The sequence below is a fragment of the Haliotis cracherodii genome, unplaced genomic scaffold (genome assembly GCF_022045235.1).
Source record: "Haliotis cracherodii isolate W230 unplaced genomic scaffold, xgHalCrac1.p SCAF_10, whole genome shotgun sequence".
NCBI lineage: Eukaryota > Metazoa > Mollusca > Gastropoda > Lepetellida > Haliotidae > Haliotis > Haliotis cracherodii.
In genome coordinates, this window is record NW_027266265.1 from 40104581 (window position 1) to 40165528 (window position 60948).

General features: G+C 42.1%; 3 protein-coding genes across 4 annotated transcripts in view; 1 reads left to right on the plus strand and 2 right to left on the minus strand.

The window, feature by feature from the left end:
* Nucleotides 1-7834, minus strand: part of LOC139454377 (DNA topoisomerase I, mitochondrial-like) — a 19782-nt gene extending 11948 nt beyond the window's left edge. Inside the window, exons 1-8 of one of the 2 annotated variants that reach the window (XM_071236042.1) lie at nucleotides 7737-7834; nucleotides 7432-7465; nucleotides 4756-5561; nucleotides 3451-3533; nucleotides 2728-2818; nucleotides 1411-1526; nucleotides 1033-1148; nucleotides 310-431 (exon numbers count right to left, since the gene is read on the minus strand). In XM_071236042.1, the coding sequence (XP_071092143.1) occupies nucleotides 310-431; nucleotides 1033-1148; nucleotides 1411-1526; nucleotides 2728-2818; nucleotides 3451-3533; nucleotides 4756-5561; nucleotides 7432-7465; nucleotides 7737-7778 (1410 nt within the window). In that variant the 5' untranslated portion in view covers nucleotides 7779-7834. Of the gene's footprint in view, nucleotides 1-309; nucleotides 432-1032; nucleotides 1149-1410; nucleotides 1527-2727; nucleotides 2819-3450; nucleotides 3534-4755; nucleotides 5565-7431; nucleotides 7466-7736 lie in introns of both variants that reach the window. The other variant, XM_071236041.1, reaches the window with a different exon arrangement.
* Nucleotides 7835-24811: 16977 nt separating this feature from the next.
* On the plus strand, nucleotides 24812-48886 carry LOC139450501 (carbonic anhydrase-related protein-like). Its single transcript, XM_071232232.1, has 9 exons — nucleotides 24812-24884; nucleotides 30121-30313; nucleotides 40422-40616; nucleotides 41609-41733; nucleotides 45217-45312; nucleotides 45726-45788; nucleotides 45879-45930; nucleotides 47951-48063; nucleotides 48459-48886. Exons 1-9 carry the CDS (start codon nucleotides 24843-24845, stop codon nucleotides 48594-48596), a joined length of 1017 nt encoding a protein of 338 aa, XP_071088333.1. The 5' UTR covers nucleotides 24812-24842; the 3' UTR covers nucleotides 48597-48886.
* A 2987-nt stretch (nucleotides 48887-51873) lies between these two features.
* On the minus strand, nucleotides 51874-60173 carry LOC139450509 (transcription and mRNA export factor ENY2-like). The gene is made up of 5 exons (XM_071232244.1): nucleotides 60142-60173; nucleotides 57776-57856; nucleotides 57415-57485; nucleotides 55790-55864; nucleotides 51874-53661 (listed from the first exon to the last, which is right to left on the minus strand). Exons 1-5 carry the CDS (start codon nucleotides 60147-60149, stop codon nucleotides 53594-53596), a joined length of 303 nt encoding a protein of 100 aa, XP_071088345.1. The 5' UTR covers nucleotides 60150-60173; the 3' UTR covers nucleotides 51874-53593.
* Between the last annotated feature and the right edge of the window lie 775 nt (nucleotides 60174-60948).

A 60948-nucleotide genomic window follows, 5' to 3' on the forward strand; every position in this document is an offset into this window, starting at 1 on the left:
GCGACTGTACTGGGCGAGGCCGAGTCCAAGGAGTAACGGGAGGTAGGCGGTAGAAGAGAAGGTGTCTGTATAGGCGTCCTACGAGGCCGGCCTCAGAGAGGCGCTACAGTCAGAGGCGCCGGAGACAGCATGGGTGTCTGTAGAGGCGCTCTTCTTCAAGCAAAGATATTCACAGAGCTCTGATTAACATCTAGAAATGCTACTCTAGCATACTGCAGCAGACCCATGGGTATATAAATCATATACATTTACTTTTGTGGTGAACATACAGACACGGAGATACGACCAATGTGAGACAAGTATATTCACCTTCCTCCAGTCCTTCATGAAATTGGTGTTGAACACATCACGAGTTGTGTAGTCATGCTCCAACATCTTGGCATAGAATGTAGCAACTTCCTCTGCATCATTGGACAATGACATCTCCTTTCCTAGGAACATACCAGCCATAGAAGATCATTTATGTTAGTCCCAATTATGTAAACAGCAAAACGTCTATAAGAACTGCGACTGCGACTGCAACCCACGCAACTGTTTTACCATTCCAATATTATTCAAGTCAATGGGTGAGTGAATATCCCTGAACAGCACTAGTGAATGAGAACTATGATTTTACACCACTTTTAGCAATATTTCAGCAATATCAAGGCTGGGGACACTAGAAATGGGCTTCACACATTGTGCCCATGTGGGGAATCGAACTCGGGTCTTCAATGAGATGAGCGAACGCTTTAACCACTAGGCTACCCCACCGCCCCAGAACTGCAACACAATCCTTAGAAACATTCAAAGTGATTTCTTAGAGTGTATTTAATGGTATTTGTAATCTGTAATAACAGTGATAGGAATAAACCTGAAACAGTTTCAGCTGTGATAGTGATATTAATTAAGACTTCATAAAAAGCCTGAAATTCTACTAGCACTCAGTACACCTTTTTAACTTACAATTGACGCAGGCTAACTAATTTCTATTGCTGCAACATAGATTGTATAGTTTGATTAACTTTCAACAATTAGTAACCATGTCCTCACCATCGTAGTAGAACTTGACTGACTTGGGCAAAGGTTCATACGCAGGAGCAAACACAGGGCCCCTGTGTTCGAGGAACTTCCACTTGGTGCCATCATCTTTCCGTTCCTCTTCCCACCTGCACACACATCACTGTCACTAATACACAGGAACCATGTATCACATACAACCATATACGGGAATACTTGACCAAAATCCATCACTTGGACCACAAAAAGTCCTCTGGCCAAATATGACTTGTGTGTGGTTTAATAAGTGACGTCCTTTGTCAATCTTGTAAACACACAAGGTGCTTATTACAACAAATGTGGTTACCTCTGCAAATGTTTATAACCACTGTTGCATGCCCAGTTAACAGATAAGATGTTCTGGTCACTCACCATTTCCACACCTCTGGTTCGGGGGCCTTCTCCTTCTTGGTTTTCTTGGTGGGGCTGGGAGATGGCTCAAACTTTGTCTTCTTTTTCAGCTTGTCCTTCTTCTTCTTTTTAACTTCCTGAATAATCAAGAACAGGAAGTGGTGAAGCTTTGCAATTACTCAATAACCTGCCAATTATCTCAAGGAATTCTGGGTGAAACACACAGGAATAATGTGTCAGAGAATTATGGAATATATATTACATTTAAGAAATGCATACTTTATTTATCAAACAGCAGTCTATGATTTTAGCCACTTGTCCGAAACCTGTGTCTAGTAAAACATTATTTCGGACCACGGGTCCAGAAAATTTTATATCCCAATCGGACATTTTCATTTAGGCCATGCCCCCTTCAAATAGCATATTTTAGAACGACTTTTCACACACATTACAAGTTGTTACATTCAATGTTCCCTCATTATTGCAATATAGTGCTAACTCGGTTATAGCGCGCGGTAAAGCATGGCTCCCAAAATTTACGTACATTTTTAATAAACTCAAGTTTTCCAATGACATGATGTTTTCGCCCCATCTCAGAAAACATTATCAGCTGATAAAATCAATGTCAACAAAACGTTTTTGCAATCGAAATGCATGTAGCGTGGGAAGTCCCTACGGTGACTGGTCAAAATCGTTCCATATGTCAAAAAATATCCTGCATACCATCTGTACCAAAGTGCTACGCTTATGGTTTTTATAATTTTAAGTATATATGGTGGAAGCTGCAACTAAAATAACAAGATATTGGAATATATTATTCCTGATAAAATAATAATTTCAGATACAATTTCTTCCGACCATTGCATAAAAAATCTTTGAAGTAGTAGGAGGAAACGTGTGCATAGCTTATTGCTATTTCTGGCTTAGTTTATGAGAAAATATACACGGTAATCTTAATCTCTGCATATAAAACAATGCCTTGGAGAGCAGGAAATACATTTTAAATGGTAAATCATCATGTCTAGTGATGTTTTATATCAAATTTCATACTCTTATTGACCAAGTTTGTAATACCTGTTTATTCACCTGAATTCGCTGAAGGGATACGATAACCCTCATCAATTATTTGGACCCTGTTTGTTTTTTAAAATGTCTGAACAGAAAGATTTAAATGTCGGGTAAGCAATGGACTTTTGAGATTCCCAATCAGACATGTCCGGTGCATATGACCGCTTCTGGATCCATGTTTCACTCTTTTAAACTATTTTCTTATAAATGTCCATACATTAACACTAAGATATACTGAAAATGATGTCAAGTGACAGGCAAGTAACTAACCGGTTTGAATTCCTCCACCTCCTCTTCTTCCGCCTTTCTCTTCTTATTGACTTTCTTTTCCTCAACCTTCACTTTCTTAACTTTCTCAACCCTGAAAATGTAAACCAAATAACATCATTACTGTATTCACCCAGGGTACAGAAATGCATATATACACAGTTACAGACAACAGTTTCTCTTCATGACCCGGCTACCATTTGCTGGGTGTTTTTACACTTTAGTGTTCAAAACAAAGGAGTCCTTCACGCTGTTGCTCTAGTATTTGAATCTACGGACTCCCTATATATTTCAGTTTAAACATTAGGGTAATGAATGACAAGGGTCTATTGACTTTCATACATAATTTCAAACACCTGACTTGAATATTTATGTACATTTAAAAACAAAACAAAAATAATTGACATTTATTAGAAAATAACTGTAACTACAAGATGTCATCAATCATCAATTAAGCACTTGGGATATATCTAGGCATATTCAGAGGCCAATATTTGCACCTAGGTCTGCAGAAAATGTCAGTAAATATTCCCGAAGTGGAATTATAAATTTCCAAATGCATGTAATAGAGTAATAATTAATGTTGTGGCTTTGCACAGGTGACTTATATATCACTGACCAATTTGAACAACACCCCCCTCAATTGCCTGCCAAAAGCACTCAGTCTCAAATCCTGGACAAATCACTGAGTACATCCCACCAGCCAATCAGACGTCGGAGACTGACCTTGATGACAAGGGTTCATCATCTGAAGACTCTTCTTTGTAGGACCTCTTCTGTGCAACTGGCTCCTCCTTGATTCTGGCAGACTGCAGAACACATACATTTTAGTATTAGCCATCCATAACTCATGTCTTAACTGATTAATAAAAAACACAAAAGTAGTCTCAGAAACATATGACAATGAGTGAGTGAAACAATGCAAAATATGACGTTAGTACAGGCACAGTCCATCTCGCTCCAAATGAGAATGATGAATTGCAAAATAACTCAATATCGGGAATAGCGTATTAAAATGTCAATACAGTACTCAGCAAAGAATACACTGTACCAAACAATGTATACTGTTTGTTATTTTTATTCCAGTCAGTGGAAAAAGTTGTTTCAGAGACTGTCATGTTGTTATGTGTAATAGTTGACATCATGAATGGAGGGGGGCACAATGGTAGGAGGACCTACGGGCCCTCCAGCTGACCAGTCAGAACATTGCTTTACCAGATCAGGAAAGAGATAGTCAGAATGTGTTTTCTTATCATGATTCTCGAAAAGGTTAATATGTGGTATTCCGAACTCCATTTCCGTTTAAATCATCATCTATCTCTTGCTTCCCTGGGATAAACATTTGAAAGGAAGAGACTTTACATAGACTATGGGAAATATTGCCATACAATCTGGGCCATCTATTGGACATTCCAGAATGTTCTTTGTTCAATTTTCAAATTTTGAAGACCTTTGTCCAAATATGTTTCAAAGCATAGCCTGGAATAGAAGTCGCCAGTTTGAAAATAGTGCTGTATAGCACTAGAAAACTGCTTTCTGATTGGCTAATGACACCTTCTTGTTATCCATTTCATTGATCATTAAAAAGGTTGTACTGACGTGACCTGCAATGGTGTGCCCTCAGATCTGAGTTTAGTGAGAACCAAGGTCTGGTTTTAATGAGATTGGTCACCTACAATATCATCTACGGAGCTGCAATCCACATTCCTCTTCTACTTAAAATTCCACCCATGTACTATTAGCTACACCACATACCTATTACAGTAAACTATGTTCATAATGAACATGCTTATAACAAACTGACGGATAAATAAAAAACCTATATTTTGCTCACCGGCCATTTGTGTATATATATATGCTGTATATATGCTTATAACTACCTACAATTATTACTAAAAACTAAAATTAGTGGTTCCTTGAGTTTGTTATAACCATAGTTTACTGTACTAAGTTCATTCTTGATCCACATAACGTCCACACATTTTCAGAAGTACAAAAATTAGTACTCAATGCTCTGACTAAAATACATACCAGAGGTTTGTCATCATCATCACTCATTGGTTCCGCCTTGACAACCGGCTTTGGTGGTGAAGGATCTTCATCCGACTTCATGTCAACATCTGAGCCAATTGATGGTGCCCCTGCATCTGTTTTTACACTTGGCTTCTCATGCTTGTCCCGTTTCTCCTTATGATGTCTTTCCTTGTCCCTTGACTTGTCCTTACTGGAGCTGTGTGATGAAGAGGAGTGATCTTTACTCCTACTTGATGAACTGCTGGACTTATGCTTGTCCGGTGAAGAGGACTTATGTTTGTCAGATGAGCTTGACTTGTGTTTGTCTGATGATGAGTTTGAGGACTTATGTTTGTCTGGTGATGAAGATGACGATTTGTGTCCATCCTTATGTCGGTCCTTGTGTTTATCTGAGGAGCTGCTGCTGCTATGATGTTTGTCTTTGCTGCTGGAATGGCTGCTACTGTGGTGCTTGTCCTTGCTGCTGGAGGAAGAGCTCCCATCCTTGTGCTTGCTGCTAGAGCTATGGCCATCCTTATGCTTGCTGGAGGAGCTGGAGGAATGATGCTTTGAGCTGCTGCCATCTTTATGTTTTGAGCTTCCATCTCTGTGTTTGTCCTTGGATGAGGATGAGGAGCTGTGATGTTTGCTGGAACTATGGTGGTGGTCTTTAGACTTACTACTGCTGTGGTCTCGATGTTTGTCCTTGTGTTTGTCTCCCGCTTCATGTTTGTCAGACACATGGTTGGACAGACCATTGGATGAGACATGGTTGGCAGCTGGTTCTCCACTCCCTCCGTTCTGCATCTTCTTCTTCAGAACTTCTGCTGCAACAAAACTCTGACATTAGAAACACTGATCCCAAGGATGGCAAAATGACATACCTTGATCACTTTTATCTGGCCAAAACTGATGGGGTTATTGGTGAGTTTGATTTTACGCAGCTTTTAGCAATATGCAAGCAATATCATAGTGGGGACACCTGAAATGGGCTTCACACATTGTACCCATGTTTGATTTTACGCAGCTTTTAGCAATATGCAAGCAATATCATAGTGGGGGACACCAGAAATGGGCTTCACACATTGTACCCATGTTGGGAATCGAACCTGTGTCTTTGGCGATGCGAGTGAGAGCTTTAACCACTAGGCTACCCAACCGTCAATGGGGTTATTGGTGGCATGGTGGATACAAAGTAACTCTATAACTGCCATTTCAATGGCAAACAAAGACCAATACAGTCTACGTCTAGGCAAAAGAAATTCTACTACCTTGAACTAATACTGTCTCATTAATAACAAAAGATTTAAACAGTTCTGCATTATCAACAAACGCAAAGGGGCTAGTCAAAACATTTTCTTACAAGGCTAGTGGCTCAGATCAAAGGCAACACATATTATATTTGTCGCCATTTTGGAGTCTGACTTGGGTTTGACCAAATGTACCCGGTACACAAAGTAAGATATCATGGCCTTAATATCACACCCGGGAAATGGCAATATCTTCAAACAAACATCCAGCTTCGGGTTCATAACATTGATTTCACAAGTACAACTGTGAACATATCATGAAAAGAAATTCAATAGAAAAAGTTGACAATTTAAAATAAATAAATAAATCATTATCTCCTAGTATGTTGTACAGACAAGAAAATTAGAATAGCATCACAAGGAAACCAAAGCAGCAATATGTATCCTGGTGAAAATCTGTAAAAAACACAAACTAAAAAGGTTGAACAAGTTTTTGGTGAGTGCAGGTTTAGAGAATTCAGTCAAGTAATTTGGCAACCACTTAATGAATTTTTATAAGAAATGATTATTTCTTGAAACATTATTGAGAATCTAATTTTTCAAATCAATTTCTATAAACAAACATCACTCCAATATCTCCATTATGCCAAGGTTGTATTGTCTAATCCTACCTAAATAGCCACCACAAGGTCGTCAACATCATCATTAACAAGAACATCATATTTCATAACCAAAGTTCATATAAAAATGTTATACTTTCAACTGCATAAAAAAATAAAGAATTAAATCTACCTTTACATGTTCACGGAGATCGGTAAATGCATTGTTTTGTTGAGAAAACGAAAATGGATTTGCAGTTCAAATAATAGTAAACTATTTGGCATTTAAATAAAGATTCTTACGGTGCCGCAAAGGTGAACAAGTAAAAGGGGCGGTACAAATCTTCATGAATATGCAAATGAGGTGAGTGCGGTCACATGTGAGGGAGAAACATTTAGTTCCAAGCGGAAACAAAGAAGTTAACAACACCACGTATACTCTTTCCTAAACCCCTTTGTTAAAACTGGCTTATGACATATCAATCTTCAAAATACCAAATCAAGGACACCGACAACAATCAATGAATGAGCTCACAATCGATCAATATTTAAAAGTCTCCCGCGCCTGAAGCCAGTGTTGATTTGGTAGCCAAGCCAGGCTTCCTTCGCCTAAGTCGAAACACTTGTTACAAGCACTGAAAAGTTTATGTAAAGGCAAAAATCCTTATTTTACAATATAATCTTACACATTTTCACATATAAAATCTGTAAGGACAACAATGGTGGCGAATTTCCAAGGAAATGTTGTTGTGTTGGACTCAGGCTCTCGAACGCCGGAATCTGATTTGTCCTTTCGCGAGACTAAGTCCGAACATCCATTTCGCACCTGCTACACATTTACTCACCAGATTCTGGCCTTTCCGAGGAACTGCCGGAGTCCTGAAAATTGTAAGGTAGAGTTTATGATCCACAAAACAAATAAAAAACAAAAATCTGATTAATTATCCCGGGGGGACTCTGATATGTTAACACAAAAAGACCACATTGACCCGCCGAGCAGTTCGGACTCTGAAAATTTTTCAGCCATCTTGACTTAGTCTCAGCGAGGCGCTTTGTCTGGTACCCTAGCCCCCCGACAAATCAAACAATCACGGTCAATATACAACAGAAGTAACTGTTTCAAAATATTCAACAACGAAATCGTACTCACCATCGAGTGATTAATGCTACCAAATTCGTCGGCACTTGCCATATTCACAAAATCTTTTCGCTTGATATTCCTCTTTGCAATGGCGGAGGAAATCTAGCTGCGTGTGCGGCTAAGTCCCAATTTTATCTCATTGAGCATGCGCAGACTGTGACTCGCGCACACGACATAACAGTGACAGGTAAACAACAGTAGAAAGACAAATACTGCCATCTCAGCACTTCCTAATTGAAATAACTAACACATGACACATTTCCGATAGTGTATGAATGTAATGTCATAATAAATACCTTTGAAAAGCAGTTAATGTAATCAGAAATGAAATGTGAACCAGAAAGAGTATAGTAAACGCCGTTTGTTTCTCGGTACTCGTACTCAGTTTGAAGTCAACAATGTTTTACATGTGAATAAAACAATAAATACACGATCCGTGAACGAAAAGTACGGACATATTGTAGATACACTATATCCTTTAAACACAAAGGAGTACCACTGATTTGAAACTTGTGAATAAATTAACTATGTTTTATATTCAAACTTGAGATATTCATTAAGGCAGAGACTACATACCGGTCTCTGATTGAGATTCAAAACTGTAAGCTGTTCTTGCATTTTAGTATTATACAAATCCACGGGAAGAAAACATTCTTCCTTTGTTTTCACATATTGTCTCGACCTGCCTGTGTCATATAGCCAAGCCGCGACAAATTTATAAACAGAAGTCTAGAAGAACCGCTGTAGTGGAGAATGTGGGTGCAGTTTGTCTTGTATGGTTGTTGTCAGTATTAGAAACATTCTTCAGTGTTGTGCATTTCGGGCGCGCACATATTACCTTTCTGTTCTCATATTTTCATTGTGAAAATACCATAATCATCTTTTTTTTTAAATTTATGAAACAGAATATGAATCATTAATTACAATTTATTTCTAAGAATATGTTTATCATATACATAGGTGGTGTATCAAATAAACAGTAGTTGTAATATAACAAATGCAATGTATTATTATGCAAGGTGGTTTGTGCTATGTTTTATATTTCAGGCTCAAGGCCTTCACATAGTACCTCATATATCATACCAAGGTATTTGTAATTTTTGTTTTCATTTAATTTCATGAAATGCAGTAAAACCTGCGGACAGTTTAAAAAGTTTTCCACAAAATTCACAAAAAGTCCCCGCCCCCAACCCCCCTCTCCAACATACATATTCTGGTATGTGGTTTTAACTTATATACTTGTAATACTTGCATCCATTTGGGTATTCACGAAACTGTTAATTATGACATTATCACATGTTACGAGAGAGACATCAACATTATTATGGGTGAGCTTCTGTGACAGACCCCCTGGAGTGACGTGGCCATCTGGGTCTACAGTGCTGCCCGCCTCAAGCCTACTGGCATCCATTACGTGGCCGCGATGGAACGTTTTTTTCGACGCTTGATTAACATTACAGGGTACCAAGAAGGACCGTATTCCATCACTATATAATGAATTGTTAACTGGGTGCAAGTAGGACAGTATTGACATACACACACTTTCCACGTAGACATGATGTAACAGCAATAATAATAATAATAATAATAATATTGTTGTTATTGTTGTTGTTATTGTTATTATTATTATTATTATCATCATCATCATCATCATTATTGTTGTTATTATTGTTGTTATTATTATTATTATTATTATTATTTAAGGATAAGAATTTATGGACAACTTCTTTATCATCATCCACAAATTCTTATCCTTACTTAATATTCCAACTTCTAAATGCCTGTCATAGAAGTTATTATTTTTATTATTACAGCAGACGATGAACACTCCAGTTGACATTGACGGTATCCGGGTATATGAAATAGGTGTAAACGCGGATATTTCCTCATCAGTGTAAGCAATGTATTTTTAATGCTCCTGTACACAGCAGTGTGAATAAAAAACATTTGTATCCGTGACAAGCGTCAATGTGTGAGACACAAGTGTTTTATTCACGCGTGTACAGGAGTAGTCAGAATGCACATAGTAAAAAACGGATATTGCGGTTAATGTAGGAATGTTATACACTTGTGGCGTAAACGCGTGACGTCACGGTTGGTTAAAATCGAGCACTGACGTCATAGCCTGTTTTGCCGAAGGATTGTGACAGAGCGAGCTATTTGCAGTCCCGAGGAAGCATTTCGCACAAACCGGTCGGATGACAATGCGATGCTATCTGAAATGATATATTTTTCAATATCTTCTAGATAAAAGCCAGTAGAGTGTATCAGTAATACTACACACTATTTGGTACGTAGCTTCGCATGATGCGTTATTCAGTGCAGATATTTAGAAAACCCCATCGCTAATATTTGCTATCTTGTAAGTAGATTAACAACTATAAGCTGTCTGTCGTGGTGTGTTTATTGAACAATTTGCTGATTTGACACGTCCTGAAAGATCATTATGGCGACAAGGGGAATCTAAGTTAGTTAATAAAACAATACCCCGGATAATCCCAGAAGACAAACATGTAAATGACTGGTCGGACGGTGTTCGCGGCATACCTTTTAAGTGTTCTGTGATTGACAGGGAGGCGTGCTGATAGCATTGTCCACGTGCTAATTAAAGGCATGCACCGGTACGCTTAACGACTGGCAGGGTCTTTTATTGCGTTTGACGTCTGGCTTTGATCGTTGCGTCTTATATCTGTCATTATTATCGCGAACCTGGAGTGACACGTGAAAGAGTTGTAACGGATTGACGTACGTGTTGTTTTTGCACAATAATTGATATACAGTTCAGTGCCTTGTGATTAAAAGAGGTAGTTTTAACTTCAGAGGTATATAGAATTATGTTAATTATTCTATTATTTAAAATTAATTTAAGGTAGAGGGATCTGCTACTGGGCGGTGTGTTAGCCTTGTGATTATGCGTTCGCACGACACGCCGAAGGCCTGGGTTCGATTCTCTACAATGTGTGAATCCCTGGAATATTGATAAAAGCGGCGTTAAACAATGCTCTCTCACTCTACTGTTACCACTACTTCTATTATTTCTTATACTAATCATATATGTAGTTAACAGGTATTGATGGTATACATCTAACTCTGAGGACAATTTTGCATCTCTGTTTTATGTTCTACACGTTATATTTAACTTCCTTGTCGTTTTACATGTTTTAACAGGAAAAGGTACAACCACTGCTTTGTCAAACAATGAAACAATTGTCCTCTAATGGGTTTGTGTTATAGCATTCCATATAGTCTTTCTCCACCTGGGCGGTCGGGTAGCCTAGTGGTTAAAGCGTTCGCTCGTCACGCCGAAGACCCGGGTTCGATTCTCGACATGGGTCCAACGTGTGAAGCCCATCTCTGGTGTCCCCCGCCGTGATATTGCTGGAATATTGCTAAAAGCGGCTTAAAACCATACTCACTCACTCACTCTTTCTCCACCTGCAGCTATTTTGTCTTAAACTGAGGAGCAAAAGAAACTATACCCCTTAGTTGATTTTATAATATGTTTGATTTTCAAATGAAAATACCTTAAGTTAGCGATATTATATACAAAAAATGAACTGTACCGGCACTTAGTCAGCAATGAAAGAATACCTCTACATGGTTTTTTACCACTGGTTGAAGTTAGTCATTCCTGGCTGTCAGACATCTCTGTGGTAACCTCGGTTGACTCGGGTTCCTTAGAGTTTGAATTGGGCACGGGTGGCCAAGTCGTTTAAGGCCCCGCAATTCGCTGTGCAGTTGCGTCCCTTGGGCACGCCAGAAACCTATGATTGTGGGTTCGAATCCCGGTTCACCCCGATTATGTTTCTAGGTTTGTCAGCACCGTGCTCGTAGGTTCCACCGAAGTGCATCACTTCGGGCTTTCCTCCCACATTAAGCTGACACGCCGTGATAAAACTGGAATACTCTTAAAAGCGGCGTGAAACCCATCTCACTCACTCACTTAGATTTTGATAATCGAACGTATACGTACAAACTTTGCATGTTTTCATGCATTTGTGTCAAATATATATATATATACACCATATAAATACTCTATTTTGTAACAGGTCCCAAGTTGGCGTTATTGTACAATAAAATATCCTTGATTCTTGATTCACCAGTGCATGTAATTTGAGCAGACGGCTATATTTAGAGTCGTGTCATGCAAATTGGACTCGGTACCAGACGCCATACACAGGGACGAAGACTGGAAGACTTAAATCTAGTCTTTGAATGAACATATTTTACAGAAAGAAGCATTTGTTAAATTATAATTATAATTATAATGCAAAACCTTTAGAAATTCTTCTCTCTCCTCACTAGAGTAACAATGAAGCAACTAAAGAAAATACAGAGCTTTTCTGTCACCATGGATGTTTTTCATCCTTCTGACGGTAGAAACATGTAGTTAGAGGAATGACCCATGTTGCCAGCTCAGTGTGGCAGGGGAAGAGCAGGAGCAGGTCTTAGCTGGGGAGTGGGGGAGGAGGCTCACCATGTGCTAATACTAAACACGAATGACAGCTAGAGATTGACTGATAATTACAAGCTCCGTGCTCGCTTGCGAATTCAGCAGATTTGTACAGACCCTGATACTGCAGTAGTATAGACATGCCAAACATTATAGACTTGCATGGGCTAATATTAGATATATTTGTTTTAGGGTCTGTATGACAGACAAGAAGACATGTCAGCGAACGAATCTATAGAGTATTTTTCCGAATTGAATGGTGATATAATATCATGGATTATTGTTTAATCTCCGGGAATTACTGGAAACTAGTATTCGATGTTTTATTCCTATGCACTCATTTTTGAAATTCCGAATATGTTTGTGAGCAATGCCATTTCTAACGTCTCTACAATCACGTTTCACATCAGACCAACTGCTTGATATTTCCAACGATTAAATCATTCAAAATGAGTCACGGCACATGATGACTCGTTACTTTAGAGTGAGTGAGTGTGTTTTTACGCCGCTTTTAGCAATATTCCATCAATATCACGGCGGCGACATTGTATCCATGTTGGGAATCGTATCCGGGACTTCGGCGTGACGAGCGAACGCTTTAATCATTAGGCTGCCTCACCCTGTTACATTAGCAAAGTGAGTATGGTTTTGCGCCGCTTTTAAAAATATTCCAACAAAATCAAGTTTGGGGGCATCAATTAAGAATGGGCTTTATAGAATATACCAATGTATGGACGTGTGCACGCGTTTGGGGGCAGATCATAAAATTACAACAAAAAACAAAGAAAAATCAATTCGTTCACTGGATATGTTGTATGTTCTAAAAATGTGGTGTTTGATAAAAGAAAAAGTTGAAAAGATTGTTTGGTTTGTCTTGAAACGTTCACAAAAGGTGGTACATTATGTCTCAAACACAAATCCCTAGCGTCCGCCTGAAAGAAACCGACCCAAGGCATGTATATCTATCAGCTAAAGAAACCGGCCCAAGGCATGTATATCTATCAGCTAAAGAAACCGGCCCAAGGCATGTATATCTATCAGCTAAAGAAACCGGCCCATGGCATGTATATCTATCAGCTAAAGAAACCGGCCCAAGGCATGTATATCTATATCAGCTAAAGAAACCGGCCCATGGCATGTATATCTATCAGCTAAAGAAACCGGCCCAAGGCATGTATATCTATATCAGCTAAAGAAACTGGCCCAAGGCATGTATATCTATCAGCTAAAGAAACCGACCCAAGGCATGTATATCTATCAGCTAAAGAAACCGGCCCATGGCATGTATATCTATCAACTAAAGAAACCGGCCCATGGCATGTATATCTATCAACTAAAGAAACCGGCCAATGGTATGTATATCTATCAGCTAAAGAAACCGGCCCATGGTATGTATATCTATCAAGACAGTGCGTATAGAGGAGGTTGGTGTATCCTATGGCTGTCTGGACTGTGTGTGTAGAGGAGGGTGGTGTATGCTATAGCTGTCTGGACTGTGTGTATAGAGGAGGGTGGTGTACACTATAGCTGTGTGGACTGTGTGTATAGAGGAGGGAGGTGTACACTATTAAGCTGTCTGGACTGTGTGTATAGAGGAGGGTGGTGTACACTATAGCTGTGTGGACTGTGTGTATAGAGGAGGGAGGTGTACACTATTAAGCTGTCTGGACTGTGTGTGTAGAGGAGGGTGGTGTACACTATAGCTGTGTGGACTGTGTGTATAGAGGAGAGTGGTGTACACTATAGCTGTCTGGACTGTGTGTATAGAGGAGGGTGGTGTACACTATATGGCTGTCTGGACTGTGTGTATAGAGGAGGGTGGTGTATGCTATAGCTGTGTGGACTGTGTGTATAGAGGAGGGTGGTGTACACTTTAGCTGTCTGGACTGTGTGTATAGAGGAGGGTGGTGTACACTATATGGCTGTCGGGACTGTGTGTATAGAGGAGGAGGGTGTACACTATAGCTGTGTGGACTGTGTGTATAGAGGAGGTTGGTGTACACTATAGCTGTCTGGACTGTGTGTATAGAGGAGGGAGGTGTACACTATTAAGCTGTCTGGACTGTGTGTATAGAGGAGGGTGGTGTACACTATAGCTGTCTGGACTGTGTGTATAGAGGAGGGAGGTGTACACTATTAAGCTGTCTGGACTGTGTGTATAGAGGAGGGTGGTGTACACTATAGCTGTCTGGACTGTGTGTATAGAGGAGGGTGGTGTACACTATAGCTGTGTGGACTGTGTGTATAGAGGAGGGTGGTGTACACTATATGGCTGTCTGGACTGTGTGTATAGAGGAGGGTGGTGTACACTATAGCTGTGTGGACTGTGTGTATAGAGGAGGGTGGTGTACACTATATAGCTGTGTGGACTGTGTGTATAGAGGAGGGTGGTGTACACTATAGCTGCCTGGACTGTGTGTATAGAGGAGGGTGGTGTGTATGGAAAAATGTTGATATTCTTCAGCTTATATATAACATTTTCACCATTGTATGTACATCTCTTTGCAGATTTCAAATACTGATTCTGTTCTTTTATACAGGGTGTAAGTAAGATCAGTCTGACGGAATTCATATCTACATCAACGAGAATAATGTCTTAACAGGGAGCGACATCTCTCCTGACGTCACGGACATCCGTATCATCTCAACACAGGCGGTAGGGGGCGTGACCAGTCATGTGATCAGGTCCGAATGGAAGACTATGAGAAATGAAGTAAATGAAATAATATTCGCTACACAGAAAAACACAGAGCATTATGAAGGTGTTCCCGCGCTGCAGTGGATATCTTCACGTACAGGGTGGTTACCGTCTGTCTTTGGGCTGTAACAGTTTCATTATTAGTTTGTTGTTTAACGCCGCACTCAGCAATATTCCAGCTGTATGACGGCGGTCTGGAAATAATCAAGTCTGGACCAGACAATCTAGTGATTGGCATCATGAGCATCGATCCACGCAATTGGGATCGATGACATGCAACCAAGACTGCGAGCCTGACCACCCGATCCCGTTAGTCGCCTCTTACGACAAGCCTAGTTGCCTTTAACAGCAAGTATGGGTTCTGAAGACCTATTCTACCCCGGATCTTCACTGGTCATTATAAGTAGACAGGCAGATATTTTCACTCCTTCCCTTGTCTATAACCTTGCATTGTGTGCAGTTTCGGAATAGGTCCTCTATTTTGCAATTATACGGATTATCTGTCGCGAGTTGATTAAGAATTATGTTTGTAAGTCCCGAGTCTTGGCGATAGATAATGTGTTATTTCGTGTTGCGAATATGTTACTCCATATGTCGTCCTAAGTCTTTTTTCGGAGAAAATGAAGAAAAATATGGGCTTCCCGAGTGAAGATAACTCAGTCAATCAATTTTTTAACTCCGGGGTAGAATAGGTCTTCAGCAACCCATGCTTGCCGTTAGAGGCGACTATGCTTGTAAAAGGCGACTGACGGGATCGGATGGTTCTCTGACTTGGTTGATGCATGTCATCGTATCCCAATTGCATAGATCGATGCTGGGTTGTCTGGTCCAGACTCGATTATTTACAGACCTCCGCATATAGCCGGAATATTGCTGAGTGCGGCGTTTAACAACACACAAACAATCAATTTTTGGAACGACGTCACAGGAAACTGACTGTGACGTCTTGAACAATAAGTGAGCCATGTATATTTTTTGTTTACGACAATGCGTTGATATCGGCCGCACCGCAAACAATGAAAGCAATTCAACTATTAGAACGAATAATTATGACAGTTTATGTCGAACACTTTTGACGCAGAGTAGATACATATAGAATTTTGATGCACAGTAGATACACATAGAATCTACGCGTTAGCACAGTTTTCAATTCAGCATCCGAGCATCTCACCAGAGTGTGTTTTGATGTAAACTATACCAACACGAGTCGATAAAAGTTTAAAACTCCGAGGCTTGGACCGGAGGTTGGAATTCTATTTATGGTCCGAAATAATTTTCTTCAATTTGTAAGCTGTGATTACCAGTGACTTGAGTGTAAAACGTAAGCTAACCGTAATTTCTTTGTTACCCATTATTTCTTAACCCTTTCAGCTCCCCTTCATACAAAATGATAACGACCGCCGTCTTAAGGTGCGTTCTCACGGTGCGATTTGTAGTAACAACTTGTAGCATGCAACACAGTTGCAACGTCTGAACACCCTAATCGTAACGATTTCAATCGCATACAACTAGTTGAAGCCGAGTTGTTAGGAAACAGCAATTGTCGAATGACGTCAATAATGTCCTGCTATGACGTCCTTTGGTGTGACGTCATTCCGACCTTACGCCACAATAAGATTCGAATGACGTCGACAATGCCGTCCGGATGACGTAAACTATCCACTAGTGTGAGTGAAATGATATTTTCACTTGTGAACATACGATTTTTATAAACTCAGTTATTTCTAACCCCTTAGTGAGTATTACACGAGCACGTGTATCTTACTGATATAATAAACGAGTGTCAGAATTCTTGTATTCCCCGAGCAATAGCGAGGGTAATACATGAATTCTTACCCGAGTTTCGTAAATTCTGTATGACTCACATGCGAGTGTAATATTTTCTTTATTACCCATTATTTCTTAATCCTTCTGAGTTCCCCATTTACAAAATGCACTAATCACAACCAAAATTTTGGAAAACCCAAATTTCCAACGACGGCAACAATTTTCACCTCTAACGTCGTTTCTAGTGTGACGTCATTCCATGACAATAAGATTCAAATGACGTCAACAATGCTGTCCGGATGACGGAAATAATACATTGGTGCACAAAAGATATTCAAGAACTTAGTTATTTCCAACACTATGGGTAATACAATGCTATACAGAATAGCAGATACAGACGTGGTTCAAGCATTGCATCATATACCTACGTCAATTCCTTGAAACCCATGCTTATCGTAAGAGGCGACAAGCGGGATCGGGTGGTCAGGCTCGCTGACTTGGTTGATGCATGTCATCGTATCCAAATTGCGTAGATTGATGCTCATGGTGTCAATCACTGGATTGTCTACTCCAGACTCGATTTTTTACACACCGCCACCACATAGGCGGAGGGTTTAACAACAAACACAAATAAAATACTAGCTCCTTGCAGGAGACCATGCTGGGAGTCTAGCAGATTGTTGACAAGTATTGCCTATTAAATTCTACATTGTCGCGTTGTCGCATTGTCGCCCTTCCAAAAACAAGCAAAAAGTGTCAAAATTAGCCAAAGCGCAACATTGCGACAATGCAATTGCCCATACATTACGTAAACCATTACTTTTTACATGCGGCAACATCAACACTCAACCTTTCGTCGTGAACGAAATTACCGTAAAACACCATATAGCCAAGATACAAAGACCTAGAGAAGCGGCAGTATAATCGCCCAGTAACGTCCGCATCTGTACATGCTCCGCCGCAATGTGTGATGGTCTGTGTGTTTACAATTCAGTATACATAGGGATGCAATATTAATCCGATCTTATTTAATCTTTGGATTAATCACTTTGGAGTTTAAAATGACTTCCTTAAGAACAATCCTCACTCTTATTTGAATTACGCAGGTGTCTTCAACGATTGTCCTATTTATCTCCTATTACGCATGAAGATCCGGGTTTAGAACAGGTCTTCGGCAACCCCTGCTTGTCGTAAGAGGCGACAAATGGGATCAGGGACTCTTTTGATATATGTCATCGTATCCCAATTGCGTGGGTCGATGCTCATGATATCAATGCCGGGATTGTCTGGTCCAGACTCGATTATTTACACACCGCCGTCATATAGCTCTAATATTGCTGCGTTAAACAACAAACAAACAAAGATACCATGTTAAAACAACACGGGCATGCTGTTCTTCGTCCATCTCCTTACCATGCAGACTTAAACCCGACTGAGTTGATTTGGGCTAATGTGAAGCTTTACAAAATGTTTCACAAAAAACATCGATTCGAGCGGCATGTGGTGCCAAGAAACGTTTAGAAGGATGTCCTATGTGTAGAAGATGGCTACTGGCAACGGGAAATAGCCATACAGCCATATGACGGCGGTCTGTAAATAATCGAGTCTGGACCAGACATTCCAGTGATTGATATCATGAGCATCGACCTACGCAATTGGGATCGATGACATGCTTCAACCAAGTCAGTGAGCCTGACCACCTGATCCCGTTAGTCGCCTCTTACGCCAAGCATAGTCGCCTTCATTAACACCTAACAATATTTATGCGACAGATGACGCGCGGCTATTGGTTCGACAAGCCCTCGTCACGTAACATTATGAACATGTTACAAAGTCACCCAGTGATTGAGATTGCTCGTCTTTTCACTTTCTATGCAGACACAGATGTGTCGAAATTCCCTATCACCTGTACAGCTCACCTGTTGAATGGTTACAGCATACAGACAGGAAAAATCATTAAGACAGGGGACGCGAGGGTCCCATTTTATCAGCTAACATACGGCTGCAGCTGTAAGGGGGACTTTGTTAGGGTTGACCTGCAGGGGATGAGGGAGGAAACGATTCGGGGAGTGATTTGAGAGGAGTGGATCTCATCACTGGTGGAGACGGAAAAGAAAGGAACTGAACGGCGTTTGAAGGTGGGGGGTGAAGGGCGTTGTCCGTCGACTGGTCACAGGTAGGGGGTGTAGGGGTGAAGCCCAGAGCGGCGTTTAGAGGTTGGGTGAAGGGCGTTGTCCGTCGACTGGTCACAGGTACAGGGTGTAGGGGGTGAAGACCAGAGCGGCGTTTAGAGGTTGGGGTAAAGGGCGTTGTCCGTCGACTGGTCACAGGTACAGGGTGTATGGGGTGAAGCCCAGAGCGGCGTTCAGAGGTGGGGGTAAAGGGCGTTGTCCGTCGACTGGATAGAGTGCCCTACCGTTGGCACAGAGGACAATACGCACGAGCTCTATTAGCGCAATATTTTCAGAAATCTTTATCACCTAGACTACACGTACCACATGGGGAGGTTGTTAAAGCAGTAGTATACATACAGGAGAGGAGAGTCTCGTTGACCACTGCACCTTGACACACAGGTGAGTTATGTCTCTCTTCTCTACATTATTTTCAGTTCAAGTGTGAAAAAAGTTGTATGTGTGTATACTGTGAGTATATTTCGGCAGACTGGAACGCTGATATCCATTGTGAGACAGGTGTTACACGCAGAATGGGTGTACCGTTACGTCAGTGTCACACATGCTTTGTGGAATCCCACATCGGACATTGTCACGTCGTGGCGTTGTCGTGCTTTGAACCATATTTCTTTTTTTTCCAAAGGGCGACAATGCAACAAATGGTCGAAATGTGGCGTTACCGCATCGTCGCGCTTTGTTTGTTGTTTAACGCCGCACTCAGCAATATTACAGCTATATGAAGGCGGTCTGTAAATAATCGAGTCTGGACCAGACAATCCAGTGATTGACAACATGAGCATCGATCCACGCATTTGGGACCGATGACATGCATCAACCAAGTCATCGAGCCTGACCATCCGATCCCGTTAGTCGCCTTTTACGGCATCGTCACGCTTAGGTTAATTTTGATACGTTTAGCTTGTTTTTGTAAGGTGAGGTGAGATGAGGTGAGGTTTAACGTCGCGTCCAAGATTATTGCACTTATATAGCGACGTGCATGTACGTGTATGTGTTTGGCTGCTTGTCCTAGTCGGACTGATGCCGATTTATAGTGCTAGCTCACTGAGTTACCATGCCGCAGTTTAACATGAATACCCCACTCAGACACAGTATACTGACTCCGAGCCGACCAGTCCTTGTTTTAGCCCCTTAATGCCGAGCGCCAGACAGGGTAAAAACAAGTACAATCTTTTAACGTCTTTTTGTATGACGCGGCCCGGGATCGAACTCTAGACCTTTCGCTCTCCGGGCGGACGCTCTACCACAAGACCACGGAGGCGGTCCGTTTTTGTACGGGAGACAATACGACAATGTCCCTTCCATACCCGTGTGCTGTCCATGCTGTAAAACCCTCGGAAAGAAGCTTCGTGAGAGTAAGACGTTCCCATAGCTTTCTCTCCTCGGGTATATGCCATAAATCAGTACGGGCTATAAACCCAATTTCAAGTTAGCTGGGTCTAGATCCTCTTTGAACGGTATTTGTAACGTTTCGCGGTGTGCTGAGCTGAATTAATGTTGTAGGAAAGCCAAATTGTGCCATGAACTCTTAGTGAAATCCACGAGCGCGTATGATGCTGACAGACCAAGGACTAGATTCGGGACAAAACTGGATTTTTATGTTATTAACCATGTAGTTAGATGAGGTCACACCATATTACGGTTGCTATGTTACAGTGATACTGTCGCTTGGAGCAATTCAAAGACAAATTGGATGGGTTGGAGCAGCAAGATTAGCACGCGGTGTTAAAGGGGCAAGTCGGATTTAAGTTGCGAAAACAGTAATTTATATGTATACATACGCAAATGTTTGGATATGTAACTATCTAGCAGTTGGCGATTTCCCTAATCATACAAAGTTTCACCAATAACAACGTCTAGATCTAGGCTAAAATGGGTTTCAGATCAGGAAACATACCCCTCTTGAAATGGGACCAAGACTACGGCCTCGTCTAATTACCATTTCCAATCGTGACCTGATTTATGAATTTTGTCTTTTTTGTTTATATTATACTGCTCAAAAGAAGTTAAAGAACACCCGATATTTGTCATATATGACTATCGTTAATCTTTCATGGCTGTTTGGTATGGCAAAACAGAGCCTTCCAATCGTGGGTGTTCTTTAACTTGTCTTGAGCAGTATATATGACGTCGGCCTGTAAATTTAAAAAATGCGGCATGGAAATCAGTTATTGATAGTATGTATAACGGTCCCGTGCTGTACGATGACACGCAAACAAAGAGTCTGACACCCAATCCACTAAGTCGCCTCTCACAAGCATAGGTTTCTGGGATATATTCTGATGCCCACGCAGTCCACACGGAAAGTCATACGCAAATTGTATCGAACATTCTTCTCATATGTCTTTTATATAGGCGCGTATGAACAGGCGTTAGGACGTCTCTGCAGAAAAGCGACACCTGTACAGTATATAAACTACCGGGCAAAAGAAAATACAGACTTGAAAAATGAAATTGACCAAAACATTACAAGCGTTATCAAAACGTTACCAGGCAGTCACTGAAACATTGTAAACTTACGATCCAACACACAACTATGATACCCGCATCAAGTCACCATCGAATAATAATTTCTTGTTTGGTTCATTTTCAGTCACCATCAAACATGGGTGTATACCTTTTTTTTGCCCGGCAGTGTATTCGCTGGAGCTTCTTATGAATGACAGCGCTCCTTGACCTCCACATGTATGATAAATACCACCTGTCATGTAGGTACTTGAAACATACCGACATTAGAGGAGTGTTGGTGTTGACTGCAATACACCGGTATACATGTATATATATGTTAGTATGGAGTCAGACCAGTGTCTTCCTTCAGTCGTCTGTGTCTGACCAGTGTCTTCCTTCAGTCGTCTGTGTCTGACCAGTGTCTTCCTTCAGTCGTCTGTGTCAGACCGGTATCTTCCTTCAGTCGTCTGTGTCTGACCAGTATCTTCCTTCAGTCGTCTGTGTCTGACCAGTATCTTCCTTCAGTCGTCTGTGTCTGACCAGTGTCTTCCTTCAGTCGTCTGTGTCTGAGCAGTGTCTTCCTTCAGTCGTCTGTGTCTGATCAGTATCTTCCTTCAGTCGTCTGTGTCTGACCAGTATCTTCCTTCAGTCGTCTGTGTCTGACCGGTATCTTCCTTCAGTCGTCTGTGTCTGACCAGTGTCTCCCTTCAGTCGTCTGTGTCTGACATGTGTCTTCCTTAAGACGTCTGTGTCTGACATGTGTCTTCCTTAAGACGTCTGTGTCTGACCAGTATCTCCCTTCAGTCGTCTGTGTCTGATCAGTATCTTCCTTCAGTCGTCTGTGTCTGACCAGTGTCTTCCTTCAGTCGTCTGTGTCTGACCAGTGTCTTCCTTCAGTCGTCTGTGTCAGACCAGTATCTTCCTTCAGTCGTCTGTGTCTGACCTGTGTCTTCCTTCAGACGTCAGTGTCTGACCAGTATCTCCCTTCAGACGTCTGTGTCTGACCAGTATCTCCCTTCAGACGTCTGTTTCTGACCGGTATCTTCCTTCAGTCGTCTGTGTCTGACCAGTGTCTTCCTTCAGTCGTCTGTGTCTGACCAGTGTCTTCCTTCAGTCGTCTGTGTCAGACCTGTGTCTTCCTTCAGTCGTCTGTGTCTGACCAGTATCTTCTGTCAGTCGTCTGTGTCTGACCGGTATCTTCCTTCAGTCGTCTGTGTCAGACCAGTGTCTTCCTTCAGTCGTCTGTGTCTGACCTGTGTCTTCCTTAAGACGTCTGTGTCTGACCTGTGTCTTCCTTCAGTCGTCTGTGTCAGACCTGTGTCTTCCTTCAGTCGTCTGTGTCTGACCAGTATCTTTCGTCAGTCGTCTGTGTCTGACCGGTATCTTCCGTCAGTTGTCTGTGTCTGACCAGTGTCTTCCTTCAGTCGTCTGTGTCTGACCAGTATCTTCCTTCAGTCGTCTGTGTCTGACCAGTATCTTCCTTCAGTCGTCTGTGTCTGATCAGTGTCTTTCTTCAGTCGTCTGTGTCTGACCTGTGTCTTCCTTCAGTCGTCTGTTTCTGACCAGTATCTTCCTTCAGTCGTGTGTGTCAGACCAGTGTCTTCCTTCAGTCATCTGTGTCTGACCAGTATCTTCCTTCAGTCGTCTGTGTCTGACCAGTATCTTCTTTCAGTCGTCTGTGTCTGACCAGTATCTTCCTTCAGTCGTGTGTGTCAGACCAGTGTCTTCCTTCAGTCGTCTGTGTCTGACCAGTATCTTCCTTCAGTCGTCTGTGTCTGACCAGTATCTTCCTTCAGTCGTCTGTGTCTGACCAGTATCTTCCTTCAGTCGTCTGTGTCTGACCAGTATCTTCTTTCAGTCGTCTGTGTCTGACCAGTATCTTCCTTCAGTCGTCTGTGTCTGACCAGTGTCTTCCTTCAGTTGTCTGTGTCTGACCAGTATCTTCCTTCAGTCGTCTGTTTCTGACCAGTGTCTTCCTTCAGTCGTCTGTGTCTGATCAGTGTCTTCCTTCAGTCGTCTGTGTCTGACCAGTATCTTCCTTCAGTCGTCTGTGTCTGACCAGTATCTTCCTTCAGTCGTCTGTGTCTGACATGTGTCTTCCTTCAGTCGTCTGTGATCGTCAGCAGCCCATGCGTGCCGTAAGAGGCGACTAACGGAATCGGGTTGTCAGGATCGCTGACTTTGACGTATGTCACTATATCCCAATTGCGTAGATTGATGCTCATGATGTCAATCATTGGACTGTCTGGTCCAGACTCGATTATTTACAGACCACAGTCTGGACTGTAGCTGAGTGCGGTGTTAAACAAGAAACAAACAAAACTTAAAACGCATGCTTCACGCGCTGCAATGAACGTTGGCTGCCCCTGAATGAGCTACCTTGGCGATGGGCTCCCGCTATTGACATTTATGCATTTATGGTTGATGGTAACTGTCCACTCATAAACCACAGCGAGCCGAATGTTAGACCTTGTGTGTAATGAGTTGTCAAAGCCAGAGCGTAGTCAGAACAGGGACAATACTGGACGCCGCCTTACAAATGTCTGATTAGTTTCACATCGTGACGCTAACAAGCATGAACCAATATTAAACAGTCTTCAAAGGTAACTGAATTAAAGTGTTCATTAAAGAAGCACTGAGGCCCTGTTGACATAGGTCAGCGTAGAGTAAACAGTTTCATGTACTACAGAATGCAGGCAGAGGCCAACAACTGATTGGCCACGCGGTAAATGAAGTCCATTTGAGTGGCTTTGATAAGAAAGAGTCCGGACTGACTCATTCACCACTACACATCTAGCTGATTTACACGCTAGTGAATACCATATTTATAACGCACTAGTTTATGGAATAATTCCATCACATTGATCATGAAGAAGAAATTATGAAGAAATTCACGCCTGGCAGATCTCGAACCCAGAACGCTGGCCAGGTAAAGCCCTCTTGGAATGCCTTTGTGTACTGACAACACAGCTCTTTTGTAAACAGTTATCCCATTTCTAAGAGTCACACTGAACTTAACTTCCTAATATGTCATTTTAAATAAAGTTATTTGTACCTATGGCGGTAATGAAAGTCGTGCTTCCGAGTGACGTGTGGAGTTTAGGACCGGGTATAATCCTTTAAGAAATGTCCATTAGACGCTTTGGACCAAAATAACCTTGATTGAGTAGAGCCCTCAGCTGATGGCGATGTATGGAGCTCAGTGATGGACATAATTTCCCTCCACTACGGTGTTACCGACATGGCACGACAAACAGGGGCTGTCTGGAGCTGCAGTGAGTCCGAGTGACAGTCGGTGACGGGAAAGACGCCAGCTGTGTCTCCAGTTTGATAGACACTGTATTTATGTATCGGGCACTTGTGTCGTATGCATCACTGTGTCGGTGATGCAGGTGCACCATGTGTAGGAGCACGCGTGTTTGTATGTGACTCAGACGCTGATGTACTGGTACTGAGCGGACGTATTGGAGGTGTAGGAGCAAGCATCTTAACAGCGGCTGAAGCTGAGTGTAGATGGTAGCCACACTGTTGTGAGTCAGTGTCTGGTGTACCAGAACAACATGGACAACTCGAGCGGAAACGTACTCGGGGTGACTGCAAAGGTATGTCTCTCTTACGGAAGCCTCTTAGGGCCATTTGTTTTTTTCTTGAAATTTCAAGATGTTATATTGAAATTTCAAGATACATACTAAGTTGAAATTCCTAGATAGTGATCTTGAAATTTCAAGATAAGTTGAAATTTATGTTGAACTTATTATCTCGAAATTTCATCTTAGTATGTGTCATGAAAATTCAACTTAGTACCTTGCAATTTCAACATAACATCTTGAAATTTCAACATAACATCTTGAAATTTCGACTTAGTATCTTGAAATTTCAAGAAGAAAAAACAAAAATACAAATGGCCCCAAAAGGCTTCCGTACTCTCTGGTTGGATGGCGGGTTGTTGTTGCTTAAAGGTGTTTTAGAAGTCACCTCCTGCCTGTGTAATTTCGGCTGATCCGTCCTTCTTTGCGACTCATATTTTGTTTGTTTGTTGTTTGACACCGCACTCAGCAATATTCCAGCTATATGACGGCGGTCTGTAAATAATCGAGTCTGGGCCAGACAATCCAGTGATTGACATCATGAGCATCGATCTACGCAATTGGGATACGATGACATGCATGAACCAAGTAAGCAAGCCTGACCACCCGATCTCATTAGTAGCCTCTTACGACAAGAATGGGCTGCTGAAGATCAATTCTAACCATGGTCTTCACGGGTTCTGGGACTCGTGTGTGACTAGGTTACATTTTTTGGGAGGTTTTCTATTGATAACATTCCTGTTTCTATTTTGATAGTATTTCTATTTTCGTTTTGATATCATTTGATGTTTAGTTTTTAGAAATTGATAAAGCGGATCTAACTGCAATTCTTGTTTTAGCCGAGCCCGGGCTGGGCAAGGTCTTAACATTCCAGTAACAAGTAAGCAATGGGTTCGGGCTGATTGCAAGATGGGCATACCTTATCATGGTGCTGTTTGTGACCGAGTCTGAGGCGTGAGATGGCTACTTCAACTTTCGTTTCATTTAAGTATGAGTGTGGATTTGGGGTTAGTGTCGGGTTACTCGAGTAGGAGACGGATAGAGCCATTACTCGAGTAGGAGTCGAATAGAGCCATTACTCGAGTAGGAGTCGGATAGAGCCATTACTCGAGTAGGAGTCGGATGGAGCCATTACTCGAGTAGGAGACGGATAGATCTATTACTGGAGTAGGAGGCGGATAGAGCCATTACTCGAGTAGGAGTCGGATAGAGATATTACTCGAGTAGGAGTGGGATAGAGACATTACTCGAGTAGGAGATTGGTTACTCGAGTAGGAGTCGGATAGATCGATTACTCGAGTAGGAGTCGGATAGAGCCATTACTCCAGCAGGAGTCGGGTTGATTCATTACGCGAGTAGGAAACGGGTAGAGCTAGTAGGGATAGCCACTTCTACTCGAGTAGGAGTCGGTGGAGCCATTACTCGAGTAGGAGTCGGATAGATCGATTACTCGAGTAGGAGACGGATAGTGCCATTACTCGAGTAGGAGTCGGATAGAGATATTACTCGAGTAGGAGTCGGATAGAGATATTACTCGAGTAGGAGTCGGATAGAGACATAACTCGAGTAGGAGGTGGGTTACTCGAGTAGGAGTCGGATAGATCGATTACTCGAGTAGGAGTCGGATAGAGCCATTACTCGAGTAGGAGATGGGTTACTCGAGTAGGTGTCGGATAGATCGATTACTCGAGTAGGACTCGGATAGAGACATCACTCGAGTAGGAGATGGGTTACTCGAGTAGGAGTCGGATAGATCGATTACTCGAGTAGGAGTCGGATAGAGCCATTACTCGAGTAGGAGTCGGATAGAGATATTACTCGAGTAGGAGTCGGATAGATCGATTACTCGAGTAGGAGACGGATAGAGCCATTACTCGAGTAGGAGTCGGATAGAGACATTACTCGAGTTGGAGTCGGATAGATCGATTACTCGAGTAGGAGTCGGATAGAGCCATAACTCCAGCAGGAGACGGTGGAGCCATTACTCGAGTAGGAGTCGGTGGAGCCATTACTCGAGTAGGAGTCAGGTATATCCATTGATCGAGGAGTCGTGTGGAGCTATAACTCGAGTAATATATAACGTTGGGATGCTAGGATATTTCCTGTCCTTCACACCACCCGCAAACAGTTATCAGTAGTAATGTCAACCAAAGGTTGTGTCCCTGTAGAGCTGTGTATAAATAAAGATGTGTTGAAGAATATAATTCGGGGAACGACAAGGTGTTGATGACAACCGTTTAGTTTATTGCCGTGCCTCAAGTACCCTAGGACCTGAGTACTCTTGAACACTTGTTTATTGCCGCGTTCTCAAGTTTTAACACATCCACCCATTCCACCCTTACTGATTTGTACAGCGTTATTTGTCCTGCGTGCTTTAGGGAAAACAATCTCCCGACAGTTTTACTGACGTGTAGTCAATCCGCTGTGTTGCCATGCTCGCACTTTCGGCGCCGTTGAGTTTGATGTTGAACGACTCCATGCTATGCGACGGTAACCACTTCCTGAGTTCATAGGGGTCGAGTCATTATATTTCTGAATATAGTTCGTGAAAAAAAAGTGTCGCGAACACAGTCACATTACCAAGTGATTTGCAAAATCTAATTTTATGGCCGTAGTTTGTTTTTTTGAAAGGGCAAGTTCACAAGGAAATGAACCTTTTTTTCTTGTACTTTTTCCACATTAAAAGTGTTAACATAGAAGTGTCATAGACAAAAATATAAAAACATCATATTTAATTAACATATTTTTTGCACTAAAACGATTTATATTTTTCACATTTACCAAGTGTTCTATTTCCATAACAAAAACACCATGGCTTATGTCCCTTGCAATATGACGTCATTGGTGCCAATTGATAAACATTATGACGTCATCATGCTTTGTTAGAGCCGCTTCACGTGGTGTAGGTACAGTTTTTGTGATTCTAGCATCTCAGATGCCAGCCAGAATTGTGTTATGCTGAGTCACCACTGCGCCGGAGTGTGTCGTAGACCATGTTGTTTTACCGCAAACTGGTCCTTGATATCTTTTGCGTTGAGAATAGACAGGGACCCAGTTGAATTGGCACCAATGACGTCATAATCTAAGGGGGATAACTCAGGCCTATTTCGCTCGTGAAACGAAGGCCTCATAACGGCATATCACTTTCACACTATTGTGAGCTTCCTACTTTCACTGTGAAAAAAAATGAGTGTATATTTTCAAACACAGATACTAACTAATTCTAAAATTGCGTTTTGTTTAGAAAAAGAAAAAAAGTGATTTTTGCGTGTACACTTCCCCTTTAACGCCGCACTCTGCAATATTCCAGCTACATGACGGCGGTCTGTAAATAATCGAGTCTGGACCAGGCAATCCAGTGATTGACATCATGAGCATCGATCCAGGCTATTGGGCACGATAACATACATCAACCAAGTCAGCGAGCCTGACCGCCCCATCCCGTGAAGTCGCCTCTTACGACAAGCATAGTCGCCCTGTCAGGACGCTCTGATCGATAAACAAGATCTATACTGTGATAGAACGGGTCTTACATCGCGATATGCATCAAATCACGTGAGCACCTTGATTAAAAACATGGAAAGATTTGGAAAATATCTACTGACAACAAGTTGGCGGTGCACATGCTTTGCAAATCCTGCAATCGATCGAAATCTGCATGACAGTTTATGAACCGGATTTCGATTTTCGGTACGCGATTGTGATTGGATTATGCATAGACTCGTCAGTCCAGCCAAAATGTAACTCCATAATACCAGCCTGGTTCGTCAAGGTTGGAAACTGGACTTTTATAGTCAGTTAACTCTCTTGCCTCGGGAAGATGACCCCAACGCGAGGATCGTTGCTCATAATATCAACCAAATGGATCGGGTTTAGTACGAATATGACTCAGCGGATTTAAAACAAACTGTATTTGTATATGGCGTCTGCAGTCATAGAGGGTAGGCGATGTGGGTCATGGGAAACAAACGACGTCTCCATGCAGTACAGGAATGTGGATGCTACTTGTCACTTCGGTGGTCGGAACCATATATAGGGCAGATGTTTTGGCAGCGGAGGAATCGCCACTACTGGCACCGAACTGACACGTGGTCTCTAACACTGTTATCACATGCCTATCTGGTACACATCAGTTCGTATCTAAAACACAGCTGAGTGCAACTTGAGGCGCGATGGGTTCTAAGACAAGGGGACCCGCGTCCATTCAGTCTAACCCGTCAGTGCTAGAGCTCTGAGGCATCTTGATTGTGTGTCCTGTGCTGTATACCTTTAATATACTCAAGATGTTGTTCTCAGATGTGAGGCTCAGAACTTGTCACTGAAGTGCATACATGTCTTATTTCAGTATATTATATACACTATAAAATTTAATGTAGTGTATTTATCATTTTTGCGTATATATTGATCCAGTTTGATTAAAATCATTCGCACGAACGGTGGGGGGTGGGGGCGGAGGGGAATGTGTGTTGGGGTGGGGGGGGTGGGGTTGGGGGTTGTGTGGGTGTGTGCACTGTGGAACCAGTCGTCTGTCGCCGCAATTCGCTGTGCAGAGTTGTGTCCCTTGGGCATGTCAGAAACCTGGTTGGGGGTTTCCCGTTTCGTACCGTTTATGTTTCTAGGTTTGTCAGCACCAAATCCGTGCTCATGTATTTCACCAAAGTGGTAAATGAGACCTGCATCACTTCAGTCTTTCCTCTCACTTAAAGCTGACACCATGATATAACTGAAATATTGTCAAAAGCGGCGTTAAACCCAACTCACTCACTCCTCCAATGGCCATTATATACTTACTTGTTTCTACAGTCTGACGTCAATATTTGTCGCCAAATAGTGACCACAGACCATATACTAGAACTGTCCGGTTAATGTATTCTGTTAGTGAGTGAGTTGGGTTTAAAGCCCATTGGTATTTCAGTATATGACATGTCAAATTATCTTGGGTGGAAAGCCAAGAGAGGCCGTAGTCCAGGCTACACTATACCCAGGAAACCAAGCTGGTGGTAGCTGTTCACCGCTTGAGTCAATCCCACGAACATGGGTATGATGTATACCAAGGATCATAATCGGGGCGAAACTGGGATTCGAACCACAATCAGCGCGTCCTGGAACGCGCAGCATGATGCGGTCATCAAATCAGCTTGTACATATTTGAAATCTCTGACGGACCAAACGAATCTTGTAGTTTTCAAGGAATAATAACGCAGTGTCATTAAATCGCCTCGTTTAAAGGTCTATCACGTTCCCTCTTCAGGTAATTTCCACGTTACCCCTGCCAGGAACGCCGACCATGCAGCAGTCAAGTCAAGACATCCGTCGGAACTCTAGCAGCACCATCCCCTACCCCCGGGATGGCTCACACCGGCGCCTCTCCAGCAGTCTCTCAGCTGGCATAGTAACATGTGACCCAACATTGAAGGACTGGACGGACCGCTACATGTACAAACGTAAGTGGGCCCGTGAAGATCCGGGGTAGAACAGGTCTTCAGCAACCCATGCTTGCCTAAAAGGCGACTATGCTTGCCGTAAGAGGCGATTAACGGGATCGGGTGGTCAGGCTCCCTGACTTGGTTGATGCATGTAATTGTATCCCAATTGCGTAGATCGATGCTCATGATGTCAATCACTGGGTTGTCTGGCCTAGACCCGATTATTTACTCACCGCCGTCATGTAACTGTAATATTGCTTAGTGCGGCGTTAAACAACAAACAAACAAACGTAAGTGACTCGGGCGCACCTCCAGTTTGACGCTGACCCAGTTTTCGGTAATGGCGTCACCTGGAATGTTCGTGTCTGAATAATAATTAATTATCTCGCCTTGTCACTGACCTAACACATCCCCAGTACTATTGCTATTCAAAGTATTGCAAATCTGATATAATAGCATTGTCACCATGGCAACCGGTGCCATTGGGACCGGCTAATATTTCCTGGTTTATTAATATTGATTTGCTCGTGTTCGATATGGTCTCGATAATCCTGAGGATTCTACAAGCCATGTGGTATCTGTACTGGGCTGTTATGCTGCGTAATACAATAGGTACGGGTGTGTGTTTATTACACGCGGAACTATTTATTTGCAATTGACATTTTCTAAAATAAACACGTGGCAACAACCTGTTACACAATATTCATTAATCCACTCGCCATAAAGCGATACATTTTTAAAAATATTTAAACGTATCATGTATTACATACAGTAAACTACGTTTATAAGGAACACGCTTATAACGAACTGACAGATATAACGAAATTATTTATGGGTCCCTGCAATTTGCTGTATAGTTGCTGTATATATGCACATAACGAACTACGGTTATTACGAACTAAAGAAAGTGGTCCCTTTGAGTACGTTATAACCGTAGTTTACACTACTTCTAAATTTACTCGTCACAAAATGAGATTTAATCAAGTAAACTCTGAAAGCCTCAGAGCCCCTGGAACATATTCCATTTAGAGACTATATTATTTTTAAAAATGTATCCTGGGTCCCCACTGTGAACCGGTAGTATGAAAACGCGCTAGTCTAACGTCTTGAAACAGTAAGATCGGCGTTGGTGTGCCATAGTTCCTGTAAAAGTTTCAATTTTACCACCTTCATTTGAACGGGAAAGCAATTTCTTACCATTTCGATAATACTTTTCTTCATATTTTGAATTGGTATAAATTAGTTAAAGCTAATGAGGATAATGTTAATGGTAGGAAATCACCTGTTTATATTATGAAGGTATTCTGGCATGACGAAGTGTAAACGATCACCTTAAGAGGGTTCATGGAGTAAGTTCTGAGGCTCACACAGAATTAAGGAATTGCGAATTTCTGAAATATTTTCTTTTGGGCCTACATGATATAATAGAGGTATATCCTCAAAAACTTGAGTCAGTTGAACAAATTGTTCCGCTGTGACAGTAAATGGTCAAACTTGAGGATCAAGTACGTGTATTTGAAGAAAAAGGGCTTAACACCAAAAGCCATCCATGAAGATATACTGACGGAAATGGGTGAGTGAGTTGGGTTTAACGCCGCTTTTAACAGTATTCCAGTTACATTACGGCGTGTCAGCTTAATGTGGGAGGAAAGTCCGAAGTGATGCAGGTCTCAGACTTTTACCACTTCGTTGAAACCCACGAGCACGGGTATGGTGCTGACAAACCTAGAAACATAATCGGGGCGAACCGGGATTCGAACCCACAATCATAGGTTTCTGGCTGGCCAAGGGACGCAACTCTGCACAGCGAATCGCGGCGCCTTAGCCGACTCGGACACCCGTGCCCCCACTGACGGAAATTAATAAGGGGTCAGTTAGTTTTTAACACAGTAAAATGATATGATATCATGAGTTCCCAGGCTTGTCTACCAAATACGCGTTGGAAACAGTGCACACAAACGCATCTCAACATTTGATTCTGACATGTGTTAATTTGTTTGCGCTATTTCAAATAAGCTAAGAGTAAAAGATTATTTTCCTATATTTTTCACGATTCCCTTTTTCGTTGCCATCAGTATATATGAGTACTACCCTGGGGAAGGATGCCCCTCCCCATGACACCGTAACGAGGTGGACAGCAGAATGTCCTATCGGCTGGAAACGTTACGACTTCCGTGTTCTGGAATACCGAGCGTGTCATCATGGTGGACTATCTTCCAAAAAGCCATACAATCGACGGACCATATTATGTTGTACCTTTGAAGCAATTACGGGATGAAACTGAGACCAAGAGACGTGGGAAACTGAGATAAATATGTGCTCTTCTATCAGGACAATGCAACAGTGCACAATCAGTGGCTACATGGCCATCAGTGGCCATGGCTACAATCCGCGAATTTGTGTTTGAACTTTTTGAGCACCTTTCTAATTCTCCGGATCTGGCTCCCCCACGCTTCTATATTCCCTGATCCCAAGCATGAGGAAAGCTCTAGCAATGACGCCATAATGGCTGTGGAGAACGTATTGGACATCCAAGAAAAAAACTGCTGCGAAACTGGGATACAATCCCTCCAACATCCCGAAGGTGTATCATTGTGGAAGGAGGGTATGTCCAATAACGAATAATGGCCCATTTCTTCTAAGGCGACACTGTTTGCTGTGCAGAGATGCGTCCCTTGGGCACGCCAGAAACCTATGGTCGCGAGTTCGAATCCCGGTTCACCCCTGTTGTTCCTAGGTCTGTCACACCATGCCCATGCGCGTGAGTTTCACCAAAGTGGTCAACGTTTGAGACCTGCATCATATCTGGCTTTCCTCCCACATTATTAAGGCACGCCATAATATTTGGAATACTGTTAAAAACGACTCATTTAGTTCTGATTTTCCTGTAAACGACGACAGAGGTGTCACTTCTTTATAGAATAGGGGCGGTCGGGTAGCCTAGCGTTCACTCGTCACGCCGAAGACCTGGGTTCGATTCCCGACATGGGTACAATGTGTGAAGCCCATTTCTGGTGTCCCCCGCCGTGATATTGCTGGAATATTGCTAAAAGCGGCGTAAAACCAAACTCACTCACTCACTCTTTATAGAATAGTTTGGTTAGTGGGATCACCTGGTGGAAGATTTTGAAATAAGATACGACTTTCCATTCTGAAACATTTTAATTAATGAACTTTCTTTCAACAGACGTTGTGCCTATAGTTGAATGACAATAGTACACGTTACTTCACCAGACTACAGCACTATAATCCCTTAATCCGACGACTGGAACAATGGTTGATTAAGCTCCCTTTGAATATCATTACTCTAATTGTCACTATATATAGGGATATGCGTCAATCGATATTTGATCGCCACGCGGGATGGTCTGTCTCTGACAGCTGGAGTATATACAACAGGTAGATATATGACCTTAATTAGCCAAATTAACCCATCGCCTCATTATATCGACACACCTTCATACTGGAAGCGTGACGTGACGGAAGAGATGTGGATAGGATACCCTTGTACTGTCCAGTGAGATCAGAAAGCCGGACACCACATCCCCATCTTGCCTCGAATGGAGCCACACCCAGATACCGCTGAGTAAATTATACGATGCGCGCGCATTATTCACGGGTATTTCGTTGGCTGCAGTTATTGTGTATCAGTGTCGTCAGGTGACATGCTTGCAAGATACGGGTAGCTTCTGCATTGTGCTGCACCCTTGCCTTAGAGACAGTGTCCCTCTCCCTCCGTCGCAGGGCAGCGCCATGGATACCTCGACCCGCGTTAATCGGAAACTACAGAGAACCAATGTTGTTCAGTTTGAAGGTGTGAATTCAAGTACGTACTCTTTAAGTGTATTTTACATTAATGTTTAAATTAGAAATACGAAAGGTTTGTATGTAGTCCATTTCACAGAGTTATACTGTCGTGAAGTCGTGACCTTCTCTGAATGCATCAACCATGTTTTGCATTGATTTCAGATCGCTCTGTCCTTCCGTTGTCATGAGAAACCAAATGACATTTTACTGATAAATCCGCCATTGACAGATGTGTGGTAATTAGTTGTGTCGTATGTTGATGATGCCAGCACGGACAGAGAATAGTGTCATGTGAAATGTACAGTGTAGATACCTTGGACAGCTAACGTGCAAAGTTGTATGTATATATAAGTATGAAGGCTGTGGCAGTGCTGTCGTCGGCGACGAGGTCGCTCATGTCATCTAACGGTATAAAGAGCTGTTGTGCTGTGGCGTTACTGTCAGCGTGTATTGATCGGAGCTCGCATCTGCAAAGGGTAAAGGGTTGAGGAAGTCAATCATCTGTTCGAAGACGTAGGACTAAAATAGGTTCCCTCCGATTTGTGACCCATTTTGAAATTTGTCGATGTTATGTTTGCATGGGGAATTATGTCAGTGTTTCAAGAGTCAACCGATATTGTTGAACGTGCTAACTGCCTGACATGATAATGTCTGTGTGTCTTTATATGATGTCGTAAATTGGTTAAGGTTAAACTCAATAAATCATTATTGTTGAGTAGGATTGGTTTCACGCCGCGTTAAACAATACTTCATTTTTATCACGGCGTGTCATTTTGATGTGTGTATGATGTGTGTTTGTGTGTGTGTGTGTGGGGGGGGGGGGGGGGGGGGGGGTTGTCATATTTTGTACTTGATAACATTTTACAACTCATACAAAGAATGATAGAATTTAACGGACTTATGATAGGAAAGGGAGGGAGTGTGGGTCAGGGGAGTTTGCCCGTAAAAGTATTGTTGGCATATCATAGATGGCAAGACGTGAGTTACTATAGACGACAACATAGGCATGTAAATAACCCCGCGTCCCCCCTCCTCTCGTCTCCCCCTCCCCCACCCTATCGTCTCCATATTTACGCATCAGGAAGTTATGGAGGCAGTCGTCTGAGGCGCTGAAATTCGTTCTGGATCTCTTGAGTTGCGTCCCTTGGACACGCCAGAAATCTATGCTCGTGGGTTTAAAACCCACTTTGCCAATTTCTAGTGTAAAAACTGCTGTTCTTCTCAGCGAGTATTCAGACAAGTGCCATAGGCTTCCGGCCTCTACTCCACACAGCAGGCAATGGTTGGGTTCGCATACAGTGTATGCGCGAGGTGGGGCTAATTTGACTCCCATGAGTTACACACGGTTTTATATCATGAGCTGTGTTAGAGTTGTGATAGATACACGTCATTATTACACCGCACATCGGTCGTATATATGCTTTTCGTAAGAGGCGACAATACAAACAAACAAAAAAAACAAACGTACACAACTCCGTGAAGTGCCGAGTCTGATCAAAGCCGCGTCAATATTACGCTTGGTTTGTTTGTTTGTTTGTTTGTTTGTTATTATACGCCGCACTCAGCAATATTCCAGCTGTATGCCGGCGGTCTTTAAATAATCTAGTCTGGACCAGACAATCCAGTGATTCATATCATGTGCATCGATCTACGCATTTGGGATTCAATGGCCTGTATCAACCAAGCCAGTGAGCCTGACCACCTGGCCCCGGTAGTCGCCTCTTACGAGAAGCCTAGGTTGCTGAAGACCAATTTTAATCAGGATCTATTGTCCTCCAGTATCGATGTAAAATCGAGAGGACTATTGCTGAGCCCGATCACACCAAACAATAAGCTTAATTAGAGTGAGTGAGTTGGGTTTAACGCCGCTTTTAACAGTATTCCAGTTATATCACGGCGTGTCAGCTTAATGTAGGAGGAAAGCCCGGGGTGATGAAGGACTGAGACGTTTATCACTTCGGTGAAAAACACGAGCACGGGTATGGTGCTGACAAACCTAGAAACATAATCGGGGTGAACCGGGATTCGAACCCACAATCATAGGTTTCTGGCGTGCCCAAGGGACGCAACTCTGCACAGCGAGTCGCGGCGCCTTAGACGACTGGGCCATCCCCAGCGTAATTAGAAGGGTAAAGGGGCATTCACACGGTACAACTAGTTGTATACAATTTGTTGCATGCAACTTGTTGGACGTGAGTTGTACGGAATAGGACATGCTCTATTTTCATGAGACAAGTTGTACGTACGCAGCCAATCAAAACGCGTATGAAAATCACGTGACATTTACACGTCAATTTGTAAACAAAAATGGCGACTCCGATTCACGTCGGTAAGTTCTGCTTTTCGGTATCCTAAGTGTCACCACTCAATAAAGGACCTATGAAAAGTAGGTACCACTGTCCCAAATTATATATTTTGACATTTGCATCGGTCTAATTCTCCAGGTTAAACTGTTTATAGTGTTATTTGAAACGACAGGCTATGTGACTGTATACTGTAGTGTAGACCAAGGTGAGATTAGGTACATATACGTTTCTAAAACTTAAAATACATTATACACACAAATAAACGTCACAGTTTTAGATTCTGAGGAGAATTATCTATCATGTGATGCCATTAACAACTATGTTAGGCAAAGCATATGTATCACTAATGACATCTGAAAATAGTGTACAGCGAAAATATTGCCATTCGCATTTTACCAATTCACTGTTCTAAATGTGATTATTTATTTAAATAAGGTATAGCTACATGATAATTTCAATTACAAAAACATTGGGTTTCGTTTCTGCTCTTCACCAATCATGATTCCAAAAAGACTCCAATAATCCTATATTCGTTTTCGAAACAAAAACTCTGGACCGAACCGCCATGTTGATAGCGTTGGGCAATCACGGTTCTTTTCGCGTTTGACGAGATGCCTATCACATCACATGTATTTCACACTCAGCTACGATACATACATCCCTGAATTCATCATACCATTAAGAATCAAATGACATTTTGTCTAAGTCACCAATACAAACGGTCCAAATGAAATCAACCGCAATATTCAAGTGTGATACCAAACCCTGTGCTCTTCTCATTGAAAAAAATGTAAACAAAGCAAACTTCTAATTTTACTTAACATTTTCTACTATTCCGAGAGATTTAGTCGTCAATTTTTTGCCGACATTAGCTCGGATTATTACGAATATGCAATTGCAATATGCAAATTGAGGAATAAATAATTAGAGTATAGATACTTTTTTGGAAAAGTCAACAGAAATCGTTCCACGTGACGCCATGATATTGACGCAAAATCACACACACTAACGACGGTATTGGTCTGCCTGCCCACATAGTATCAAGGCGAGAATGGAAACATAAAAACAAACAGAACTTGTTGATTTCAGATTGATTCTGATTACTTAACTTACATGACTCATTTATGTATGTATGTGATCCCAGCATCACGGTAAAACTTACTCCAAACATATTACGCGTACTGCTATCAGTGAACTCGCTACGTTATGACGGAAGGTTACCAGTAGTGATGTCATATTAGTATACGTCAACATCAACATCGTTGTACATATTTGTTATTTCCTTTGAGGTGCGGGTGAACTAGCACACAACGCATTCAGTTCATGAAGTAGTTTACTGTTTCAATCTTCAATTATAATTTGAATATCTCTTCAATATCTTTTCACCCAGTAAAATAATGCACTGCTGCAAAATGGGTACATGTATGCAGTACTGTTACTAATATAATCTGAAATGCCATAGAATTTATGAAACTCATAATAATCAGCTGTTTTTTTATCACAGAAATTGACATTCATCGTGTTATTTTTCCTAAAAGATGCCTGGTGAATGTACCACACTGCAGCATATACATATTTCCTTTGGAGAATTGTGAAATATTCATTGTGGCAAATTTATATAGATAGGTTAAATAAAACATGCCCTTCATTTCTTAAATTAAAGTAAATGTACACCTGAAGGAAATTCGTCACGTTATATTTTTTATTAATGTATAACTCATGAGTGGACAACTATTTGTTTTACATTTGGATTTTATCGTCTAATTGGCGGAACATTGACAGCTAAGGCTTTTTGTCAGAGATATCGCGAGACCCGAGTTGTATGCAACTCGCCGCCGTGTGAATGCCGAGTTGTATACAACTTCAGTTTGTGCAACTAATTGCATACAACAAGTTGTATACAACTAGTTGTACCGTGTGATTGAACAAATCGACAAATCGATTGTGATCGACAAATGAGCTGCCGTCCTTGCAGCCCGGTGTTAAGGATCTGGGCTTGCACTAAGAATCACCATTACCCAACAGCTTTCGAAATCCACGCTAGTCCGCTATACCGTGACTACTAAATTGTGCTAAGGACAAGTAACAATGCAATGATGGAAGTCCTCATAATAAATAATCAGGGCCGTAGTTATTTATTTTTTTAGTTGTGCCTCCTGTCTGGACCTGTCTTGGTTAGTTAGAGGTCGTTGTCATTTTACTGGAATGGTGCCGACTGCAGCGAAAATCACTCATTCCGACAATCCTGTGATTGTTGATTGCGGTTTTGAAAACCATGTAACTTAACCAAGGTTACATGGACGACGGCCTAGCTGAGTTTAACAGTATACACTGAAGGCTGTGAACCTCGTGTCGTTGTCTCGTTGACATGGATTCTGCCACGTGTTCACATACATCACACTGGGAAGGTCGCTTATATGCCACACATTTATTATCTAGATTGTTGTGAGGATTATACAGAAGGTATTAATTGCTTGTGTATCTACTGATTTTTTCGTAAATCAGTGTGCCCCTCTACACGTTTGTTTGTTTGTTGTTTAACGCCGCTCTCAGCAATATTCCAGCTATATGACGACGGTCTGTAAAATAATCGAGTCTGGACCAGACAATCCAGTGATTGACATCATGAGCATCATTCCCCGCAATTGAGATCGATGACACGCATAAACCAAGTCAGCGAGCCTGACCACCCGATCCTGTTAGTCGCTTCTTACGACAAGCATAATCGCCTTTTACGGAAAGCATATGGGTTGCTGAAGACCTATTCTAGCCCAGATCACGGGTCGTCCCACTACATAGTCCAGTTTGACCCCACTAACGTCATAATCTTTGTAACATTTATGACAATGTTATGCCATGTAACGAGATACGGAGAAGTCCCCGCTTTATTCAGATTCTGTCCACATCAGTCATATCAGGACTCTTGCATGCGGCGTAAAACAACCCTCACTCACTCTCCTCTTTTTGCGTCGCTTTTTGACAATTTAGATCATATTATAGCGGGATAAACAATAATTGAATTCAGACACATCATCAAAGCGGCTACCAACACAGTGATGTTTTTCGTCTTTTGTTAACCGTTCTTTAAAAGCTGACGAAAATCAGTCTTGATACAAACGCTTGGACTATTTCAGTGTTTGCTTGAACACCTGTCTGCTGATGCAGACAATTGCTAAGGCGGGTCGTTCTTCAAATATATACAGTCACCATAGTAGTATTATATATACACTCAAAGCGAGTAAAGTTTTATCATCTCTTAGGTATGTATTACAAGTCGACCTGACAGACATTGGAATGTTAATTGTCTGCTCGTGTTCCCACGACCCGCCACCAGGGTGCGCTGTTAGGGTTACCATCCCTTACAAAAAAGCCGGAGGTCATTCACTGAATGATAAATACTGCGACGTCAGCGAAGCGTAGCATTACAAAAATTGTAGAATTAAATTATGTCCAAATCAATCAGCGATAGGCACTGAAATTAATTTGTTCAATGGGCCGTGGTTGGTTGTCAAAAACAAAGGGCCATATGCGAAAATTTAAAAAAGAAACTTGAAGTGCGAGGGTTGAGAATTAACCTCCTGCATAGTCGAAAATAAACGGAAAAAAAAGTATACACATGTCTGACATTGCAAAAACGGATTCTATTCAGGGAGTCATCATTATTTAAATACGGGTGAATGTTATCAAAGTTTGTACATTTTAGTAACATCCCCTCCCCTAGAGCCCCTCATGGTTTATTCTCCCTGTTTTATTGAAGCCCATTTCTGGTGTCCCCCGCCGTGATATTGCTGGAATATTGCTAAAAGCGGCGTAAAACCATTCTCACTCACTCACTTATTGTAAGATAAACAACTTCCACTCGTCGTTTATTTCTTAGATATAAGCCGGAACTGGTACAAACCGCCCACCACCCCCTTATTTTTAACAAAGATCATTTTATTTTTGGGACTAAATGTTGGCCAACCTTGGAGCAAGTGACTGAGCTTCAGAAACCAATGTTCTTCTCTTCCCAGATTGTCCAGAATGGAAGGCTATGTACCCAGAGACAAAAGGAAAACGTCAGTCGCCGATCAACCTGTTTTCACAAGACGCCGTGTACGACCCTTCATTGACGAAAAGTCAGATGACCTTCGCATACAGCACATCACGTGACACAGAAATACTTAACAACGGTCACACATTGGTCATCTACCCGAGGTCAAAGCAAGGTAATTCAATGACTATTTACTCAGGTTATTTGTATTTCAAATTTGCAGGTCTTTTGGTCATGGATCACAACACATATAAACATATATTTAATGGCGTCGCTAAATATGATAATCACTATCAGAAAATGTGTACCTTGATTTCACGGACAAATTCATCATCTGGCATCATCTGTGGGAATATGGGGGTACGGGTGGCCTAGTCGTCTAAGGCGCCGCAATTCACTGTGCAGAGTTGCGTCCCTTTGGTACACCAGAAACCTATGATTGTGGGTTCGAATCTCGGTTCACCCCGATTATGCTTCTAGGTTTGTCAGCACAATACCCGTGCACGTGGGTTTCACTCTGTGGGAATATGTTACAAGTGTATTATGATGTATAACATGGGGATTGGGTGGTACTGTACCATGATACCCTATCATTCAAGTCAAAGGAGTCTGTGACTTGAACGATAGGGTATCATGGTACCGATGGCATGGGTCGATGTACATGTCACTGGTCAAGGCTGTTGGAATAGGCTGGGATACTGCTGTTGAGGCATTAAACAACATTCACTCACTAACCATGTGTTTAAATAGGACACTTATCCCAGTGTCGGCTTGTTTAGGTCGAACCTGATCCACCAGACCGTGGAGCATTAAGTATATCTTTAAAGGTTTGTTCTGAAAATGGGTGCATGGGTGGCCAAGTCGTCCGAGGCGCAGCAATTCGCTGTGCAGAGCTGCGTCCTTTGGGCACGCCAGAAACCTATGATCGTGGGTTCCATTTCCGTCTGGTTTCACCCAAGTCCATGGTAAACGTCTAAGACCTGCATATCGGGATTTCCCCCACATCAAGCTGACAAGCCGTGATATAGCCGTAATACTGTTCAAAGCGACGTAAAACACAACTCATTTACTCACTTGTTCTGAAAACAGCAACATACACGGATGTTGGGTGTGAGGTGTTCCGGACATAGAAATGTTTCTTAACAATTGCTCTGTTGTTTCCTACAGTGTTGAGCGGGGGTCCCCTGTCCCACGGGAGTGAGTATGAGCTGGGGGAGATCCGCTTCCACTGGGGTCGGGATGACACCCGGGGCTCCGAGCATACCGTCAACAACAAGGCGTTTCCTATGGAAGTAAGTACTCCAATAATAGGTGAGGTGAAAAGAAGTGTGTGTGTGTGTGTGTGTGTGTGTGTGTGTGTGTGTGTGTGTGTGTGTGTGTGTGGACTAAAGCCGATTTCATAGTGCTAGCCCACTCAGATACCATGCTGCGGTTAAACATGAATACCCCACTCAGACACAGTATACTGACTCCGAGCCGACCACTCCTTGTTTTAATGTGGAGCGCCAGACAGGGTAACAACAAGTACCATCTTTTAACGTCTATCGGTATGACGCGACTGGATACTCTGATATAAGGATCATTGTTTGGATGCAGCGGAGGGAGTGTGTGTGAATGCTGTTTTCCGCCGCAATCAACACTGTTTCAGCACTGTCACAACGGCCAGTAAATACTTGAGTTCGTGACAGGTAGACTGGTGGTTGATAATACGAGCAATGGTCATTCGGATGCGAAGACATACAATCAACAAGGTTACTGAAACGAACCAACCGACTCCCGGCAATTTAGCATCCAAGAGTGATAATTATGATCCCTCTGGGATTCCGAGCAAGGCTTGCCGCACGAGGCGACAAAACTAGCACCAGGCGACTAAGTCCGGTGGTCAGGTTCTGAGACTTGTTGATTGCGTGTCATCGTACTCAAACAGCGTTGGGCGTTTGGTCAGTCTGACCCAGGCCGCCATCCTACAGCTGTAATAGAACTGAGAGCGGCGCTAAGCAACAAACAAAAACACATACAGTGGGGGTACGGTGGGGGTACTGTGGATGTTTTCCACGCGTGATGTTGTGCATGCGCGAGGGAAGCAAGGCTATTTATTGTCATCATGTGTTTAGCCCGGAGGCAGGGTGTAATATGGGCTTTGAGTTTGCGGATAAGGCGTTGATTCATCTGCATTAGATACACTTTCAGTTTCAAACCGTGACTCATTGAGGAGGGGACATACATATGCCTACGACAGTGACATCACAAGCCTGTACCTTATTGCAGCATTCGTCAACGCTGGCATCTTTCCATGACCTTCATGAAGTAATTGTGACCTTGTGCCATTCCGGAACATGCTGATACCTTCTTGTAGCATTCGTCAACGCTGGCATCTTTCCGTGACCTTCATGAAGTAATTGTGATCTTGTGCCATTCCGGAACATGCTGATACCTTCTTGTAGCATTCGTCAACGCTGGCATCTTTCCGTGACCTTCATGAAGTAATTGTGACCTTGTGCCATTCCGGAACATGCTGATACCTTCTTGTAGCATTCGTCACTGCTCGCATCTTTCCGTGACCTTCATGAAGTAATTGTTACCTTGTGCCATTCCGGGACATGATGATACCATCTTGTAGCATTCGTCACTGCTCGCATCTTTCCGTGACCTTCAGGAAGTAAGTGTGACCTTGTGCCATTCCGGGACATGCTGATACCTTCTTGTAGCATTCGTCACTGCTCGCAACTTTCCGTGATCTTCAAGAAGTAATTTGGACCTTGTGCCATTCCGGGACATGCTGATACTTTCTTGTAGCATTCGTCAACGCTCGCACATTTCCGTGACCTTCAGGAAGTAAGTGTGACCTTGTGCCATTCCGGAACATGCTGATACCTTCTTGTAGCATTCGTCACTGCTCGCATCTTTCCGTGACCTTCAAGAAGTATTTGTGACCTTGTGCCATTCCGGATCGTGCTGATACCTTCTTGTAGCATTCGTCACTGCTCGCATCTTTCCGTGACCTTCAAGAAGTAATTGTGACCTTGTGCCATTCCGGGACAAGCTGATACCTTCTTGTAGCATTCGTCACTGCTCGCAACTTTCCGTGATCTTCAAGAAGTAATTTGGACCTTGTGCCATTCCGGGACATGCTGATACTTTCTTGTAGCATTCGTCAACGCTCGCACATTTCCGTGACCTTCAGGAAGTAAGTGTGACCTTGTGCCATTCCGGAACATGCTGATACCTTCTTGTAGCATTCGTCACTGCTCGCATCTTTCCGTGACCTTCATGAAGTAATTGTGACCTTGTGCCATTCCGGAACATGCTGATACCTCCTTGTAGCATTCGTCACTGCTCGCATCTTTCCGTGATCTTCAAGAAGTAATTGTGACCTTGTGCCATTCCGGGACATGCTGATACCTTCTTGTAGCATTCGTCACTGCTCGCATCTTTCCGTGACCTTCAAGAAGTAATTGTGACCTTGTGCCATTCCGGGACATGCTGATACTTTCTTGTAGCATTCGTCACTGCTCGCATCTTTCCGTGACCTTCAAGAAGTAATTGTGACCTTGTGCCATTCCGGAACATGCTGATACCTTCTTGTAGCATTCGTCAACGCTGGCATCTTTCCGTGACCTTCATGAAGTAATTGTGACCTTGTGCTATTCCGGAACATGCTGATACTTTCTTGTAGCATTCGTCACTGCTCGCATCTTTCCGTGACCTTCAGGAAGTAATTGTGACCTTGTGCCATTCCGGAACATGCTGATACCTTCTTGTAGCATTCGTCACTGCTCGCATCTTTCCGTGACCTACCATGAGGGCCATTTGTCATCACTAGCGTGTTTGTGTAATCCCGGAATGACACGGGCTGGTCTCGAATGTTTTTGTAGGTAACGGAAAGATGCGGGTAGTGACGAATAGCGTGTCACATCCCGATTAGATCAAGATGTAATCACGTCGATCTTTACAGCGAAATGGTCACATGGCATCCTAAACATTCACAGAACAAAAGTTTCTCTCAGACAGAGGTAACGTTGTGTGTACAATAAAGATTATGTTATTTATAGAAGATTTGGAATAATCAACTATGAGTCATGAATTCACAATGCAATTTAGAAAGTGGTCAAATGTAACAAATGTTATATTTGGGATAACACTTTCTTAGTAAAGTACAGATTCTCGTACTTTTTGGGTTGAGTCCCGTCCGGGATTCGAACCCACTATGAGTCCGTGTCTAAGGACCGGCGTTTAGTCACAGTAGGGGATTAAAATGCCGGGTGAAATTGTGAACTGCGCCCATACCTGAACCGAACTCAGTAGTTAACTGAACTACGATCTGTTACACCAGATGACATTCCTTCCTCCCATCGACTACGCAGACAATGCTGCATTTGTACTTAAGTTATAGTCACTGTGTATGAACTTTGTATGAACTGTGTTTCAATTTGTACTGATATTGTAAAATGTATTGTAATTAATGTTTTATTATGGTATTTCAGGGTATTCTTAAATACAAATCAAATAAATTTACTTTCCTCATTCTTATTTTACAACTTTCCCTAAGCCTTAAATAACACACCGTGGCCTTTGTTCAAGTTAATTGGTTACCTGGCCAAGGGGTGAACCGTTTTAGCGTTTTGTTTATACTCCCCATGAGCTGTCGCCTTCCTGAGAATAAACCTTCAATACATATCATGAAAGTGGTTATACCATCCTATATTTAGCTTGCGCTACACACATCCATGCACTGTATGTGTGCATATATAAATGTTTTTGCCTTTCTCTATTAGGTGCAACTCATTCACTGGAATACCCGTCACCAAGACAACCAAGAGGATGCCTTGGGTCGGCCAGGGGGCGTGGTTATTGTATCCCTCTTCACGCAAGTGAGTGACATATATAATGTAATATAATATATGATATGATATGATATGATATGATATGATATGATATGATATGATATGATATACAAATTCCGAGGCATACCTTTATCCTCTACCCAGGTATGTTCCGAATGTCGTGATAGGGTTTGAAACAAGACACACTCTTTAAACCTAAAGTCTAAACTAAACTCATCTACTTATTAAATATGCACGTTGGCTCGTCTTGACGTTTCTGAGGGGCGATGTGATCACCTAGTGGTTAAAGCGTTCGCTTGTCACCGTAGGCTCAGGTTCTATTCCCCACATAGGTACAATATGTGAAGCCCATTTCAGGTGTCCCCTGCCGTGATATTGCTTGAATACCACTGAAAGCGGCGTAAAACAATACTCACCCACTGACGTTCCTGTCCTTGCAGGTAGGCCGCGAGCATCAAGGATTGCGAGTCATCACCGACGGTCTCGAGGATGTCCAATATAAGGTAGTCTACATTCTTAAATCAATCTTAGAAATATAATGAAATATTTACATTCATTTGGATAAATAATTCTCATTTTTCATGTATTTTTAGGGTCGTCAGAAATCCCTACTGACCGGTTTCAACCCTGCGTGCCTTCTCCCAGGTTGGTGCCAAAACATAATCACGTGTCATGCAGTCAATGTCACATGTAAAGTCACGTGTCCCATAGTCACTTGTCACATGCATGGTCACCTGTCACACTGTCTTTACCATATTTAGACCCTAAACACGTTTAGCTTCAATAACAATCCTAAACATGTCAAGCTTATGGGACAAGGGACATGATTAGGTTTTGTGTTTAGGATCTAAACACATTGTTACAGTGTAACCACGTGTCCCAGGCATGCGTCGTCACGTGTCGTATTCAGTCATTTGTCAGAATGCATAGCCGCTTGTCACATATATAGCCACGTGTCACGTACAGTCACGTGTCTCATAGTCACTTGCACAGTCGCTTGTCACATATATAGCCACGTGTCACGTACAGTCACGTGTCACGTACAGTCACGTGTCTCATAGTCACTTGTCACTTGCACAGTCGCTTGTCACATATATAGCCACGTGTCACGCAGAGTCACCCTCCTCCACCCACCTCGGCATTTATTCCAAATTTAAAAATTCCAAAAATTCAATATAATTAAGCAACCCCTAAAAGCCCCCTCTTGGGTTGCACACACCACTTTCACCCTTTTCGGAATACACTAAATGGTCTGGCCAGACCCGTGTGCGAAATACGCTACAGTCGGAAAGCGCACGTTAAATCTTCTATAATTTTTTAATTTGACGTTTACACGATATACGGCTTTTGCATTGGACGAGAGGTCGGTCACATGACCGCGAAATTGACGTTCATAAGTGTATGAACGACACAATTTGACGTTCATACGTTTTTCACGAGACCGTGTTCTTGAAATGACGTAAACACTGACGGACTACTTCCACATTCCTGGGGAAACCCCTGGGATTTCCCTTGCACGAAAACACACATAAGCATTATTTCTGATCATTTAGAACCTTTAATCTTGGTCTCAGCAATTCAGTATACATTGAGAAACGTAAGAGAGCTTGACTGCCTGATTGTTTACGAATTTCCTCGCTACGGCCCATCCTAATGAAAAAACGAAAAAATGCACATTGAAATCAGTATCGACTCGATCTGTGTCTAGGCTGACAGTGACCGTCTCCAGCAATCTACGAATTTACCTTGGTATCTGTTTGACGCATCTTTAATCACCTTTTAATAATCGGTTAGTTGATCAATGATGACTAACACATGTAACCGCCACAGGTTCATTAACAACTTTGGAAATCCTCCCGTCACGTTTATCGTGTCGGCCATTTTGACGTCTTGTACTTGATGTAAATGTATTACGACGCGCTGTCATTGTGACTGACTTACTGAGGTAGTTCATTACAGACCTTTCTCATCTAAGGGGGATATTATATGAACACATGTGTTGCGTTAGATGTTTCTGAAGAGCAAGTTCTGCATCCATTCGCTCATGTCACCTCTCTTTTTGGGGAACTATTTTATTCCGCGATATAGCTAGTTGTTGTTTGGCTGTCAGTGTAAACATGAAGTCACACGTACTAAATAAAATTGTGTTTAGATCTTGGCCTACATCCTTTGAGGTAAGAAATTGTGATAAAAAATGATAAGAATTGACCTTCACTTTGTGTGAGTTCATTGGATTATGAACCTTCATAGAGTGAGGGCCAAACATTGTATGAACGTCGTCGCAAGCTCCGACGTTCATACAGTTTGGCCCTCACTCTATGAAGGTTCATAATCCAATGAACTCACACAAAGTGAAGGTCAATTCTTAAATATCAGTCAGTCAGTCAGTCAGTAGAGTCACATGTTTCATAGTCACTTGTCACTTGCATAGTCGCTTGTCACTTGTCACAAACATAGCCATGAGTCAACATCCTATGTTACATACTGCATTCCTGTATTTTAGGCACAGATCCCCCTTACATAATTAGTGCAGTGTATGAAAATGAGATGTTGTCTCCCAGTTGGAAGCCAATAGTCCCTATTTGTACTTTTCGCTAAGTCTTAAAGGTGTCTCTCCTGCTTTGTGTGAGTGTTTACCAGGAATTGTATCTATCTGTACTTTCAGACCCTTCTTTAAGAGATTTCTGGACGTACGACGGCTCGCTCACAGCGCCCCCTTGTAACGAAGAGGTGACGTGGATCCTCTTCCGGTACCCTCTGATGATCTCACATCCGCAGGTACACCATGAAGACCGATCTCTTCAATTCGGCTTTGAGTTGTTTGGTAACGCCGAACTCAGCAATATTCCAGCTATATATAACGGCCGCCTGTAAATAATCAAGCCCAATAGCTGATATTATGAGCAACGATCCACTCCATAACGAAAATATTTTGTTCTCGTATATTTCAAAATAATCTCCCCGAAGTATTCTGTTTAAATACCAGAGTGAAAGACGGTTTATTTTAGTTTCTGGACTATTGTTGTCTCAATTGCCGACAGAATCTAAGCTGGAAATATCTACTTGTCGGACAGTTTCGTTTACCGAATCAGGCGGATCGTCAATATCCGCTTTCCTTGGGAGGGACTGCATTTGAACTTAATCTTCTCAGACTGTTCATCATTTGTTTGCAGATAGAGGAGTTCCGGCGCCTGCGTACCACGAGCAAAGGCGACATACTTCGCGTGGGGGATGACGGAATTATGGTTGACAACTTCCGGCCAATCCAGCCTCTACACGGGCGGAAGTGCCGAGCTTCTTTCCAGTCTTGACCTATCAGGGCGCTCCTATGACATCATGGATATTTATAACACAGCGCGGAATTCTTTTGGAGACATTGATGTTGAGAACGTGTTAATAGTGAAGAACATTCCTATACTTGAGTGGATGTCTGTAAACGCAAAACGTCTCTGGAATGGCAAATCTCTACTGGAGATATTTTATTAATGAATGAAGTCGATGTTGACAAATTGAGGTTGCCGTTGGACATAGAAGAGCCTCCTCTTCAACAATATCTTCCCGGGTATCACCGCCCTGGAAGGTAGTATGAGTAAAACATTCAATCGACCAAACATCCAGATCTGCGTTTTCAACTTGACAAGATGTTGGTACTACAAATTGATGAATGTGCCGACATGATGGAACGGGAAGGGTAGTGAAATTAAGCTTTGTCCCATTTACGACAGGGACGAGTATCTCGGGTACTAATGTCGGACCGGGAAGATCCGGGGTAGAATAGGTCTTCTGCAACCCATGGTAGCCGTAAAAGGCGACTATGCTTGTAAGAGGCAACTGACGGGATTGTGTGGTCAGGCTCGATGACTTGGTTGATGCATGTCATCGTATCCCAATTGCGTGGATCGATGCTCATGATGTCAATCACTGGATTGTCTGATCCAGACTCGATTATTTACAGACCGCCGTCTTATAGCTAGAAAAGTGCTGAGTGCGGGGCTAAACAATAAACAAAACTGATGTCGGGTGGGTCCTGTACACGTTAGTCACGTGATATATTGTTAATAAGAATAACAGTAAAAACTTCATGGTTACACAGCAAGTCGCCAATGTTCGCATTACTTTCTGACTATGCACGCATTCCTTCTGACTTTTATAGGTTCAGTCAACTTCAGTGTATCCATAATCAGATCGTTTTATTCGTTTTATCTATATAGCTTTTGCCAGGGCTCCGGTAAAACAATTCCCAATCAGACATTTTGTACCGAACTCTTGAGACCGACAGCGGGTACCCTGGGAGAAAATATGGACTCGTCCCAGCCCTAATCTCTATAAACATCGTGAGTGAGTGAGTTGGGTTTAACACCGCTTTTAACAGTATTCCAGTTATATCGCGGCGTTTCAGCTTAATGTGGGAGGAATGCCAGAATTGATGCAGGTCTCAGACGTTTACCACTTCGGTGAAACACACGAGCACGGGTATGGTGCTGACAAACCTAGACACATAATCGGGGCGAACCGGGAATCGAACCCACAATCATAGGTTTCTGGCGTGCCCAAAGGACGCAACTCTGCACAGCGAATCGCGGCGCCTTAGACGACTGGGCCACCCGTGTCTCCCCTATAAACATCGACTAAAGGGACAAGTGAAGGGAGGGGATGTGAGAGATCGCATACACTCTCAGCTCATGAGGAAACGTATTTGTCATTTGCAATTGTGTCCAATTGAAAAGTATTTTTTTCACATGGACAATATCAAGGTAATTAGACGCCTGAAGATCCGGGGTAGAACAGGTCTTCAGCAACACATGCTTGCCGTAAAATGCGTCTATGCTTGTGGGCCATGCTTGTCGTAAGAGACGATCGGGATCAGGTAGTCAGGCTCGCTGACTTGGTTGATGTATGTCATCGTATCCCAATTGCGTAGATCGATGCTCATGTCAATCACTGGATTGTCTGGCCCAGATTCGATTTTTACAGACCGTGGTCACATAGCTGGAATATTGCTGAGTGCGGTGTTAAACAACAAACAAAATCAACAAAATTAACCACACACATCCGATTTACTGTGTGAGGTTACTATTAACTTGGCAATGTTGTCCTTTCCACATGACCTGACCAGGTCCAAAATGCCCGTACATGTTAAAGACATTTGTATACGCACAGCACTGGTGGATATATATTACCTTGTGGGGTATATGTATGACAGTAGTACTATATATATATGTATACGTTTAATGTTGTGCCACATTTAGATGCTTCATGGCACTTTTAGCACCGTTTAGTGTGTATTCTGCAGCCCCTGTACAATGAGTTTATACTATTATACTACTTCTGTATAAGTGCACACCTGTTCCAAAATGCAATAATTTAAAGTTTACATGTACTTTTAGAACAGGATGAAAACCATATCTCAAAATTGTTTGACGTTAATATATGTGATGTGATGTGATGATGTGGCAATACCATTGTTCAGCATTATTGATTGGAGTTGTTTTTTATATACCTAGCTTTTAGCAATATTCAAGCCACGAGAAGACTGAGGATGAGAAGAATGGGTTTCACCCAATATCGGAGTCAAACCTGGACCTTCGGGGTCGACAAGTCAACTATAGGCGACACAACCACATTGGCATTTACAGGGATGTGAGCAGGTTTTCCCGAAAAAAAGAGGAAAAGTCTAGGGGGGTCTGGGGGCAAAGTCAATAAGTCAAATATACAAGATGGCAGATGAAGTAAAATTACGAAGTTAAATCAGTACTTTTAAAAAATCGGGCATAGCTTCCATGTTATGGGTTTTGGGACGCTGAAGAAACATTCATAGTCTTCTCGTTAATCACATGAACAACTGTAAAACATCTCATTCACTTATAGGCTAAAAGACAACTTTATCTTAAAAACAAGCCATCATCTGACTCTGAGTATTTACAATTTCTTTGTGACGCCACACCCCACGTCATAGTGCAAGTATTCATGACAGAAAACTTTTGATGTCCGAAAACCTATGCTGCTGAAAGCTCTGATCGAAAACAGGACAATCCGCGACGGTTCACATAATTGAATTAAGTCTGATATGTCCAAAGTCTTATATGATACCTTTAAGGCACATGATTCCAAAAACTGACTGTTATGACTACCCCTAGGAAATGATATGTCGACTCTCGGAACTTAAAATGGGACAACATTGTTTGTTTGTTGTTTTACACCGCACTCAGCAAGATTCCACCTATATGACAGCAGTCTGTAAATAATCGAAACTTCGCCAGATAATCCAGTGATTGATATCGTGAACATCGATCCATGCAATTGGGATACGAATGACAGGCATCAACCAAGTCAGCAAGCCTGACCACCTGATCTCATTAGTCACCTCTCACGACAAGCAGAGTTGCGCCTTTTATTACAAGCATGGGATGCTGAAGACCTAACCCACCCCAGATCCGGTCTATACATCTGGATGGAAGGGACAACAAAAATGGACTTCGCATATTGTACCAAGGTGGGGAATCAAACTCTGTATGACCAGGGAAAGCTTCAACCACTAGACTACCCCACCACCCCTTCACTACTACACACAACATGAAAACAAACTCCTTGTTTGAAGTATTGATAGCTTTAATCATAAATATAGTATTTGGATGTAAGTGTTGCATGGCCATTAATAAGCTTTGGCTTCAGACACACACAGGTCATAAACACAGTCACGTGTGAGGAAGGCAGGTCACTGTGGCATTGGACAGATTCGCAACAGTATACAGTACAGGAACCTATAAAACTGATTTCGGTACTGACAAGGAAACACACCGTAAGTGATGACTACAAAATTTTGGCCATATTGTTCAGGGCCCACTTGCACAAAGCGATTTTAGCGCTAAGACTATTGTAAGCCTATGCTAAAGTATGGGAGTTAAGATTATCTTAGCGCTAAGATCGCTTTGTGCAAGTGGGCCCAGAAGTATAAAACAATGCACTAAATGGAATGTCTACATTTGACACTGACAGGCATAGAAATTAATAGCTGTGGTAACCCTAGTTAGACTGACATATCAACCATTAGAGCTGAAGTTCCTAAGAATAGACTACTGCACAACATGCTGTCCCAATTGAGTATAGTGAACCTACCTATTGAGTATAGTGGACTGGCCTCAAAGAGGCACCAGGCTCTGAACTCTACAATGCCTAGCATTGCCTGCTGAAACTCATCAGCTACTGTGAGTTAATTACAGGGATGAGAAAGGATATTTTCCTTTTCAACTGAAACCTCTTTGCAATGGATTGTGGCCCATAATTGAGGGTGTTTATGGGGGGAGCCATCAGATTTTAACAAGTTTGTGGTCACTAAAATTTGTGGATCCGCGGAAGATTCTCACCCCTGCAATTTGCAGACATGCTGACGGTGACGAGAGTTTGGAAGGGCAGCAAAGGCAATGCAGATACGCATTTATGAAGGCTGATTAAGTTCTAAGCCTGTTCATCAAGCTACATCTGTCCTGCCTAAAGACACTGGAGGAGAGAAGAGACATACAGACCACGCCTAAAACCCTAAAATCAACCAACTCAAATTTGATTTTTCCCAGGAATTGCAAAATACAAAAGGTAGGACCACTAACAACAACATAGCCATAGATTATAATCATTATTGATCATCATCAACAATAGATTATAATAATCCTTAAATATCATCAGCATTGAAAGATCACTTTGTTTCTATATGAAGGTAATGCTGGACACAGTCACTGAAATAATGTTACACCAGAAGACGTGCACAAATATCAATATCATAATAACTGCTTCATATTCACCATTAATGGAAGCTCGCAAAAAGGTCACCATGGTAATAACATCAGCAGCTAATTCCATGGCAACCACATAATGAGGACATTATGACAAAGATGGACACACTGACAACACCTGAGATCGACAAGTCTTGTGTTGACAATGTTCCTGCATAACATTTACATTAATACACTGACAAATTCTGGACAGATTCAAAATGACAGCTGGTGTTTTCCTGAAAATAAATTATGATATGTAATATCTTACTCATCAAAACAGGTGCAAACTTACATAAATGTGCCGGAAATAATACTGTTACATATATATCAGTGATGTTAAAAAATCTGCCATCTAAGACGGTCACATGAGTATCTGTGAGTGGTGGTGGTGGCAGACCATGAGATATAATGCAGCCAGCAAGCATAGCCAGGTAAATGCCAGCCTGACTACCTCCACGTGTGATTTGTACTTTGTTCAAGTATGATGTGATGACCACCAGCTAGGATGAATTATCTCCCTTGTCCCCATGCTGACTGCCTCATTGCTGGGCAAGGAAAGTCCGGATTCTCTGGAGCAGCTCCTTCTTCACGTTGTCTGGGACGAGAGCTGCCAGGACATACAGAACATCCGTCAACAACACAGGAAAAAGAGAGTGAAGTAGTTTACGTATCAAAATACATTTCAGTAAAAACTCTGAATGGTAAACAGAAATAAATATACACAACTTAAAAGAAATTAAATAACACCTCATTCTTTCATATTACTATAGACCCGTGATTCCGGGATAGAATAGGTCTTCAGCAACCCATGCTTGCCATAAAAGGTGACTATGCTTGTCGTAAAAGGCGATTAACGGGATCGGGTGGTCGGGCTCGCTGACTTGGTTGATGCATGTCATCGATCCCAATTGCGTGGATAGATGCTCATGATGTCAATCACTGGATTGTCTGGTCCAGACTCGATTATTTACATACCGCCGTCATATAGCTAGAATATTGCTGAGTGCGGCGTTAAACAACAAACAAACAAACAGATTACTATAGTTCACCTGTCATACCATGACAATCGAGAGTTCTTTAACTTCTTTTGAGTAGCATATATACTCATGGAAAGAAATGCGGGAATTGCTATATAGGGAAGCATGTGATTGGCATGAAATCTGATATGCATTTAACCTTTGAAGATCTGGGTTAGAATAGCTCTTCAGCAGCCCATGCGACTATGCTTGTTATAAGAGGCGATCAACGGGATCGGGTGATCAATCAATCAATCAATCAATCAATCAATCAATCAATCAATCAATTATATTCCTTTGAGCAAGGACTGCATGCTGTTGTGCACCATAGTCAGGAATATCACAGCGACATCACCGTGTAAAATACTTGAGTGAGTCAGTGAGTTGGGTTTAACGCCGCTTTTAACAGTATTCCAGTTATATCACGGCGTGTCAGCTTAATGTGGGAGGAAAGCCCGAAGTGATGCAGGTCGTAGACGTTCAGTGAAACCTATGAGCACGGGTATGGTGCTGACAAACCTAGAAACATAATCGGGGCGAACCAGGATTCGAACCCACAATCATAGGTTTCTGGTGTGCCCAAGGGACGCAACTCTGCACAGCAAATCGCGACACTTTAGACGACTGGGCCACCCATACTTGAGTCTTGAAGATATATTAAGAGCCTGAACAATGTGAGTCTTGGAGATATGCAAACATCTTGAAAATATCTCAGATATAATACTTGAGTCTTGTTAAAGTTCAAGGTAAGATGAACAGCTTCAGGACTAGGTTACAGTTACAGCATGATCAGCCACCCATTGTTACCAGTTAATTTTCATCAAAATCAATTCCAATAAGCATGGAGCATTGGCTGCCTATTCTCACCCAGATATAATATGAAATTTGCTCACTGACCTTTTGATATGGTACACAGATCTAAACATGTATCCCTTGTGTTCCCTTCTTTTTTTATGTGTCTGACAGGGCTTATTTATTAACAAAGTGAGTGAGTGAGTGAGTTTAATGCTGCTTTCATCAGTATTTCAGTCATGACATGTTGGCTTGATGTGGTAAGATCAAAGCGACCCAGATTAGAGATTCTACCAAGATCATAATCATCTCAGCACAGTGTATATTGCAGCTAAGGGAAGGAACGCTGCACAGGGTATCTTGGCAGCTGTGGGAGGGAACTCTGCACAGTTTATCATTGCAGATGTGGGAGGGAACTCGGCACTGCGTTTCCTGGCAACAATGGGAGGTAACTCTGCACAGTGTATCCTGGCAAGCTCCTCACAGTGATATCCTGTTTGTGGAGCTCTCTATACCATCGCTGTTACCAGTCAAAGCTCCCCACTGTGATAGGTGGTTACAACCATGCTTGGAGTTGAACTCGCAACCGACTCACTGTTATGTTTACAAACAAGTGATCACTGCCGTGATGCCGAATACTCTTACCTCTGATCAATTATCTTCTTTGTTTGTTAATTTGAATTTGATTCCTTACAACTATCGTGCCTATCGTGCATTTGGTGTAGTAAGAATGTAAGGGTGAAGTTTGTGATTTTCAGTTCGTCTGCAATCTTGAACCAATTCAATCAAACAAACAAAAAGGTAAATTCATCTGCAAAATATGGTCAGTCATAAACCTTTTCCAAATTCACTATGATGGCATTCCCAAAGCATAAACAACAGTATAAACGCTACCACAGCCTCTGTAATTATGTGGTGAGTGCCTACCTCTGCCTTTAGGTGTGATCTCTGCCACCAGGTCGTCAACGGTGATGTGCTCCAGGCCCTTCTGCTGGACAATCTCTGTGTGAGGAGAAAACAACAATGAATACACAAAAATGTACTGAAACAAGCTTCTTCATCTATACAAAGCATCCACTTTCAATACTTGAATTTTCAATGCCATTCTGTGATCACGAGACACACCAAACTAAGAATATGCATATAGGGTTCTATAAACATTATATTACAGTCACTAAACACCTGCAGCAGTTTGCATGTGCTACACTCAACACCCGCAGTAGTTTGCATGTGCTACACTCAACACCTGCAGTAGTTTGCATGTGCTACACTCAACACCCGCAGCAGTTTGCATGTGCTACACTCAACACCTGCAGTAGTTTGCATGTGCTACACTCAACACCTGCAGTAGTTTGCATGTGCTACACTCAACACCTGCAATGTGCTACACTCAACACCCGCAGTAGTTTGCAATGTGCTACACTCAACACCCGCAGTAGTTTGCAATGTGCTACACTCAACACCTGCAGTAGTTTGCATGTACTACACTCAACACCTGCAGTAGTTTGCAATGTGCTACACTCAACACCTGCAGTAGTTTGCATGTGCTACACTCAACACCTGCAGTAGTTTGCATGTGCCACACTCAACACCTGCAGTAGTTTGTATGTGCTACACTCAACACCTGCAGTAGTTTGCAATGTGCTACACTCAACACCTGCAGTAGTTTGCATGTGCTACACTCAACACCTGCAATGTGCTACAATCAACACCTGCAGTAGTTTGTATGTGCTACACTCAACACCTGCAGTAGTTTGCATGTGCTACACTCAACACCTGCAGTAGTTTGCATGTGCTACACTCAACACCTGCAGTAGTTTGCATGTGCTACACTCAACACCTGCAGTAGTTTGCATGTGCTACACTCAACACCTGCAGTAGTTTGCATGTGCTACACTCAACACCTGCAGTAGTTTGCATGTGCTACACTCAACACCTGCAGTAGTTTGCATGTGCTACACTCAACACCTGCAGGAGTTTGCATGTACTACACTCAACACCTGCAGCAGTTTGCATGTGCTACACTCAACACCTGCAGTAGTTTGCATGTGCTACACTCAACACCTGCAGTAGTTTGCATGTACTACACTCAACACCTGCAGTAGTTTGCATGTGCTACACTCAACACCTGCAGTAGTTTGCATGTACTACACTCAACACCTGCAGTAGTTTGCATGTGCTACACTCAACACCTGCAGTAGTTTGCATGTGCTACACTCAACACCTGCAGTAGTTTGCATGTGCTACACTCAACACCTGCAGTAGTTTGCATGTACTACACTCAACACCTGCAGTAGTTTGCATGTGCTACACTCAACACCTGCAATGTGCTACACTCAACACCTGCAGTAGTTTGCATGTGCTACACTCAACACCTGCAGGAGTTTGCATGTGCTACACTCAACACCTGCAGTAGTTTGTAGCCTGTAGTTAGTGAGTTACTACACACAGAACAGTTTGCATGCTACACATGCAGGGACTACGTGCATGCCCTCAGGGTCACCTGTACACGGTCTGTTAGATGTGCCGGCAGGACACAGTGAGGGACTCACCCTTGCAGTACTGTTTCAGTTCCTCTCTCCATCCACATTCGATCAGTCGAGTCCGCAACAGCTCCTTCAGTCTGTGTGAACAAAACACCAGGTATACAGTAACCATGGTAGCAAATCATCAGGGCCCACTTGCACAAAGCAATCTTAGCGCTATGACTATATCAAGTCTATGTTAGAGTATGGTTGTAACAATCATCATACGATCATAGTGCTAAGATCGCCTTGTCCAAGTGGGCCAAGATATAAACAGCAATTAGCTATCACATTATTTCACTTTTAGATCTGATGTCATGGTTGTGACATTGGACTAGTACTTGTATTTCTTAAGGTTCCAGGTACAAATCCCATATTGTTACCTCACCTGTCTCTCTCGCCAGTCTCAACCAACTTCTGGTTGATGGTGGCTCTCATCTGAGCATCCTTGATCTTCCTCTCTTGAAGGCTGAAAGAGTCAACACACATCATGAAACTATGAAAGTTTCAAGTTTGAATCTTGTAAAGGCATAACAATATTAGCCTTGTCTGAATTTGCTAAAATATGTTAGCCAAAATGTCCTCTTATGAAAGTTGTAAAGGAATTAACTGATTTAGACTTACACATGTTACAACCAGGGAATGCTACAGTGAATCTGCTTGCTACTCTGTGGTCAGATTTGTGGACAATACAATGCACAATAAAATCACTCTTAGTCGGTCATACAGACCCTGAAACAAATACATCCAATAAAGCCCATGCAAGTCTATAATCACATGATAATGTTTGGCAAGTATAGATTACTGCAGTATGATTATCAGATCTGAAAATGAAGAAATTCTCTTGGCTCCTGATTATATTTTGTAACTATCATTTAACAAGTGTTTTTTTTGTAAAATGTTCATTTCAGAGGCTAGATGTTAGTCTTAAACACCCTCTTCACCAGTGTTAACATGCTTTATGTCTTCTGTAACATGAAGGATGGCTTTTTTTCTGGATGTACTATAGAAATAAGCAGATATTGTTTTGCACTGTAATTCAAAGTTTAGATATCAACCCTGAACCATGTTGCCACATGCTGATGTGTATGAAGCATTCAGAAAAGTTAACACTGTTTAACATTGATAACATTCTTATGCTGGAAACATACTCACAGTAAGTGCAAAAATCTTTTAACCTGAATATGACTTGCAGAATTGTTTTCAGTAGATTTTAATCTAACATACAGGCCATTGTTATCTAATCTCACTGCACTGAAATAAATGTCACCAAACTCTTGGTTTGAACAAGTGGCTGAAGACACAGATAGTTTTTTTAGTTTATTTCACCATATGTCAAGTCAATGCAGCATTAGAAATTGGCACAAGTACGATAGTCCTTGACAAACTGCCCAATAGTTAAGGTATCAACTATCATAAGGACGAGTAGAACTTTGCTTTTATTAAGGGTTTTGCTATATGTTATCATTATAAGGACTAGTTGTCAGTTGACTAAAGCAGTTTTTTTCTATCACTGCAATGTAAGTAAGTATCTATGATGTACAGATGCATCATACAAATCCTGCCAGCAATTCCATAATTTTTATGTCTTCCATATGTATCAGGATGTACTGCAGCGATGACGTTATTGACCTTTGTCCTTGTTGATAATGATATTGAGCATGTTGAGTGATTTGGTTGTTAGTAAATCATTAATGACATATAGTTATCACATGTCAACAACTAACTTTGATTTAGATCCTTACTTAAATGTATCATCTTGAAACAATTCTCACACAAAGCCTGGCTCTTTGCTCTTTTCATAACAAACAATAGTGCACCAGACTGATGCTACACTGCTAACAGGACATTGTGTTGAATCTAGGACTGGGATGAGTTCAAATTTACTACCCGGGTACCCACACCCCTATAACCCTACCCTACCCGGGTACCCGCTGTTGTTGTCAAGAGATAGGTACAAAATGTCCGATTTGGATAGTTTGAGAATAGCCCTGGCAAAATATATTTAGAGACATGTATAGAACGATGTGGTCATGCATACACTGAAGTTGACAGAAGTTTTAGCTTTGTTCAAGCATATATAAGTCAGAAGGAACGTGTTCATAGTCATGAAGAAATGCGAACATTGGAGACTTATCATGGTCGTGTAACCATGTAGCTATATAATGAATTTTTGTCATGAAACAATATCACATGACTAACCACGGGTCCGCGTAGTCCTGTGGGTACCCAGTTCCATTTTAAGGACCCACCCGACCCGGATACCCGAGTTACCCGTCCCAGCCCTAGTTGAATCAAACCATCCAATGCCACACCTACAAAAGACTATTCAAATTTCGACACCCTCAGCCTAGGCCCTACTACAGATATGTTGGCAGAATGCCCGTGATTTAAGACTCTGACAATGTGCCTCAACTGTAACAACGTTTATACATATCCTAATATATGGCACTGTGCCCTCCTCAGTAGGTAGCGTAAGTCGATTTCCTGTCGTGCACCATGTTCTACTGTCTTTTGAATGATCGCTAAACACTGCGAACAAAGTAATTCAAACCACAGAATGTCTGTCATTTGTCCACCTGTGTGAAGGATTCCTTCAACTGAAGATCAAAAGGCAAGGAATCGTCTAAAAACACGTGTAAATATCCACATATCAAGGTCATCTACGACAATTATATTTTCTGCTCACAATATGTCTTAAATTAGTCCTTAATAATGAAAAATGTTCGTATTTCACAGAGATTTGATACTTACTCCGCCATCTTGGAATATTCAGACTCCTTGAATGAAGAGCTCCAAAGGGAGTAATCATTATATCCATAGACAACTGACCATCCCTCGATCAGAGGCTTGTCAATGTCACGACAAGTTTCAATCAGGACGTTAGAACAACACTTCATCAATCTGCTAACGACAGGTGTATCAGTAAAACATAACAATAACTTTAATTACGTCAAATGTAGACAGTGTCCTTGTCTTTATTTATTAACTATGTGTGACAGAGACATGTCCAGACGTTTGAACGGGTGGTGGTGAGTGGTTGTCGAATTACCATAAAACGTCAAATTGGGGTCCATGTGTTATTTTCAAAGGAATCCACGGGGTCGGCCTGATAGAAGCCACCGATAACCATATGATATTTAAAGCGTATTTTAGTTTCTTTTCTAAAAGACTTCCCGACTTCTGACCTATCTATTCATAAATGAATGAATGAGATTTTGTGAAATCGAATACAATACGAAATACGGTCTTAATCGAGTCTTGACCAGGCAATCAAGTGATTGACATGAACATCGATCTACGCAGTAGGGATACGATGACATGCATCAAACAAGTCGACGACTTTGACCACCCGATCCCGTTATAGTCGCCTCTTACGACAAGCATGGGTTGATGAAGATCAATTCTAATGGCGGATCCAGCATTTTTTTTTAAAGGGAGGGGTCCAAAATATCAAAATCCTCACTCAGATAATTTTATTGTCTACAACATACAAAAGGGGGGACCACCTGGACCCTCCCCTACACCTCACCCGCCTCTCCATGACACACACACCTGCAT

Bases quoted from the DNA above. Each gene is read 5' to 3' on its own strand.
- LOC139450509 (XM_071232244.1), bottom strand. The intron at 57,486-57,775 runs GTGAGGTAACAA...TTGTTCACACAG, and splicing joins GAGACTGGCGAGAGAGACAG to ACTGAAGGAGCTGTTGCGGA. The intron at 55,865-57,414 runs GTGAGTCCCTCA...CTCCTCACACAG, and splicing joins ACTGAAACAGTACTGCAAGG to AGATTGTCCAGCAGAAGGGC.
- LOC139450501 (XM_071232232.1), top strand. From the start codon at position 24,843: ATGGACAACTCGAGCGGAAACGTACTCGGGGTGACTGCAAAG. The intron at 40,617-41,608 runs GTAATTCAATGA...TGTTTCCTACAG, and splicing joins CTACCCGAGGTCAAAGCAAG to TGTTGAGCGGGGGTCCCCTG. The intron at 41,734-45,216 runs GTAAGTACTCCA...TTTCTCTATTAG, and splicing joins ACAAGGCGTTTCCTATGGAA to GTGCAACTCATTCACTGGAA.